Genomic DNA, 72,089 nt, shown 5'->3' on the forward strand with positions numbered 1-72,089 from the left:
AATTGGATTCTCGTTGTTAGGTGAATGCAATAATGGTCTTTTATTGGAAGAGATTTGAAAAGGTTTCTTGATCTCTTCTGGCCCAGGCTCTTCCTTCTTCCAAATTTTCTGCATTGCATCTTCTGTTCTTGGTGAATCTTCTGTCTTCTCACTTGTATCTTCGCTCTTCTCTGGGATTAGGATAGAAGATCTGTTTAACCTCGTTCTCGTTTCATCCGTTCTTATGGCGTCATCTTGGCAGTTGTTGTGTATTCTCCATTCTAATCGGTTGTTCATATAGATAATCTGAACAGTCTTCCATCGTTTTCTTGTTCGTCCCATGAATGTTCAGGGGTGGTTTCGCGGTAGTCGAATTTCGTATGGCCTGAAAACAGTTTCCTCTGTTCTGCACATTGAGTTAAAGAAACGCGTTTCTTCTTCTCCCTGTGGTGAATCTAAGCCTCCGCTCGTCCGCGCCGTAATATGTCCTCCTCCATTCTGGTTAGGTGGACATCCATTGTCTCTACATATGCGGCTTTGAGTAGTTCGTAATAAATATGTCACGTATCAAACACTTTCGCTAAACCATTGTTTGTGTGTGTGTCTTTCATATAAATAAAGCTCACGTCATGGTACATGTTAATAGCATCCAGGATGCGTTGTAGCTGTCCAAACTTTTCCACACCGGAGTTATCCTCTAGCAACGCTGCTGCCACCAAGGCCTCTTCTGTCGTCATCTCGTACCTGGCGTACCAGGCACTCACAGCGCCCCTTCCTCTCGCGCCTAACCGCTCTCCTCACTCTTGTCGTCCATCTGGTCGCAATGATGCCGCATCTTGTCTTCTGACTTCATACCTACAACAATGTTTCTCTCTTAAATTACGCTAAATCTTTACAAACATTAAACTCCTTTTCATGACATTACAAAAAGTATTATTACTCTACCCAAAACGGTTTTTCTTATCCCTTTATATTTTTTGCCACTCTTTCCCCATTTTCTATTGTTAATAGGAAGGTCATGGTTTCCTCACCTTCATCACGCTTACCTCCAGTAGTAAACGAATGATTCCTTCATGTATCAGTATGTGTCCAATCAACTGAACCCATTTTTTGGTCAAGTTGTGCCACAAATTTCTTGCTTCCCGAACGTTGTTCCACACTTCCTCATTAATTACATTGTAAGGTGCAATATTTGTGGTTTACTTATTCTAGGATTGAAGACAACTGTGTAAGTTGAAATAAGATGTTTAATGTCGCCATATTAACACAAAATACACGCTTTTACAAAGCAGTTGTCAGGATAACGCATCTCGTCAACATCAAAAAGTGAAATAATCCTAAACACAACTCTCAGAAGGTTAAATTTTCCTAAACATAACAATATCAAAGTTTAACTAGAAGTTTCATTACAAATTGGTTCCTACACTTAGTTTATGATGTTGGTTAATACTATGAAAATGTCCAATTCCAGTTCACATTTCGGTAGTATTTTGGGGATGACAATGAACGCTATGGTGGACGGTTAGTTATGTAACAAATTGAGCAAAAGGTTATCCAAGGTCTCTCGAGTTTACAGTGGATACAAGCTGGTAACCAACAAGTTTATGCCTCAGCATGCGGTATTTACCTTAAACTGCGATAAGCCACCGTCTGCTACGCCGTTCTCTTCCGCTGAAATTCCTATAAAAATAATTACACTTCTGCTGAATTTTCAAGCAGAAACTTTCCCTAGTTTCTCATTATGCAGGAGAACATGTACTCACCGCTAGTCTTAGAATGTGGCGATATACACGTGCATGGTTGGAGCAGCGCGCATATTATAATGCTCTCTCAGTTCTCACAAGAACAATTAACTAATTGGCAGGTTCGTTTCTCCACAGTTCGAGCTAAACGATGCTACAGGTCATTTCTAGCTGGATATCAGCCGCTGTGAACACAGTGTTCACACAAATTACTCCTCTGCGTCGTACAGAGTGTTATGCGCTCCATTCTGCATTTGACGCCACTTTAGAGAAGAGTCCGCAAAAATTTCCATCTTGTCTTACTCACAACCGAACTGTCTCCCCAACTGGATTCTTTTGTTCTTTACGTCATGGCTTTTTCGACCAATAGGAGCTTCCTTCTTATTTTGTGGAAACTCTCTCTACCAATTGCAAGCTCCCTGCCAATAAATTGCTTCAAAACGTTGGCTCTCTTCTCCTTCCTATCACGTTTCCGTCAATCGGGCGTTTTCTGCCTGTTCCAGTCACCTAAATGCGTAAATTGACACTTTCATGTGTGTAACACTAGCTGGACATGTGATCGAAAATGCATCACCGGTCTTGTTTTGTATCCATTTGGAATACCGAAATGCAGTTTTCTAAAAGCTTTCTTTCCTGTCCTCCCTGAGATGGTCCATTATTTTCGCTCTCCCCATCTGAGTCTCTTGGTCTGTTGTTGACTTTCTTCCTGGGACACCACTTTAAGTGGTTTCCATGGTACCCCCTGTATTGCGGTCTTGCCTCTGACCTCGTTCCTCTGAATTCGGAACTAAAACTCATCTCGCTGCTTGTTTCACTTTCTGCTCAAACATGCATTTGCCGAAATAGCAAAACTCATCTACTACTATTAGTGTCTCCCTTCCTAATCTGATTCCGCCATCATCGACCTATTATATTCAACTACATTCCATTATCCTTGTTTTACTTTGCTGATGTTCATCTTATGTCCTTCTTTCAAGGCTTTGTCCAATTCTTTCAGCTGCTCTTCCTAGTCCTTTGCTGTATCTGATGAAATTAAAGTGCCACTGACAAACCTCTTCATTTTTACTTCTCCTCACTGGACTCTAATTTCTATTCCATTTTTTTTTGGTTCCTTTACCGCTTGGTGAATATACAGATTGAATAACATCAGGGATAGGCTATAACCCTGTCTCACTCCCTTCTCATCCACTGCTTTCCTTTCGTGTCCTCGACGCTTATGACTGTCATCAGGTTGCTGTACAAGATGTAAATACCCTTTCACTCACTTTACGTTTCCTCTGCCACCTTTAGAAATTTGAACAGTGTATTCCAGTGAACAGTGCCAAAACCTTTTTCTAACAGGTTCACCTTTCCTTAACCTATCTTCTACGAGAATCGTAGGGTCAGTATTGCCTTACACGTTCCTACAGTTCTCTGGAATCGCAACTGATCTTCCTCAAGGCCGGCTTCAAGCAGTTTTTCCATTCTGCTGTACAGAATTCGTTTTAGTGTTTTGAAACCATGACTTATTAAAAAAATGGTTCAAATGGCTCTGACCACTATGGGGCTCAACTGCTGTGGTCATTAGTCCCCTAGAACTTAGAACTACTTAAACCTAACTAACCTAAGGACATCACACACATCCATGCCCGAGGCAGGATTCGAACCTGCGACCGTAGCAGTCGCACGGTTCCGGACTGCGCGCCTAGAACCGCGAGACCACCGCGGCCGGCCATGACTTATTAAACTGATAGCTTGGTGATTTCCACTCCTATGAGCTACTGACTTCTTTGGAACTGGAATCACTACAGTGTTCTTGAAATATGAGGTATTTGCCTGTATCTTCTATCCGGCACCCCAGATGGAGGAGTTTTGTCAGGGCTGGCTCTCTCAAGGCTACCAGTGGTTCTGACAGAATATTATCTACTCCTGGGGCCTTGTTTTGGCTTAGATCTTTCAGAGCTTTGTCAAATTCTTCTCCCAATATCTTATTTCCCATCTGATCTTCTTCTATGTCCACTTCAATTTCTGTGATATAGCTTTCATTTCCTTTGTATACACCATCTATATGCTCCTTAAACACTTCAGATTTCCCTTCGTTGTATAAAGACTGGTATTTACATCTGAGCTCTCGGTAGTCATACAGCTGCTTCTCTTTTTGCCAAAGGTCTCTTTAATTTCGCAGTAGGTGTTATCTATGTTCCCTCTAGCGAAGTATGCTTCTAAACCATTACACTTGTCCTCTAATCATACTGGCAAAGCGATTTTGCACTTCCTTTTTATACGTTTGTACTTCTTTTCGCCTACTTTAGTTTTCTGCATTTTTAAAAATTCTCATTTCATCAGTTACATTCAATATCTCTTGCGTTATCCAAGTATTTCTACTAGGCCTTGTCTTTTTACCTATTTAATCTTTTTACCTATTTAATCCTCTGCTGACTTTACTGTTTCCTCTATTAAAGTTACTCATTCGTCTTCCGCTGTATTTCCTTCCCTGTCCTAGTCAACCATTGACTACTGCTCCCTCTGAAGCTCTCAACAACCTCTGGTTCTTTCAAATTATCTAGGTCTCAACTCCTTAATTCCCTACCTTTTTCCAATTTCTTCAGTTTTAATCTACAGATCATAACCAGCAAATCGTGGTCGGAGTCTAATCGCCTCCCCCTCACCCCCCCCCAACCCCTGAGACGTCTTAGAATTTAAAATCCGTTTATTAAATCTCTGTCTAAACATATAACAACCTGAAATCTTTTGGTGTCTCTGGGCTCTAGGTATCTTCCACGTTTACAACTTTCTTTTGTGATTCTTAAAGCAAGTGTTAGCAGTGATTAAATTGTGCCGACCGAGTGGCCGAGCGGTTCTAGGCGCTTCAGTCCGGAACCGCGCTGCTGCTGCTGTCACAGGTTCGAATCCTGCCTCGTGCATGGATGCGTGTGATATCCTTAGGTTGGATAGGTTGAAGTAGTTCCAAGTTCTAGGGGACTGATGACCTCAGAAGTTAAGTCCCATAGTGCTCAGAGCCATTTGAACCATTTTTGATTAAATTGTGATTTGTACAAAATTCTACGAAGCGGCTTCCTGTTTCATTTCTTTCCCCCAGTTCATATTCACCTACTATTCTTCCTCCTCTTCGTTTTCCCAGTATCAAATTCCAGTCACCCTTCACAATTAAATTTCGTCTCCTTTAACTACCTGAATAATTTCATTTACCTCATCTTATGTTTCTTCCATCTTTTCATCATCTGTGGAGGTAGTTGGCATATAAATTTGTACTACTGTGGTAGGCGCGGTCCTCGTGTTTCTTGCCTGTTCACAGTAGCTTGCCTGGAAACTGTTTTCTTATTAATTATTAAACGCACTCCTGCATTGTCCCTCTTTAACTTTGCATGTACAACCTTGTATTCACCAGAAGTTCTGTTTCCCCTGCCACCAAATGTCGCTAATTCCCATTATTTCTTACTTCAACCGGGTGGTAATGACTCCTAAAAATGCTAAAAAAAAATTTCTCCGTCGCATAAGATCTCTAATTAAAGTTGTTTAAAGGAAGGACAAATCCCTTTCTACAATTCTTTAGACAATCTGATTATATTCAGAAAAGCAATTAATTTATACTGATGACGATCAACTTTTTTACAAGCGTTGTAAATTTCTTAAAATGAAATTAATGGAAAGGTACATTCCTTACATTTGCCTCTCAGAAGTCGCTGGTTCCACAGTTTACGTAGCTTGAAACAGTTACGTGGCAAATTGTCATCAGCTAAGTATGATCCTTATTACTTGCCAAGCTGTGGAATAATATTAACACTTAAATTACTCTACTGGATATATGGTTTTTAAGAAGGGTGGAATTACGGTAAATAATTGATAGGAATTTGAATTAGTACTCTCTTCTTTTAGAGCATCGTTCAGAAATATTCTCATAATTGTCTTTTCATTAATGTTCAAAGTGTTTCCCCACCGGATGCACGACATCTACGTAGTCATTAGTCGAACTAGTTCTGTCTTCGCGAACATATCTACAGTTACTACATTCTTTCCTGTCGCAGTTCACCCAAAGTTATTGGAAGAGGAGGCACGTAGCGAAATCGTTCACAAACACCTTCACAGGAATAATAATGATAATTATTATGTCACTGTACCATCAGACAAAGGTGGAGGCGAATGGAGATGAGGCCAAAGTATGATCTGCACGCGGCTTACTCTGTGGGAGTTGAATTGGCGTACTCTTGGTGAAACTCACACAGCACAATAATAGCAGAAGAATGCCTCTCGGAACGTAGTGGACCAAAGCATTTTGTTACTGTATTGAGGCCACCTCTACTCTACACATGTTGCGCAGTGAACGAGTGAGTGAATAAGGTAGTGGCGCCAGAGACCCTTACCGGCAATAACACGAAGTAGCAAATTATAATTGGCGCCAGGGTAAAATTTTAGCTCTAGTGTGTAAGCTAAAATTCGCACAAGTTCCTGTCTTCATTCAAGTAGGACGGTCTTATTAAATTGTGTGGAACTTTATGAAACAGCCTTTACTTCTCAAGGGGGTTGCTTAGGTTTTCTGACACTGTGTTCTGTGGTTCTGGGTTGAACGTTCCTTTACGAAGTTTTCGTTGCATTTACTTCGGGTAATGTATCGTTGAGGATGCAACGTTCCATCTCCCAGTAGTCCAGCATTTAGAATCAGATGCCTCTGTAAGACAAAGGAGAATCGCTTAGTGTTTATGCTACCTTGAATCTTATCTTCTGGGTGTGGCTTCTACCAGACGGTATTAAAATCGGAACCAAAGACAACTACCTGATGAGCTAACTCATTAGCTAGAGCTCCAACCGCGAACTGTCCACTTCTGATGGTCTGAATAGAGGATTGTCGCTTTGATCTTCACCAGCTATATTTGTGTGGTGGTTATTATTCTCGACACCAGTCTTTAACCACTCCTTCACTTAAGAGTATGCCTATAAACAAGGCACTTCAACCGAAACATTGTATCTGCCGCAAATCCTTTTATCGACAAAAATCGAATCAAAGCAGGCACTCCCCCCCCCCCCTCCCCCTGGTTGAGGCAAAGTTTGTCTAATCATATTTTTGTTTATTTCACCTACAGACAAGCGACTACTGAATGAAAACAATGATTTCTTTGGCTTCAAATACAGTCAGTAAAGGCTTCGCATTCAAGCTAAATTCTTACTACTGAAAAGGAAATTTTATGCCCCCGAATGCGCAGAACTAGACGAGAACGTGCTTATAACGTAAATCACTCATCTAAAAAACAATTATATGATCTTCAAATAACTTACGAGAATGCAGCCGGATGACGTTGTCCACAGCCTACTATATTTCGAAAGATGTACACCGTTTCATTTTCAAGGCAAAACTGCAGCAAGTAAGCTCTGTAGAAGCGAATTTTAAATTTCCGTTTGCAGAGAAATTACGGAAAGGTAACACACACAGGCACACACAAACACACACACACACACACACACACACACACACACACACACGGATGCACGCTCCCTGAAAACACTAGTGCCGTCACCCTACCGAAGATGGTCAACGTCAGAAGTTACCGATTGTGAAATTTAATAACCAACGGGTCAGTTTTTTGTTTTGTTTCTTGACGAGGGACAGAATAGGATTCCACGCAGAATTGAAAGTAGCTCTATTTATAACGTTTCTCGCTAATTTAGTTTCAACAGCTTCCTTTTCAGTAGCTTCTACTGGTTGCCATAAAATGCGGGTTCTTTTATTCAATAGAATGACTGATACCAAGACAATGTTCTGCAATAGGGGATTTTCTCGGCTGTTGAAGGCAAGTGTGTCACTTATGCCCAATACACTGGTCCTCCACAGTCCTCGCACCATTACCAAAGTATGACATTCCACAACTTCAAGGAATGCAGTAGACACACGTCCTACGCAAAACAAGATCATCTTTACGGATCCTAAAGGGACCCTAATGTTAGATGGTGGTACGAAAACACATTTCACATCATATTTCTGCAAAATAAGACCAATCCTGTTGCAAAGGTTATAGATTTTGGTAAAATGTAAATGTCGTGTGACTAGGGCCTCCCGTCGGGTAGACCGTTCACCGGGTGCAAGTCTTTCGATTTGACGCCACTTTCGTGGCTTGCACGTCGATGGCGATGAAATGATGATGATTAGGACAACACAACACCCAGCCTCTGAGCAGAGAAAATCTCCGACCCAGCCAGGAATCGAACCCAGGCCCTTAGGATTGACATTCCGTCGCGCTGACCACTTTATCCCTTTTTTTTGTTGTTGATCTCATTTTGTTCTATATTGTTCGTTAAATTTGTTCGTGGCGGACGTCCGAAGACACCCGTTTAGGTTGTTCGTTGACCCGTTCACTCAGTTTTATTTATTACAGATGGTAGGCAAACCCTCTGACCGAACACGCTGAGCTACCGCGCCGGCTATACCACTCAGCTACCGAGGGTTCAGCTACCGAGGGCGGACATAGATTTTGGTGCCACCTCGCTATTATCGTCACTCGCCGCTGTGCACGATTGGTGGATAGCGCAAAAATCTGTCTTTCTCCATAAACATTATGACAATAGGTGACTTCGAGATTGGTCGGTCAGTGGTCAAACTGTCATGCCCCGAGATGATGTGGGCCCTGTGAAAGTACCCCTTCGCGCTGAGTCGGTTAGTGACAGTTAGCAGGCTGTAGATAAGTCAGTGATAGTAAGCTTCCTATAAACAATATGTCCCAATATACCATCAACTCAAATCTGGCAGTGGTAGGATCTATTCGCACGCAAAACTTCACTTCTTATAATACGAGCCGTCGGTTCAGATACAAACTTTGGCAACAAAAGGAAATAAGACAATCAAAAACACACATATTACAATGTCGCGTCTTTCTGGTACATTTCCCTCAGTTTCAAATAATTACGTCCTCTGAACAACAAAAGTTTTCTAAGGTCCTGATTTTGATGCATAGCTGTTCGGTGTTGCAGGTGTTGGATCACAATCAAGTGGTCAAAGCAAAGTGGAACAGAGCAATATGCACATATGACAACATTCAAACATTCGAATATCAAATGCCACTATCAAACGACGGTATTGGTATATCAGTGTAACAAGCTTTACTTATTGTTAACACAGGCTTGTACACCAGCGCAGGAAGCAAATTACAGCACTGAGTGAAGTCTGATTGTGAAATGACGATCGTGTAATTTTACTTGAGTTTCTTTTGTTTTTCAAAAAAATGGTTCAAATGGCTCTGAGCACTATGGGACTTAACTTCTAAGGTCATGAGTCCCCTAGAACTTAGAACTGCTTAAACCTAACTAACCTAAGGACATCACACACATCCATGCCCGACACAGGATTCGAAAGTGCGACCGTAGCGGTGGCTGTGTTCCAGACTGTAGCGCGTAGAACCGCTCGTCCACCCAGGCCGGCCGAAGTTTTTTCAATGTTGTCTTATAGATTAAGCACTTCTCAGCACTTCTCAAGTAGAGCATATATTGCTCTTAGAATTAGACTGCAAGAGCTCTTTTTACATTTTGCAATTTGGAGCAAAATGTACTTGTTTTATCGTGAAATGACAATCGCGAAACTTTACTTGAGGTTTTTTCATTGTACTCGTATTATGATGATGATGTTTGGTTTGTGGGGCGCTCAGCGGCACAGTTATCAGCGCCCGTACAAATTCCCCATCTTTGTTCAGTCCAATCTCGCCACTTTCATGAATGATGATGAAATGATGAGGACAACACAAACACCCAGTCATCTCGAGGCAGATTTTTTCATTGTACTCTTACAAAATAAAGTATACTTCTCATGTACAGCCTACATTAGACTGCAAGAGCTTTTTATACATTTTGCAATTTGGAGCGAATGATACTTGTTTTGAAAACTTCCATCTATTGTTTTTTATTCCAGTCTCTAATCACAATGTCTATTCTTTAGACGATGACCGGTTTCAGTCCATAATGACCGTCCTCAGATGGTGTAAAAGAGATCTGAGGATGGTTGTTACGGACTGAAACCGGTCATCGTCTAAAAAAATGATATTGTGATCAGAGACTGGAACAAAAGTATTTGACAGTAATGGATCGCCGGCCGAGGTGGCCGAGCGGTTCTAGGCGCTACAGTCTGGAACAGCGCGACCGCTACGGTCGCAGGTTCGAATCTTGCCTCGGGCATGGATGTGTGTGATGTCCTTAGGTTAGTTAGGTTTAAGCAGTTCTAAGTTCTAGGGGACTGATGACCTCAGAAGTTAAGTCCCATAGTGCTCGGAGACATTTGAACCATTTTGAACATTTCTTTTTGGTATTGGATCACTGTTTGTATACGCGATTATCTCCATCAAATACAAAATGATTCTTATGGCCAGAGTAGGACTGGCGCTAGTAGAAAAACAGCAGCGTTCTACAGGGTGAAAAGTATTTAAACCGACAAACTCTGGGAGGTTCTAGGGGACATCAAAACAAATATTTTTCCCTGATGTCATTTTTTCCTATGGGGAGTATTTAAACCGGTGGAGGCCGTATTACGCTCTTCAGTTGTTAGAGGGCGTATTACGCTCTTCAGTTGTAGACATCTGCTGTTCACCAGTGTAGAAGTGCATTGTCTCTGTTTGCTAATGGAGCGATACACCTGGAGTGAGTACACTGACATGCTTGGTGCATACTACGTAGCGCACCACAACGGACGAGCTGCACTGCGGGTTTATCAACAACATTATCCTCATCGCCATATCCCTCATCATACGACCTTTGCTGCTGTGTACCAACGTCTGCGTGAGACTGGGTCATGTAGCAGATTACCTGGACAGGGACGCCGTCACGCGGTAAGAACGTTGCAATTCGAGGAAACTGTCTTGCAGCATGTGGAGCGGTATCCTTCAATCAGCACTCGTGCAATTGCACGTAACATGGAGACGAATCAGGCGAATGTAAGAACAGTCTTTCGAGAGCAATTGCTACGTCCATTTCACTTACAGCGTGTCTACAACCTGGAACCAGTTGATTATCCACCCAGAGCGCAGTTTTCGCAATGGTACCTGGGACACTGTGAAATGCATCCTACATTTCCATCCTCTGTGTTGTTTACCGACGAAGCTACGTTCGGTCGTGATGGAGTCTTCAACATGCACAATTCGCATGTTTGGAGTGAGGATAACCCACATGCCACAGTTAGTAGCGCTCATCAAGTGCGGTTCTTCGTTAATGTGTGGGTCGGTGTTGTTGGGAACTGTTTAACTGGGCCGTATCTGCTACCTAGGCCATTATATGGCAGGCACTATTACAATTATCCCGCCAGAGCATTGCCATAATTGCTGGAAAACGTCCTGCTCCCTACAAGACAACGCATGTGGTTCCAACAGGACGGGGCGCCGGCACATTTCAGTCGTCGTGTGCGTCGATTCCTGGACCGACAGTTCCCAGGAACGTGGACTGGCAGAGGTGGTCCTGTTCCACGGCCTGTTCGATCCCCAGATATGTTCCCTCTGGACTTTTTTGTTGGCTAAATTAATTTGTCGCCAGAGAAATCTTCCTCTACCGGTTTAAATACTCCTCAAAGGAAAAAAATGACATGAAGGAAAAATATTTGTTTTGATGTCCCCTGAAACCTCCCAGATTTTGTCGGTTTAAATACTTCTCACCCTGTACATACCAATGGCATAATCCAACGTTTTTGGTATGGGTAATTTGTATTTTAAACTCATTTTATTTGCGGTTATCAGCGTTCGAAGCGGTTTAAATATAAAAAACAGCACTTGTTTTTCGAATACGCTTCGATTCAAGAAGCAGTGAGAATGAAAAAAAGAACATTTAATGTACGTGTGAGTGGGCGTGACTAAGTAACGACTTACTGGACAGGGGCAGGAGCAGGGGTGGCACGCACAAACAGGCAGACGGGGGCGGAGGCGGCTGTGTGGGCACACGTGTCCGCAACCACCACCCCTGCCGCCGGGTGGCGGACAGCCCTGGTGCGTTGCCACCACGTGCCGCGGCCTGCAAGTTTAATGGGGCCCGCAGAGGCCTGGCCTAGCGGGCGCGTGTCAGGCACACGCGATCTGCCTGCGGGACAGCTACGGATGTGTCGCAGTCATGTGTGCCTGCAGCGATCGGCTCGAAACTAAAACGGGATAGTACACATTCATAGCCCATTCAACGATGACCAAGTAAGCTTGAAAGTGGGAAAAAAATCCGTGTGATTGCAATTTTTGTGTCATGAACAGCATACTACAAGTGACCTCCAACATTGGGAGAGGGGGTGACGGCGTTTGAATTTCACTTTTTCATGTTTTCCTTGAATAATTCGAAAACCGCGGCTTGTAGCGAAAATGTTATTACGAGTTGTCTGTGGTGACAGGAATTGTACTTGTAACACTGATGCAGTTGTCGAACCCACCAGGGTAGCCGAGAGCGGTACTGCTCTGCTTCCTGGACTCGGGTAGGCGCGCCGACCCCGGATCGAATGCGCCTGGCGGATTAACGACGGGGGCCGGTGTGCCGGCCAGCCTGGATGTGGTTTTTAGGTGGTTTCCTACATCCCGCTAGGTGAATACCGGGCTGGTCCGCACGTTCCGCCTCAGTTACACGCGTCGCAGGCATTTGAAACACGTTCGCACTATTTCACGATTTGCAGTAGATGCAGACAGCTGCGGTGCACTGATTCCACCCCTGGGGTATGGGGTGGCGGCAGGAAAGGCATCCGGCCACCCCTCAAACTAACCTTGCCAAATCCGTTCTAACCGCGCCGACCCTGCGATCGCTGCGGGACTATAGCGTAAGCGAAAGAAAGAAAGAGACTGATGCAGTTGAGGATGTGTGATCGGGTGTCGTCCTTCATGAGACAACCTAAGTACGTTCATGTACAAGGCCGGCCGCTGTGGCCGTGCGGTTCTAGGCACTTCAGTCTGGAACCGCGTGACCGCTACGGTCGCAGTTTCGAATCCTGCCTCAGGCATGGATGTGTGTGATGTCCTTAGGTTAGTTAGGTTTAAGTAGTTCTAAGTTCTAGGGGACTGATGACCACAGCACTTAAGTCCCATAGTGCTCAGAGCCATTTCAACCATTTTGAACTCCCTGTTCGTTGTTTCTCTAGGACCAATAGTTTCCCCGTTGCAGGGGATGGAAAAATCGCAAATTATTAAAAAGTGTTTTTAAACGTCTAAGCTTAATTGTTATACTTAAATGAAGAAGGTTAAAACCAAATACTACACGTGTGTACGACGTCTAAATGCAGCAGAACCGTATTAAGGGATAAATAGCGCTCTGGATGTATGACAACGAAGCGTTCCTAACGATTGGGAAAATGCACAGGTCATCCCCGTTTCCTAGAAGGGTCGTCGAAGAGACGCACAAAACTACAGGCCCATATCTCTGACGTCGGTCTGTTGTAGGATTTTGGGACATGCGATATGCTCACGTATTAGGACATTTCTGGGGACCGAAAATCTCCTCTGTAGGGACCAACATGGATTCCAAAAACGACGATATGTGAAACCCAGCTCGCTCTGTTGATCCACGAGACACAGAAAGCACTAGATGCAGGAGCCCTGGTAGTTACCATATTCCTTGACTTCAAAAAGGCATTAGGTACAATTCCGCACGGACGGCTAATGTTCAAAATACGAGCGAATGGAATATCATACCAAATGTGTGACTGGAAGGGACAGTTTCTAGCAAACAGAACACATCATGTCAATCTGAACAGAGAGAAGACGAAGGACGTAAAAAGTAACTTTGCGCTTGTGGCAGGCAAGTTTTACAGGACCATTACTTTTCACGATGTGTATGTAAATGACATAGCAGATAATGTATGATGTTCCATACGCTTTTCTCGGATGATGCTATTACGTACAGAGAAGTCGCTATGCTAAAAATCTGTAGTGAAATGCAGGAGAATCTGAAGAGGATCGGGGCTTGTTGCAGGGAGCTGCATTTCATCAGCAACCAAAACGTATGAAACGTATTACGAATATTTCGACCGATAGACACTTTATAGTATGATTTAAAAGTTGCTGAACAGACAGTTGAATCACATATTTCAACAAAATATCTAGGAGTATGCGTCAAGAGGCGATTTGATGTGGGACGACCACATAAAACTAATCACGAATAAGGCAGATGCCAGACTGAAATTAGTTGGAAGAATCTACATGAAATCTATTCCGCCGACAGCTCACAGAACACTCGTTCGACGAACATTTGAAGATTGCTCGTCAGTATGGAACCTATGCCAGACTGGATTCATCAAGTACATAGAGAAATCCAAAGAAGAGCAGCATGTTTCGTTACAACTTCATGAAGTAACCGCGGAAGGTCACGGACATGCTCAGCCAGCTCTAGCCGGAGACGCTGCAACAGAGGCGCTCTGCATCACGTTATGGTCTACAGTTCAGTTTCCGAGAGCATACATTCCCAGAAAAGTCGATCAGTATATTTGATCCTCGAAGCCGTATCTCACGAAAAGACCTTGTAGATACAATTAGAGACATTCGAGCCCATAGAGATGCTTATCATCCATCGTTCTTCTCGCGAACCAGAAGCGACTAGAGCAGGAAAAGACGGAAGTGACTCTGGCGCACAAAGAAATCTCCGCCAAACAACGTAAGCTGACTTACGGAGTATACAGGGTAGATGTAAGTGTGTAAATGTAACAGGGTGGAGGGGACATGGGTGGAACGTAGAAGCACGAGGTAAGTTAAACAGCCAGAATGTGGTCATGCAAGTCCCTCCTTCATAGGTACGTACAAAGAAGAGCTAACAAGTGATTTCTGTGGTATCGATAGCAATGATGCCACGGCGCAGGTGCAAGTTCATAAGTTGGCACTACGAGACACCCTCGACAGCGCCCTCTAGCCGGTGCTGTGGAGCTCCACGAGCTCCGCTCAAGATTCTGCCGTTTTTTTCAAGAGCAGACGGCCTGGAAACATCGCTTTAACCTCAGAGGGTGTTGGCTTGCTTTTGAGACTATGTACTACTTACGACGGGTCTAAAACTTGCTCATCATTGCAAAGTTATGTAACCATTTATTAACTTGTTTTTGCCAATAGTAAACATCTATAATTTGAGACGCAATCCAACGTGTTTTACCTTTTCCTGCTCCTACTCAATTCCAACATTCGGCCTACCCTTCAGTTTACAGGAGCAGACCCACGCACCGCCTTCCAGGCAGGATACAAAAATTTCCTACTCCATCTACTCCACTACGTCACAAGAAGCAACTACGAGGTGTTTATGTCGACCTTCTGTAGCACGCCTTATGAATCCTGGTGACTCTGTGTTCAGATATGTTCAGTTTCTACAAAGTGCATTAACACAATGTGGAATAATGATATGAGTTACTAAAAATATAACGTAAGAAACATATTTGTATATGAATCTCTGCACAGTATTCTGCAATGCTAGAGGGAACAACGGTGCTTAGCCATCCTGTACGGCAAGTGCAGCGCTATTTTGGGAAAGGTGACGGCCCCCACCATGAGCACTACTAGCTTTTCATTTTGCAGATTTACTATACATCCTAGCATCTGCTGTCCGGTTCTCTTGTGAGAGTATACAGAATAACTTCATTGTGCATGTGTTTATACGGGGAGGGCCAAAAGTTCCTACCCATCGTAACCTAACTGAATACAAAAGGGACGATTGGAATTCTAAAATAAATTAACTCTTTGTTGAAGTTACTGGATTATTTATAACATTCATTCTCGAATTGTTTTCCAACTTTGTACACACATTTCGTCAGAATACCTGGGACGCTTAAACATGCTTGTTTACTTAGTCGTTTATTACAATCAATGTTCCAAAAGCGTTGTAAATCGCTTCTTTAAAATCCTGAGTTGTTAGTATTTTAGTAGGACACATTATATATTATATATTATCCTGTGTAGCCATTTAAGACCTGACATTCCACTGTACTTGATGAGTTCCGACTTAACTTCAGCTGGGGTGGATGAAATTAAGTCGGAACTCATCAAGTACAGTGGAATGTCAGGTCTTAAATGGCTACACAGGATAATTGAAATGGCCTGGGAGTCGGGACAGGTTCCATCAGACTGGACAAAAGCAGTAATCACACCAATCTTTAAACACGGAAACAGAAAAGATTGTAACAACTACAGAGGTATCTCTTTAATCAGCGTTGTGGGTAAAATCTTCTCAGGTATTGTTGAAAGGAAAGTGCGAGTATTAGTTGAGGAGCAATTGGATGAAAATCAGTGTGGGTTTAGGCCTCTTAGAGGCTGTCAGGACCAGATCTTTAGCTTACGACAAATAATGGAGAAGTGTTATGAGTGGAACAGGGAATTGTATCTATGCTTTATAGATCTAGAAAAGGCATATGACAGGGTTCCTAGGAGGAAGTTATTGTCTGTTCTACGAGATTATGGAATAGGAGGCAAACTTTTGCAAGCAATTAAAGGTCTTTACATGGATAGTCAGGCAGCAGTTAGAGTTGACGGTAAACTGAGTTCATGGTTCAGAGTAGTTTCAGGGGTAAGACAAGGCTGCAACCTGTCTCCACTGTTGTTCATATTATTTATGGATCATATGTTGAAAACAATAGACTGGCTGGGTGAGACTAAGATATGTGAACACAAAATAAGCAGTCTTGCATATGCGGATGACTTAGTTGTGATGGCAGATTCGATTGAAAGTTTGCAGAGTAATATTTCAGAGCTAGATCAGAAATGTAAGGACTATGGTATGAAGATTAGCATCTCCAAAACGAAAGTAATGTCAGTGGGAAAGAAATATAAACGGATTGAGTGCCAAATAAGAGGAACAAAGTTAGAACAGGTGGACGGTTTCAAGTACTTAGGATGCATATTCTCACAGGATGACAACATAGTGAAAGAACTGGAAGCGAGGTGTAGTAAGGCTAATGCAGTGAGCGCTCAGCTACGATCTACTCTCTTCTGCAAGAAGGAAGTCAGTACCAAGACTAAGTTATCTGTGCACCGTTCAATCTTTCGACCAACTTTGTTGTATGGGAGCGAAAGCTGGGTGGATTCAGGTTACCTTATCAACAAGGTTGAGGTTACGGATATGAAAGTAGCTAGGATGATTGCAGGTACTAGTAGATGGGAACAATGGCAGGAGGGTGTCCACAATGAGGAAATCAAAGAAAAACTGGGAATGAACTCTATAGATGTAGCAGTCAGGGCGAACAGGCTTAGATGGTGGGGTCATGTTACACGCATGGGAGAAGCAAGGTTACCCAAGAGACTCATGGGTTCAGCAGTAGAGGGTAGGAGGAGTCGGGGCAGACCAAGGAGAAGGTACCTGGATTTGGTTAAGAATGATTTTGAAGTAATAGGTTTAACATCAGAAGAGGCACCAATGTTAGCACTGAATAGGGGATCATGGAGGAATTTTATAAGGGGGGCTATGCTCCAAACTGAACGCTGAAAGGCATAATCAGTCTTAAATGATGATGATGATGATGATGATGATGATCTCCACATTATATATTCAACATAACCCCCAAAAAGGATCTAAACAGACAGCTTAAGAACAGACTTTTCAACAAGAATCACATGGTTTTAATTTTGATTCATTCGGTACGCCGTTTTCTAGCGTTCTTCGCCGGTGACCTATTTCTTTTTGTCACTTCGGTATTTGGGAAATCACTTTATCTTTGATTTTTTGAAATTCTTTCTTGAATCTATCTGTACCCTCACCAGTTCGTAAAACAAAATCTTTGCTAACGCGTTGTATCGCTGCGTTCATTTCTGATTCCACTCGCGTGTTAATGCCACCGGATTTTGGTTCTATCCACTCTGACATTTCCGCTTCCCATTTAGTAGTCTTTTTTAGTAAATATTCATTGATATGTTTCTTGTTTTCAGACTGTAGATCTTCTACATTATTTATCAAATCTTCTACCGCGTTTTGTACCTGGGACCGGCTATTTTTGGTAGCCACTACGTCTTCCTTTAGGTAATCCACCAATTCAGGCAGCGCCCTCACACCGTGTATGGGCACCAGCTAATCTTGCCTGATTTGCTTAACGTCTTCAAAAACCTTTGCGTCTCTTTCAACCAGTGGGGGTTGTCTGTGACTTTCCTTTTTTTTAGGCAAACCAGCATCGCCTTATTGCCTTGGTTTGCTTTTTTTTTAGTCAAATCAGCGTCGCGTTCAGCTTGCTACTTTTCGAACCTTTCAATGCTCATGACGGAAACCTGAAAGGGGTCAGAGACAAGACACGCAACTGCTGCATTTTCCACCGTTATCGGTGTCTCATCGCCCTGCTCAGCCTCTTTCACCACTTTGGAATTCATCTCGATCGAACTAGAGGCCACCTGACAACTGCTTTTGTCAGAGTTACTTAACTCAAAATTTGAGATACCACGGTAAATCACCGCTTGATCGTTTCCTAATACGGCATCTTCCATCGTCTAAATTCTCTCTCGATTTGAATTCAATTAATTGTTCCGTATTTATCCTTTCGCGACTAGTGCGTTTAGCAAACTTTAAATTTATTTGTTACCAGTCCTATTTCAGTTTTAAAAAGAAAAATCTACCTTTATACTTTACACGCCTCGTTAGTATCTCTTCGACGGCACACCTATCATAGACAATGCAATGTGTCCTCCAAAAGATGAAAGGAAATTAAATAAAATCTGAATTTATGGAGATCGTGCCTTGAATGATTAAACACAATTTACTAAGGCTCTGCTAGAGCGCAATAAATCCAGGTAAAGAAATTAAATTTATAAAACGAGACACAACCTCGCAAATTCCAGTGTGTTATCTTTACGTCGATACTGACGTATGTGTATTGTCCAGAGATCTTCATCCGATATTCAGCCCTTTAGAGTAATGCCTTTAAATTTCAGTGTTTGTAATTTCAATTTTTAAATGGACACGGAACACGAAAAAGGACAAAACATGAAATAAAACTTCCTGGCAGATTAAAACTGTTTGCCCGACCGAGACTCGAACTCGGGACCTTTGCCTTTCGCGGGCAAGTGCTCTACCAACTGAGCTACCGAAGCACGACTCACGCCCAGTACTCACAGCTTTACTTCTGTCAGTATCTCGTCTCCTACCTTCCAAACTTTACAGAAGCTCTCCTGCGAACCTTGCAGAACTAGCACTCCTGAAAGAAAGGATATAGCGGAGGCATGGCTTAGCCACAGCCTGGGGGATGTTTCCAGAACGAGATTTTCACTCTGCAGCGGAGTGTGCGCTGATATGAAACTTCCTGGCAGATTAAAACTGTGTGCCCGACCGAGACTCGAACTCGGGACCTTTGCCTTTCGCGGGCAAGTGCTCTACTGACAGAAGTAAAGCTGTGAGTACCGGGCGTGAGTCGTGCTTCTGTAGCTCAGTTGGTAGAGCACTTGCCCGCGAAAGGCAAAGGTCCCGAGTTCGAGTCTCGGTCGGACACACAGTTTTAATCTGCCAGGAAGTTTCATATCAGCGCACATTCCGCTGCAGAGTGAAAATCTCATTCTGGAAACATCCCCCAGGCTGTGGCTAAGCCATGTCTCCGCTATATCCTTTCTTTCAGGAGTGCTAGTTCTGCAAGGTTCGCAGGAGAGCTTCTGTAAAGTTTGGGAGGTAGGAGACGAGATACTGACAGAAGTAAAGCTGTGAGTACCGGGCGTGAGTCGTGCTTCGGTAGCTCAGTTGGTAGAGCACTTGCCCGCGAAAGGCAAAGGTCCCGAGTTCGAGTCTCGGTCGGGCACACAGTTTTAATCTGCCAGGAAGTTTCATATCAGCGCACACTCCGCTGCAGAGTGAAAATCTCATTCTGGAAACATCCCCCAGGCTGTGGCTAAGCCATGTCTCCGCTATATCCTTTCTTTCAGGAGTGCTAGTTCTGCAAGGTTCGCAGGAGAGCTTCTGTAAAGTTTGGAAGGTAGGAGACGAGATACTGACAGAAGTAAAGCTGTGAGTACCGGGCGTGAGTCGTGCTTCGGTAGCTCAGTTGGTAGAGCACTTGCCCGCGAAAGGCAAAGGTCCCGAGTTCGAGTCTCGGTCGGGCACACAGTTTTAATCTGCCAGGAAGTTTCATATCAGCGCACACTCCGCTGCAGAGTGAAAATCTCATTCTGAAAACATTAAATAGTCTACGATAAGTACACTATACGTACACGTTAACCCATTCCGTCCAAAAGTTGTAAATAATGTAAAGATTTCACCAAAGACACAAATTCGCGCTAACTGCCCTCTCCATTTTCTTCTCGGGCCCCACGTTGCGTCGGCGCCATGAAACCTTTCCCCCTGCTTGGCTACATGAGCGTAATGTTTGTTTCTTTCACTCGATTTCACGGAGGTCTCAGGGATGCAGTTTAGATAAATTAGTACATCAAGAAGTTGCACAGTTTCTTAAAAAATATGTTTTTTCCTGTCTGGGGCATCAGTTCATAATCCGAGTGAGAAAACTATGTCGTTTGCCTTCCTGTTCTCTGCACAAATTTACGTATGAAAATAAAGTTGGTATTGGTAGAGCTTGCGTAAGAATAGTGGAAACAGTTACAGTAATAACGGTAGTAACCTAACATAGTGCTTACACAGTCTTATTTAGGCTTCCATAGAGTTTTATATTGGATATTCAGTTGCTTTGAACTTTAATACTTTTGGTAATTGCTCTGTTCTTATAGGTAAAATATTACTAAAGTCGTTCAAAACAAAAAAATCAAGAAAATATTCATAAAACGCCACAGTAATCTCCAATCATCTAAAATGTGGTTATTAAAATGTGGATATAGCCCACACACTCTCCGTGAAACTCAACGTGCTCTGTAAGACCAGCAGCATCTTCCCTGGCCAAGATTTCACCGCACATGTCTTCAATCGAGCACTTGTTCAAATGGTTCCAATGGCACTGAGCACTATGGGACTTAACATCGGAGGTCATCAGTCCTCTAGAACTTAGAACTAGTTAAACCTAACTAAGGACATCACACACATCCATGCCCGAGGGAGGATTCGAACCTATTACCGTAGCAGTCGCGCGGTTCCGGACTGAAGCGCTTAGAACCGCTCGGCCACCACGGCCGGCCGAGCACTTGTGGGATGTGGTGGGACGAGAAGTGCCTCTTCAGATTTGTCAGCCAATAATTCTTACAGAAATACGTGAACAGATCAAGGTAGGTGTGGAATAACGTTTCCCAGGACAGTATTCGCCGATGCCGGAGTAACCGCCCGCGTTGCCCCGGTGGAGGCTACACGTACTAATACGAGTGTTTCAGGTGCCTCAGAACGGCTTGTTCAATTGATTTGTAACTGTAATCATTTCATGTACTCCATGTACACTGTTGAAACAATAAACATTCAGTGAATCCGCAACTTCTAAAAGGGTGTACTAACTTTCCTTCCAGCTGTGTAGTATGTATTACAGAACAACAACATGCATTTAACGTATTTCACAATATTTGGAGAGCCGTCTTAATTGTTATACACTTTTCGGCGTAAGAACGGTGTGTATCTTGTAAAAGTACATTGTGGAATAACGACAAGTGCGAGAATTATCTCAGGATCAGCAGGTCACGCATATACGAGGCCGAGAAGAGTGATGTAAAGAAGAGAGGAAAAGAAAAACTAAGGATATGTTAGATGACGGTCATTTTGGCTTTTGTAAACGTAAAGGCACCAGAGAGGCAGTTCTGAAGTTGTTGTTGATAGTGTAATCAAGACTGAAGACAAGTAAAGACCGTTCAGAGGATGTGTCGACCTGGAAAAAACGTTTGACAGCGTAAAATGGTGCAAGATGTTCAAAATTATGAGAAAATTAAGAGTGAGCTATAGGGAAAGACTGGTAATATACAATATGTGCAAGATCCAAGATGGAGCAATAGAAGTGGACGACCAACAATGTAGTGCTCGTATTAAATACGGGAATGTAGTCTTTCGCCCCTACTGTTCAACCCATACATCGAAGAAGCAATATCGGAAATTAAAGAAAGATTCAACAGAGGAATTAAAATTCATGGTGAAAGTAGATCAATGATAAGATTCATTGATGACATTGCTATCTTTAGTGAAAGTGAATAGGAGTTACAGGATCTGCTGAATGGAATGAACAGCTTTATAAGTACAGAATGTGGAGAACGTGGATTGAGAGTAAATCAAAGAAAGACGATAGTAATGAGATGTGGCGGGAATGAGAAGAATATGAAACTTAACATCCCGACTGGAAATGACGATTAAGTCTGCTGGTATGAAATATACGAAAAAATTTCTGCTAATGTATACTGAAGCGCAGCATTGTCTGGTAGTGAAATAAGGAATGTGGGGAATCTGAAAAATAAGAGAATCGAAGCATGTGAGATGTGGTGCTACAGAAGAATGTAGAAGATTTGATGGACTGATAAGGTAATGAATGAAGAGGTCCTCGGGAGAATCAGCGAGAAAATGGATACATGGAAAATACTCATAACATGAAGGGACAGGATGGTAGGACATTTAAGACATCACGGAATCACATCCATGGTACTAGAGCGAGCTGTAGAGGGTAAAACAGTACAGGAAGACAGAGATTGCTATAAGTCTAACAAATAAATGAGGACGTGGGCTGCAAGATGAAGAGGTTGGCACACGAGACGATTTCGTAGTGGGCCGCATCAGATGGCACAAAGAAAAAAATTTCGCATTTACAAAGCTGCGTCTCGTGAAGTGAGGGCACGTGACACTATTGATTACGTACGATTCGTCCACCGTTTGGGGACGTTAATCTGGAGGACTCATTACGGTCACCTACTCCTAACAGACACAATTAAGACACAATTCTCATACATTATGTAAAATGGGTACTGAGTGGGGAGAAAGAAAATTTGAATCCGTTTCGCAGATATCCGTTAACCCCTCTGTGATGCACGTCTGCTTCATTACATCACCTGCCATTGAATGAACGACACAGTTGTTAGTTTTAGGAGGAAAGCATCTCACGCGAGAATGTTACTAACAACGGGGACGGTTAACAATGAAGCGTGTGTTTCTACGAGGAATCAGATAGCTACATTTATAGAAGGAGGTTACTAGCTCACAGAGAATGCTTACGATCAAGACAAAACACCACGGATGTAGCACTGGTGGGACTTAAAAGCCGAAATCGATGGAGCTGTATGATCAGTTTGGTAGTGCCAGTGAAAGTGGAACGGTAGGCCTGCTTTCATCGCACAAACCCAAATACACATCTATAATTCAGTTATCTGAAACACACCCTCTTTTCTTTACTCGACTGTTGGTCACATACAGTCATGTAACACTGGCAGGCGCAGTCGTTGAAATTCATGGTACATTGGTCTCGAATAAAACCGTAAACAATTCATAATTGTTGATTTATTCACACGACTGGGTTTGCTGCATTAAAGCAGCGTCTTCAAGTGATACATAGTGTCACATTAATTAGCATACGGAGTCGCCCCCAACGATCGCACTCACGAAATCCAACCGCTTAAAGAGGGCAACTGATCAACAAATAATAACCGACAGAGTACTGGAGCGAATAATGCAGGAGATGAGGCACCCGTAGTTGGTTGTCACCAGAGTAAAGCAGTGGAGGCAGTCACCTGTATACTAACCTTAGCAGGGATCGCCATCCGACCGGAAACGCTACTCAACGGTGGAAGACCACTAGCGTCCACTTGAGCCTCCGGTCGGATGGCGATCCCCGCCAAATAGTATACAACAGACCGCCTCCAGTGCTTTACTCTCGCGACAACCAATTGCAGGTGCCTCACATTCTGCACTATTCGCCCCAAGGCTCTGTCGGTTATTATTTATCGGTAATTTCCCCTCTTCATGGGGTTGTATTTAGTACCTAGGAACACTGGAGGCCTAACCCCTATGCTAATCTGTGCCACATTACTTATCAAATGAAGATGCTACTTTAACGCAGAGAAACCGATCATGTGAATAGATCATCAATTAACCACTGTTTAGTTTCGTTCAGGTTCATTTAACCACAGATTTGTAATGTTGGGTAGAGAGGTGTGCCTGTTTAGAAGGTAGTGATTAGCGTTACAAAAAGGGCTACCCTGAGCAGAGGGTACTACTTTTCCATTCATCTACACTGCTGGCAATTACTATTAACACTCCTAGAGGGATAGAAAGGAACGTAATTTTCCGCGCTGTGCACGTACAGTAAATCAGGAAGATATGATTAAATTTGGAGGAGATTTGGTAGTATATAGGGTGCGAAATTTAGGACGCAAAATTCCGTGTCAAGCTGGAACAATATCTGAAACCCAGCTGGACGTCCAGTGGACTTTAGTTTGGATGATGTGTACGTCATTCAATGTGCCCTCAGTTCTACAACTGAGTTAAATCGAGTGCTTGACGACTGGCACTGTGCCACTCCCTCGGCAGTCCATGGCCAGATGTTTCCAGTGGGTGAGGGACCTACAGAAGGTGCTGTCCAGGGGAAAAGTCTAACACCTGAGTATCGAAGTAGGTGACGACAGCACGGGCAAAATATGGACTCCTGTTATCTTGCTGAAAGCTACTGTCATGCAGACTACATACATAGGGCACAACTACCAGCCTTGACACGTCAGAAATGTAATGTATGCTGTGCAGTCCAGGAACGTTCGTTTTGTGTATTCAGCTCGCCCATAATTGAATCCTGATGCTGGTCTCAAATGAAGATGTGGAATGAAATCAGCGCCTGTTCTGTGGGGAACCTCCACGCATGGATACATCAATCGTGATGCTGTAAGCAGAACTGGTACTCGTCTGGAAAGATAATGTGGTGTCACTCCTGTGTCCAGCGATGTCACCGAGAGAGGTGGCGCAGTGGCTAGCACAGTGGACTCCCATTTGGGAGGACGATGGTTCAATCCCTCGTCCGGCCATCCTGATTTAGGTTTTCCGTGATTTCCCTACATCGCTCTAGGCAAATACCGGGATGGTTGCTTTGAACGGGCACGGCCGACTTCCTTCCACGTCTTTTCCTAATCCGATGAGACCGATGACCTAGCTGTCTGGTCTTCTCCCTGAAACAACCCAACCCAACTCAGCGATGTCGTTGGGCGCATTACTGTCGGCGCACCTCTCTCTCTGTACGAGGAAACGCGAAACAGAGATCGCCGTGTTTATTGTTTATAGAGTCCGTTGTGTTCCATACGTCGTCGCATTATCCACATGTACTCAGCTCTTTCTGCAAAAGAGCCCGTTTTCTGAGTCAAAATAAGTGACGTGGCAGCACGAGTGTAAGCGTCTGGGCAAGTAATGTGTCTCTCCTCTACGATGTTGGTGGCATTGAGACGCTGCATGGCCTTGAGTATGCCTGTCCTGCACTATTCGATTTCATAATCCCATTGGGTGGTCAGATCATTGGGAGCACTCATACCACGGGACCACAAAATGCGGTCTCCATAGACAACGACCCTGTTGTTGTACAATACGGACACATTCGATTGTGATTCCAGAGTGAGAAACCCGCTGTGCAATTTGTCCTTAAATACACGAAGATGCTGTTACTCCTGAGTACTATGTGTGGCTGTGCTCATGTGCCAATCATTTGCTATCCAAGCTTGTAGCTCACTTTACAACAATTGGACGTTTATTGCATGGTGTCTTCATTGTTGTGCAGCTTTAATGCCAAGGAATGTAGCACTGCCAAGGTTATAGACAACTTCTAATTGTCACTCGCAAGCAAGTTCCTCATTGTCCTGTTTAACCGTTTGAGAATAATTGCAACACACTGAGCACCTGGTGAAGTTCGCCTGCAGAGCGTGGCGGAGTGAGGAGACGCACCTGTCCCTGCAGGCTGGCCAACTTCAGCAAGGGGCAGACGCGTCCCGCGGGAGCCATTAACACTCGGCGGAGCTCATTTGTCACGCCAGATGCCGAGCTGCCCTTTGGCCCTTTGTTGTCGCACTGTGCTCGCAGTCACCGTTCGCAGCTGAGTTGCCGCCAGGTGTCAGCTACTCATCGTTTCTCACAGAGCAGACGGACAGGCGTTTCTCGTTTCACGTTCACCCAAGTGCGAGACGCCCAAAAGATTAATGAGAAGTATTCGGTATCATATCGATGCACACGTGACTTCCTTGGATGCCTAACACTTAGGCAGTACATTCCAGTATATCTCTTACGTTCTTTCAGGTTCATACATGCTTTACGCTTGTTCCTAAGCTACAAAAAAGTAAATTTACATTGGTACTGCAACACACATCCTTCCAACCATTTTCTCCCTCGCATCGAATTTTCTATTGGGTCACAAGAGCGTAATCAGTGCAGTGAGATAGTTAGTATTTTTGTTGTATCTTTACACTTTTCTTACTCTCGTGTTTATTCCTCCGGTTGCTAACAATATAGGCTATATCCCTCAACAAACTTCATGGAAGACAATTTGAATATTCTTAAACGTCTTACAGAAGAAAACATTTTTTATTTTTCCTACCAACGTTGAAGAAGAGGTCGAAGCTGACGTAAAACCTAAATTTGAAGCCTTGTTGAAAACAATGTAAAAGCACACATTTCATATGAACCAAAATGATCTAAAAGCACGCATTCCATATTTACTGAAATTGAAACATTCATCAATATATTTGTAAGTAATAATTATCTAAAATTATTTTTGTGACTCGAAACAAGGCCCCGGGAGTAGACAACATTCTATTAGAACTACTGACAGCCTTGGGAGAGCCAGCCCTGACAAAACTCTACCATCTGGTGAGCAAGGTGTATGAGACAGGCGAAATGGTGTCCGGACAGTTGCCACGCCGGACATTTGCCACGTTTTAGCTGCGCCAAAGGGTTTGGTCCCTTGTCTCCACCCACCCTCCTCCTCCTCCTCCTCCTCCACCTTCTCCTCCTCACTCGCCCGCCCAGTTTGCTTTAGAAGTTCCTAACGTGACCATCAGTATGGAGGTTATTACAACAAACAAGGGCAGGCCTCCTGCACATTAGAAAGGTTACGTGTATCTTAAACAGAGGGAATCTAAAGAAGGTGTTACATGGGTGTGCTTATGCCGAAAAGCGGATCATTGCAAAGGAAAACTGCTTTCGAGGAACGGAGAAGTGTTGAGCGTATTAAAACATCTCTGTGGACCACCTGACGATGCAGCTCTGAAAGTGAGAAAGCAAGTGGAAAGAGCGAAGAGAAGGTCTCGAGAAGAAACTACACAGTTATCGGAGATATAAGCGGATGAAAAGGGAAATCTACATAACAAAGTTTATGACTTCGTTACAGTGATGCCTAATTCAGAATCTATGAAGACAACCATGCTTCGTCGATGGAGTCAAGAATGGGGGTACCAACAAGAGCCTAAGAACTCTTATGAAATTGATCTTCATGAAGATCTATTAAAAATGGGAGATGGCAGTAGTTTCCTTCTGGAAGACGATAGATTTGAGGTGAGAATAATGATTTTTAGTGGAAGCAAAGGAAAAGAAAGTTTAAAAACATGTTCCCATTTTTTTATGGATGGAACATTTAAGAGATGCAGCAAGCAGTTTGCACAGATCTATACCATACACGTAGACTTAAGATGCCCGATTAAAGAAATTATCATTCTTCCTACTGTATTTGCACTGCTCCCTAATAAGAAGAAAGACACATATGTTCGTCTGTTTCGTCTGATAAAACAGGCAGTCTCTAAGTGGTGTCAAAACAAGTAAAGGTGGACTTTGAGGCAGCTGCTTTATCGGCCATTCCTCAAGTTTTTCTCACAACTGAAATAAATGGATTCTATTTCCATATGAAGAAAAGTTTATGGAGAAGAATTCGAGTTCTCTGTCTAACTGAGGAGTACCGCTAGTACGAGGATTTAAGACTTCACTTCAGCATGTGTGCAGCGCTGGCAGTTGTAAAACCGGAGGATTGAGATTTATGCAGAAGCTCCTGATAACGGAAGGTTCTCTCAATTTTTTTACTACTTTGTGGATATAACTGGCTAGAGAATGAGGATATCGCAATAGAAATGCGGGACTGTTACGGAAAAGGCACCGAACGACGAATGCTGTTGAAGGATAGCACAACTAAATAAGTAGTATTATTGGAAACTCTCACTCTAAAATCTACTATTTGGTGGAGTGCTTGAAAAAGGAAGCAGAGCTCACAAACTGCATGTACATGAAATTAGAAATGAATCTTGAAGGTAAGAAGAGGAAGAAGAAGTACTTGAAGCTGGATGACAGGGTAGAGAGAATCGTAAAGAATTATGAAGAGACTGGCAACATTAGGCCTTGCTTGAAAGCCATTGCCCAGAAACTGGACTAAAATATGTTAAAAATAATGTATTAAAAGCTATGAAGACCACTGAGTCCTCGCAGGTTACTGAGATAAAATTATTAAAACATTGAAGCAGCATTTTCGGAGCTAATACTAAATTGTAATTGTAAATAGAGTGTACATTAGCTCAGCGTGTTTAGGCTGATTTTACACACACCAGAATGGTAATGGTCATTTATTATTTTCACGGTCCAAAGCCTGTGCAAAGTGTGACGCGAATCAGCCTTTAATGTAAAAATTAAAAAGTGTTTCAAGCCTCACAAAAGTATCCCTTTTGTTGTCACGTTAAGATAACTTTTTTTCTACCTTCCAATATTATGGCCATACTATTAAATAATTGTGGGTTCTAAAATAATTTTCTTAAGCTTCAGAATCGCAACTATCACCTAAAATATCATGGTTTGTTAAACTGATAGTAAATGCTTTCGTAAAATAAAATGGGAACTGAACCTTTGAATTGCACCTAAAATTGACATCCCAAAACTGATCTGATGCTAAGGTTGACAATTTTGGCACCTCAAATATTTTTTATTTAAGTTTAGCTGCAAACATTTATAGTAGATGTAAATCTACTTAAGTACATTTAGATATAGTCCTTCAAAAATTAAAATTTCTTACTAAATTGTTGATTATCTTTGAACAGGTTAGTAAAAGCAAGGAGCTTATTACTGAAAATTAATTGTTACTAAAGAACATCAGAAACAAATATATTAGACCTACTTTTCTTATACATTAGAGACTTTTTGAAAAGATATTTGATCATTTCCTCTGTCACTGCCAGTATAATTTCAGTAGCTTTGCAACACCAGGGATATCTACTTCTAAATTATGTTTGCAGCTGTTCTCATTTCGAATTCTGGAATATTTACTTCGTCTTCTTTGGTGGAGGAATTTCGGAAAATGCATTTACTAACTCCACTTTAGTGGCACTGTCATCAGTAACATTACCGTCGCTGTCGCGCAGTAAAGGTACTTTACTGCTGGTTTACTTAACATGGGACCAGTATCTCTTTGGATTTTCCGCCACATTTCTAGAGCGAGTTTTGTTGTGGAAACTATTTAAATGCATCTCGCATTGAAATCCGCACCAAATCTCGAGCCTCAGTAAAACTTCACCAATCTTGGAGATTTTGTGTTCGTCTAAATTATACGTGCCTTTTGCGGTGCTCCTGCAACAGCTTTTTGTCGTGTTTTGTGTACCATGGGGGATCAGTTCCGTCTCTTATTAATTTATTTGGTATGAATATCTCGAGTGCTGTTGATACTATTTCTTTGAACTTAAGCAAAATATGGTCTTCATTTACATAGTTTGGAAGGATTGGAGACTATTTCTTAGAAAGACGTCACGCGAATTTTTAGCTGCTTATATAAGCAGATATATTTCGCGTTTAGTTTTGGTGAATTTCCTTGTTACGGAAGTGAGCCTCTCTACGACTGCATGTTCACTAATCCCTGTATCCGTCGTGATGCTCGGGATTAGTTGTGGCTAAGAGGTCAAGTGTGTTTTCGTAACCATTTACAATTTGAATGGCCTCGTCAAGTAATTGTTACAAATAATTTAAAAAAAAAGCATTTAGAACAATTACGGAAGTTGTTTTCTAATTACAATAGGGTATGAAAATGTATTTTTGTCAATATGCGGAAGGTAGATTGAAGTAACTGCCAACTTTAATTGTGTGAGTAGGGTACTTATTTGTGATGAGACTCAAGTTTTCTTTTCTTTGAACTGTTCAGCAACTGTATCATCTGAGACAGGGGGTAAGTAAAAGGAGCCAGTTATTAATTTATTCCGGTTGTCGAATATAACCTCTGCCCATACCAAGTCACAGGAACTATCTGCTTCAAAGTCGATTGTGAGCTTACATTATTTTTCCTTAAGTTGTCCTTCTTGTTTTTATTGTAGTGCAGATAATTAGAATTACGGCTTTTCCCTCCAGAACCTAAGATGCTTTCTCTGTGACACTGTAAATACCAGAGCTAAACAATGTGGAACAACAACGTACGTTTCAAGCGTAGCATTCTGTATTACTTCATTTCCTTATTTCTAACATTTTAAAATTGTAAGTCGACTTTAGATGACATGTCAATCATAGATGATCTTATCTCTATTTAGTGAGCGTGTTTTCAGTTATGTTTTGAACATTGTCCCGCTTCACTTAATTAACTAATATTTTTAGAGAGTGAATTAATATGGAGTATGTCGTTCTTCTTTTCAAACATTTACAAACCCATTTATTCTTTTCCTATTGTTTTTGGGTATGCAGTTGTAATTATTAAAGTAGGCACAAATTCAGTGATAAAAAAGAAATGATTAGCGTATATTTGCATTCACGTTTCATCGATTCTTTCTTGTTGCTCCCATGCCGATGGACTGTTTCTATCGCAATCAGTAAGCGCGAAAGGAATCTACCGTACAGACAGAGGAATCTATATTTATACTTGGCAGAACTAATTACATACTGACATAATCGTCGGTATTGCTTTCGTTTCCCGAAAGTTGTAAATATTTCGATTTCGGAGAAGAAGCTCTGTATTTGGCCAAGATGTCACAGAAGAAGGTCGCTTACGTACTGGTTGTATCGAGTAAGATGTGGAGACGGCGGTTTGAAAGCGGACAGAGGTAGTGCGGGAAAGGGCGTCCCTTACCTCAGGGATCGCTACTCAAGCTACCTGGCGAAGGGGCAAGTGTGGCAAATGTCCGGCGTGGCAAATGTCCAGCGTGGCAAATGTCCGGCATTCCGCGAAATACCCTCAGACTTCAAAAAGAATATAATAATTCCAATCCCAAAGAAAACAGGTGTTGACAATGTGAAAATTACCAAACTGTCAGTTTAATAAGTCACGGCTGCAAAATACTAACACGAATTCTTTACAGACGAATGGAAAAACTAGTAGTAGCCGACCTCGGGGAAGATCAGTTTTGGATTCCGTAGAAATATCGGAACACGTGAGGCAATACTGACCCTACGACTTATCTTAGAAGCTAGATTAAGGAAAGGCAAACCTACGTTTCTAGCATTTGTAGACCTAGAGAAAGCTTCCCACAATGTTGACTGGAATACTCTCTTTCAAATTCTGAAAGTCGCAGGGGTAAAATACATGGTGTGAAAGGCTATTTACAATTTGTACAGAAACCAGATGGCAGTTATAAGAGTCGAGGGGCATGAAAGGGAAGCAGTGGTTGGGAAGGGAGTGAGACAGGGTTACAGCCCCTCCCTGATGTTATTCTATCTCTATATTGAGCAAGCAGTGAAGGAAACAAATGAAAAATTCGGTGTAGGTATTAAAATCCATGGAGAAGAAGTAAAAACTTTGAGGTTCGCCGATGACATTGTAATTCTGCCAGAGACGGCAAAGGACTTGGAAGAGCAGTTGAACGGAATAGACAGTGTCTTGAAAGAAGGATATAAGATGAACATCAACATAAGCAAAACGAGGATAATAGAATGTAGTCGAATTATATCAGGTGATGCTACGGGAATTAGATTAGGAAATGAGAGGCTTAAAGTAGTAAATGAATTTGGTATTTGGGGAACAAAATAACTGAGGATGGTCGAAGTAAAGAGGATATAAAAAGTAGACTGTCAATGGCAAGGAAAGGTTTGTGAAGAAGAGAAATTTGTCAACATCGAGTATAGATTTAAGTGTGGGGAAGTCGTTTCTGAAAGTATTTGTATGGAGTGTAGCCATATATGGAAGTGAAACGTGAACGATAAATAGTTTGGACAAGAAGAGAATAGAAGCTTTCGAAATGTGGTGCTACAGAAGAATGCTGAAGATTAGATGGGTAGATCACATACCTAATGAGGAGGTACTGAATTAGAGAGAAGAAAAATTTGTGTCACAACTTGACTAGGAGAAAGAATCGGTTGGTGGGGCATATTCTGAGGCGTCAAGCGATCACCAATTTAGTACTGGAGGACAGCGTGGAGGGTAAAAATCGTAGAGGGAGACCAAGAGCTGAATACACTAAGCAGATTCAGAAGGATATAGGTTGAAGTAGGTACTGGGAGGTGAAGAAGCTTCCACAGGATAGAGTAGCATGGAGAGCTGCATCAAACCAGTCTCAGGACTGAAGACCACAACAACAACAACATTTTTGTGATGTTAATCTAAAGATAGTATTATTTTCCATCTCTGAAAATGGAAACCCTATTTCATTATTTTACAGAACACGAGTCCTATGGATACACGATATACTGTACTTTTATTATACATTTGTTTACAGTGTCTTCCGCTTCTTCATGTCGCTGATCATGGCTAATTCTTCCGTTTGTAGGGGAAGTGTACACCAAGGGAAAAACTCTGTATGTCCGTCTTGCAATCTACTACTACTTTTTTTGTTGTTGCTACTATCCACAATAGTGAAGTCTTTTCGGAAGATTCGAGAGGAGTAAGATTCACAATATGTACTTATTTTTTCCTGTTTACCTATATTTCCTCTTCATGTCTGTGGGTCTGATTCTTTCAGCTGACATTCTCACATTTTAGGTTCTCATGGTTCCACTGATCTAAGTAATTTTGAATAATGTCTTTTGCAGAATTTTTGTCACGACACTTTATTGTCCTACATTTTACTCTATCACATTGTCTTTAAATTTTCACACTGACAAAGCCGAAATTACATTTTTTCCCAAAATTCCAAAAAACTTCCGATCACATCAGAGGCTTGCTTAGTACTACCTCACTCTGAAAATATTCTAAAGGGTTTACAATTTTTCTTGACAGATGTATTTCTATTAGCTTAGATTATTATTTTATAAATGAATTCAGAAATAAACGTAAACGGTACTAGATTGCGTAATTAATGATAGAAATTTTAAGTCTGCCAAATATTTTGTAATTTTAAATGTTTCTGATAAAGAGTTTCAACTGTACATTCAGAGCTAATAAATATCGATGGTAACAACGAAAATAAAATAATTCCTTTTGATAAATTTTAGCTTGAAATATAACATGTTGTGTATAAAATTACATGAAATTTTTCAAGAAAGCAGATGAGATAGTACTGACCTGTTCAAAATTCGAAAAATGTTTCTGGAATTAACTACTACTGCTGTGAAAAAGTAATGCTAGAGGAGGATGTCCCTTTACAATCTTTTCAGAGTCGGATCTTCAGTACAGAATGGCAGATGAAACACCTTTCAGTCACCTAATTTCTAAACTTATTCTACTGAGCTACCAATTTCGGCGATGTATTACGCCAGCTCTATGCCCACTGGCCGATATGTAGGGTCATTCCAACCTCGGTTCCGGGCAAAGTAGGGGCCACAATTCAAAGAGTGGTATCTGTAGATTTCTACTTTATACCGCGATCGTCTGCTGCACTGAGACTGGAATATTCCTACACGTGGGTCAGGGGGCCTGAAGATGAGGTAATATATCATCGAAACTGGTAGCCTAACAAAATAACAGTCTGGAAATTAGACAACTGACAGATATTTGATTTGATATTCAAGGACAAGATGTTGTCCTGCAACTGTCCTATACCCCCCCCCCCCCCTTCCTCTCTCTCTTTGACAACGCTTTTTTCTTGACTTGAAATACTTTGCATCCATTGCTGAGAGCATCTATTCAAAACGTAAGCAGTGTTTGGACTCGGGAAGAGGACCCAGGACGTTTCTGATTACTATTCAATAACACTACCGCTATTTCGTGGGATCGTCGGTAAAATAGACGACTTTGAAGAGAGATGCGCTGGAGTCATAGACCTTTAACCCAGGTATGTACTCGATTCTTCCATAGTGTGACCTCATGGAGAAGATCAATTAATGGAGATTTTACATCACCTCAGTTTCATTCACAAAAGCGTTCTCTAATTTTTCTGGATATTTTTAACAGGAAGATGATGACTATCTGGGTCATTTAGTTTATCATACGTCTTATCATACTGACATATGTTTCCAGCCAACTATGATTGCGCTTAAAAGATTTGTACACAGAGCTTAGATAGTCTTCTGTCCAAATATCTTTTCTCATCTAAGGATAGTGTTCAGAGATAATGGAAGTTCTAGTAAACAGATTAAGAGGGCACTGTCAGCAAAGGCAATATTTTATTCGAGATAGCTATAAATTTCATGTGAAATTAATTTTGCATCCATCATCCAAAACCTCAGATCGCCAGAGATCAATGTAGAACTATTTGTTATTGTGGAAGGTGGAATCTACAAAATACCTTGCCAGTATGATCGCTTCTGTAGGCCTTCTTGGAAGAAAATCAGCACTGCAATCGTCATATAAAACCAACCAACCCTGCGACAGCTCAACATTGTATTTGCACTGGAAATTTAATGGAGTATGCAGATGCATCATTTCCAGATGTTATTAAATACTAATAGCGAATACGTGACGTACCGTGACAATTGTTACCAACTGGATAATACGTGATATCCCAATATTTCCACGATTTGGTGTAGCGAAAGAAGAGAGAATCAACCGATGGCCATGCAAACGACAAGCATGAGGACAGTTTTGTTCTTCAGTACCAAAGCCGAGGAGACTGGTCGTTCGGTTGCGTGGTCAGCTTGCAACTACTTTCTTAACTCATGCGTGGAATACTCACAGCGCGGTAATAAGCTGCGGGTCTAAGAAAGTATTCTTGACTCTCCGATGGTAGACCTAAAGATATCTGGCAGGTGCCTAGTCGAAATATCATTGGCCCGAAACTTCCTTGAATAATCAGTGAGCCGTAGTGCGCCTTTCCTGGCACACCAGCTCTTTGCCTCGACTATCGATTACCCGGCTGTACCACGATCTTTGTCCCTGTTGTGATATGGCGGCGGGATTTGGCGGTCGTGGAGTTGGTCGCCGGACTCGCTACGAGGCGCTAGGACGTGCTTGAGGGGACGAAGGAGCAAAACACGCGGTCTCGGCCAGCAGCGGCGCGGACGGTCTACCTTGCAGGACGGTCACAAGTTTGTGGTGCACCTGCCTGCTGTCAACTCCTGGCGTTGCTCATCGCATTGCTTTGGTGCCTGGTTTCTCGGACAGACCGATTCCTCGAGACCATCTCGAACAACGCTCTCCATCGAAGGTGTAAGTGGTTTTGGTGCCTTCGTTTCGTGGAACTGTGTGTGAAATCTTATGGGACTTAACTGCTAAGGTCATCAGTCCCTAAGCTTACACACTACTTAACCTAAATTATCCTAAGGACAAACACACAAACCCATGCCCGAGGGAGGACTTGAACCTTCGCCGGGACCAGCCGCAGAGTGCATGACTGCAGTGCCTTAGACCGCTCGGCTAATCCCGCGCAGCTTCGTGGAACTATTTGCGTTGTAGTGACTATCACTTGTTGGTTGGTTACCCTAATGTATGTGTTGTTGAAGAAAGAGCAGCCGGCAAGGTGTGTGATCGCATGGAAACTAGCAGTCACTACTTAACTTTAAGGAAATCAGCGTCCCCAAAAGATGCAGTAACTGTAAGGTACTGAAGATATTAGCTCACAGTCTAGTACTGATTTTCTGCTTACCAAGCTTACACAATTGACAGCTACACTGCAGACCTATGCAACGAAATTAAAGTGCCCCAACCTACTATTGTTGTGAAGTTGTGCATTTGAATAACGAGATATTGTCTTGAAATTGTTTCCGTTTCATCTTTGTACACATTGTCAGCCTTAATCATATGAGTAAATATTGTTGAATAAACTATGAGAGTGTAAAAGTCTCATATTAATTTACAGCATTGCATTTCCAGAATGAGATTTTCACTCTGCAGCGGAGTGTGCGCTGATATGAAACTTCCTGGCAGATTAAAACTGTGTGCCCGACCGAGACTCGAACTCGGGACCTTTGCCTTTCGCGGGCAAATGCTCTACCAACTGAGCTACCGAAGCACGACTCACGCCCGGTACTCACAGCTTTACTTCTGCGAGTACCTCGTCTCCTACCTTCCAAACTTTACAGAAGCTCTCCTGTGAACCTTGCAGAACTAGCACTCCTGAAAGAAAGGATATTGCGGAGACATGGCTTAGCCACAGCCTGGGGGATGCTTCCAGAATGAGATTTTCACTCTGCAGCGGAGTGTGCGCTGATATGAAACTTCCTGGCAGATTAAAACTGTGTGCCCGACCGAGACTCGAACGCGGGACCTTTGCCTTTCGCGGGCAAGTGCTCTACCAACTGAGCTACCGAAGCACGACACACGCCCGGTACTCACAGCTTTACTTCTGCCAGTACCTCGTCTCCTACCTTCCAAACTTTACAGAAGCTCTCCTGCGAACCTTGCAGAACTAGCACTCCTGAAAGAAAGGATATTGCGGAGACATGGCTGCAGAGTGAAAATCTCATTCTGGAAACATCCCCCAGGCTGTGGCTAAGCCATGTCTCCGCAATATCCTTTCTTTCAGGAGTGCTAATTCTGCAAGGTTCGCAGGAGAGCTTCTGTAAAGTTTGGAAGGTAGGAGACGAGGTACTGGCAGAAGTAAAGCTGTGAGTACCGGGCGTGAGTCGTGCTTCGGTAGCTCAGTTGGTAGAGCACTTGCCGCGAAAGGCAAAGGTCCCGAGTTCGAGTCTCGGTCGGGCACACAGTTTTAATCTGCCAGGAAGTTTCATATCAGCGCACACTCCGCTGCAGAGTGAAAATCTCATTCTGGAAACATCCCCCAGGCTGTGGCTAAGCCATGTCTCCGCAATATCCTTTCTTTCAGGAGTGTTAGTTCTGCAAGGTTCGCAGGAGAGCTTCTGTAAAGTTTGGAAGGTAGGAGACGAGGTACTGGCAGAAGTGAAGCTGTGAGTACCGGGCGTGAGCCGTGCTTCGGTAGCTCAGTTGGTAGAGCACTTGCCCGCGAAAAGCAAAGGTCCCGAGTTCGAGTCTCGGTCGGGCACACAGTTTTAATCTGCCAGGAAGTTTCATATCAGCGCACACTCCGCTGCAGAGTGAAAATCTCATTCTGGAAACATCCCCCAGGCTGTGGCTAAGCCATGTCTCCGCAATATCCTTTCTTTCAGGAGTGCTAGTTCTGCAAGGTTCGCAGGAGAGCTTCTGTAAAGTTTGGAAGGTAGGAGACGAGGTACTGGCAGAAGTAAAGCTGTGAGTACCGGGCGTGAGTCGTGCTTCGGTAGCTCAGTTGGTAGAGCACTTGCCCGCGAAAGGCAAAGGTCACGAGTTCGAGTCTCGGTCGGGCACACAGTTTTAATCTGCCAGGAAGTTTCATATCAGCGCACACTCCGCTGCAGAGTGAAAATCTCATCCTGGAAACATCCCCCAGGCTGTGGCTAAGCCATGTCTCCGCAATATCCTTTCTTTCAGGAGTGCTAGTTCTGCAAGGTTCGCAGGAGAGCTTCTGTAAAGTTTGGAAGGTAGGAGACGAGGTACTGGCAGAAGTAAAGCTGTGAGTACCGGGCGTGAGCCGTGCTTCGGTAGCTCAGTTGGTAGAGCACTTGCCCGCGAAAGGCAAAGGTCCCGAGTTCAGTTCCGTTTCAGCCGCGCTCGCGAGTGGCCGTTGTTAACTGTTGCGCTGCGCTTCAGTGTTTACATCGCTGTACTTGTGCTTCGCCGAGTGCTGTCCGTCCGTTAATCTCCGTGTTCGTTCCTGTTCCTTGTGATCTGATCGCTCTTTCTGGTCTTGCTGCTGCTACGTGGAATTTCGGTTGTTTAACCGAAATTGCTTCGCTGAATTAACCATGGCTACAAACCTCAGGAAGAATACTCTGGTATTTGCGTTTGACAAGGAATCCCGTCCTGTTCAGCCGACATCCCTGGAAATAGATGACTGGATTACACAGGTAATTGGACTAAATTCTGAAACCGTTCATACCTGGCAACTGGATCAGGAAAAATACTGTGTTTTTGTCAAGTTAATCAGTGCTTCGACTGTTGATAAAGTGTTACGAAAGTGGGGCTATGAAGTAGATTTTGTGCATAGAAATGGTTATAAAAGTAAGGTTTCCATCTATAGAGCGGACATTCATTACAAAACCGTTCGTGTCTTGAATCTTCCCATTGAAATTGAAAATGATAAGATTAAGGAAGCTCTTTCAAACTACGGAGACGTTAAATCAATTGCAAATGAAAGATGGTCGCCTCGCTTTAAACTGCAGTGTTTTAACGGTGTCCGCAGTGTAGAGATGGACGTTAAGACGAATATTCCGTCCCACATAACTGTTTGTGGGTATAAGGCACAAATTGTTTATACAGGTCAGGAAGCTACATGTCATATATGTAACGAAACCGGCCACTTCAGACAGGAATGTCCGCGGCGAACTGTTGTTCTTAAAAGTAATTTGATACAGCGTCAGAAGCTTACCTTAAATGATCTGTTACCAGAGAATAGCCCGGAACAACTGGTTGAGGATGTTAACGCAGCAGGCCAAACTGGTGTGTCCCTTCACGATAACAGTCAATTTCCCCCGTTAACAACAAAAGGAAACCCTGTTGCCACTACTCGTGAAACTGAAACGCAACCGAAAAAACGACCTCTGGAGATAACTGATAGTTGTTCAGAGGACGAGCTGTCTTGTCCCACTCCCTCACTACGCAAGCAAAAACAGTGCGATGAGGAGGCAGAGGAACCTGAAGGCAAAATGCGAATGGAAACTAATGAACAGAAAGATAATACACATACGGTACCAGAAAATGAAGGGGGTGTAAACAGCATTAATGTGCAAGAAACAACAGGTGCAGTAGCCGATTGCAAAGATCAGAATCTATCTGATAATAAACAAATTCAGGGAGAGGATGCAAAACTGCAGTCTCCATTTGTTTCCCTCGATCAGAAAGTGAGTGAAATTAATAAAGAACGAGGAAGTGGTGGCCAAACTGAAATCACGGTCAACACCTCAGGGCAGGCGCCGGCAACCGAAATTGCGAAAGCGTCTGCTGCTGCTCCAGATAAGCCGCGAAGTAAAATACCGACGCAACCAAATGAGAATGTAGCTCGTAACCAAGGGAAGGGAAAATCCGGTAGGGGCGACCCAAGCCCAAAGAATGTTCAGTCCGAAACGGTCGTACACGAATCACTGGAGGAAAAATCAGAAAGTTTACCAGGAAATCATTCTGCTTGCGTTACAAGAGAAAACATCAGAAGCAGAAAAAAACGGGACAGTAACTAATAAACAGATGGAAGTGTTATTCCATGTTCAGCCTTCCGAGAAAACTGTTACAGCTTAGCTGAACCCTGAACCAAAGGAAACTAAATTAGTTCATCAAAACAACTACATAGTGAAAACACAATGACGCAATCTTATTCTGTCACCACTATAAACATAAATAAAATCACGACCGGTTTGAAATTATCGGCCCTTAAGGAATTTCTGTACGAATCCGCGACTGATATTGCCCTATTACAAGAAGTTCTAGTTTCGGAGTTGGTAATTCCCGGCTTTGTCAGTTACATAAATGTGTCTCCCGAAACAAGTGCTGGAACAGCTATTTTGGTGAGGGAAGGGATTACAGTAAGCGAGGTGGAACGACTGGAATCCGGAAGGGGAATAGGACTAAATATCTACGATGTGACTATCATCAACTTGTACGCCCCTTCAGGAAGTTCTCATCGAGCTGACAGGGCACGTTTCTTCAAAGATGACCTGATATACTTGTTAAGGAAATCGCCAAGACAGTTATTACTAGGAGGTGATTTTAATTGTGTTTTAAATCGAAAAGATCAGTTACCTAATTTTAATTTCTCAAGTGAACTAAAACTACTAGTTACTGGTTTAGAATTAAAAGATATATGGGAAATCAAATACCCCTCCACTGTTGAGTTCACTTATGTCACGGCAACATCACATAGCAGGATTGATAGACTATATATTTCTAAAAATCTTGAAACTTCCGTGACAAAAGTAGAAACCATTCCTACGTACTTTTCAGACCATTCAAGTGTCTTAGCTTGCATGAATCTAAAAAGACAGCCGGTTCACCGATTCAAGAATCAGTGGAATTTGAACACTTCCTTGTTAGTAAATCATGATTTAGAAGATCTGATTAAAGAAACATGGGCAATATGCCTGCGAGCCAGTAGTAGATATGCCACTGCTATTGACTGGTGGGTTAAAATGGCAAAGCCAAAGTTGAAGAAAGTTCTTATTCAATACAGTGCCCAGAGCGCAAGGGAAATGAAATGCACTATAGAGTATTACTATTCCGTTTTGAGAGATCTATATGATCAAGTCTCCGCAGGTTCCTCACTTCGGATAGCAGACATCAAAAAAGTCAAAGCCAAGTTACTTAATATCAAGAGAAGTCAAATGGAAGGGTTGAAAATAAAATCGAAGGCAAATTCGGTGTCAGAAGATGAAATTACTTCCCTATATCATTTAGTGAAGCATACGAAAAACGGGAGAAGGACTTTTATTGATGAAATTCGAACAAAACACGGTACGACTCTCAGAACCCAGCACGATATCATGAACGAGATTTATCGCTACTATTGCGAGCTATATTCTGTACATCAAAGTAGTGATGCTTCCTTGGAAGAATTCCTTGACATCCTAGCCCCACAGCTGACAGAAGATGACAACGAAAATTTTCTAGAGGTTGTCAGTGAAGAAGACGTGTATGAGACTCTGTGCGCCTCACCACCAAAAAAATCCCCAGGACCGGATGGTCTGCCAGCAGAGTTTTACATCCGTTACTGGCCAATAGTAGGTGAGAAAATCACGGACATTGTAAATGAGGTTATTCAGGGTAAAATGATTCCGGCTGAGTTTAAGGAGAGTAAAATTGTTCTGGTGCCCAAAAATAATGGAAAAAAAGATTTAAATAATTTTCGTCCAATTTCACTGCTGAATTCTGATTATAAATTAATAGCTAGAATAATAAACAAGAGAATTTCATGCCTTACAGATAAAATTATTAGTCAACATCAGAACTGTGCGCAAGGCAGAACCATTTTTCAAAATCTAGCGGAATTCAGGGATATCATTGCTATAACTTCGGTAACAAACATAAAGTGTGCTTTATTGTTTTTAGATTTTTATAAAGCGTTCGATGTAGTAAATCATGAATATCTTCTACAGACATTGAAGAAAATAGGTTTCAACGATAGGGTCATACAGTTGATTAAGAACATAGCAACTGGAATAAATGCTAAAATAGCGGTGAATTGTCAACAATCCAGGCCGATGCAAATACAACGAGGTGTTCCTCAAGGAAGTCCTCTGTCCATGTCGCTCTTCGCCATTTCGCTGGAACCTTTCCTCCGCCATGTCCATGCTAGATTAAAAGGCTTAACATTATCAGGAAATAAAACCGTTATAAGAGCCTATGCTGACGATATAGGGGTCATTATAAGGAACAATGATGAGGTAACCACGCTAGCAACAGTGATTGATTCGTACTGTAGAGCATCTGGAGCCAATGCAAACGAAAAAAAAAGTAAGATGTTAAATCTCAGAGGTTTTGATAATATAAACGTCGAGTGGGCAAAATTAGTCCCACAACATAAAACACTTGGGATCACCCTGACAGCATGCCCTATGAAAATGATGGCTTTAAATTGGAAAGTTGCAGCAGATAAAGTGCAAGGAGCCATTGTAGAGAATTTAACTCGTTATATGAACCAAGTTCAAAGAACACAGTATATCAACTCATGCATCCTTGCTAAGGCTTATTATACTGCCCAGCTGTTTCCAATACCGAGAATGATAGCGAGGAGAATAATGTCTAAAATCACCAACTTTTTGTGGAGAGGTGAAGTGTTCAGAGTACCGGCTAAAGTAGCCACTTTAGATCCTAAAAATGGTGGACTAGGATTAACTGATATAACGGATAAAGCCTCTGCTCTTTTTATCAAAAGGCAAGTTAATTTAATAAGAGACTCCCGAGAAAGCATAACCAGCCAACTTTTCGAGATCATTAAACCTCCAAGCCTGCTTCCCCCGATTGACGTGCAGAATATCAACAGTCGCTTACAGTACGTGAGGATTTTCTATGTTGAGTTTAGTTATGTCAGTGTCGAACTCAGGCAGTCCCGACACTTAACATCGAGAGCCATAATGCGGGAACGAAAGAAAAGCGAAGGAAGGAACAAAATAGAACGACAATTTCCAAACATTGAGTGGACTGAGATTTGGAAGAACATTAGTTCTAATGTGCTCACGTCTAATATAAAAACGTCATGGTACAAGACGGTTAACAACATAGTTTGCACCAATGAAAGACTGCATGCAATCGGACTCTGTGAAACAAATTTATGTCAACAATGCCATCTAGTTGACACAGTAATTCATAGATATACTTGCAGTGGTCACATGAATAGTTGGAAGTGGATCCGGGAGCAAATAGCTCTGATTACAAGAACATCCCCTGAGTATGTATCGCTGTCATTGATACACAGGCCTGAAGCACGCTATTTCCCAGAAGCAAAAAATAACGCTGTGTACTGGTTGCTGGGAAACTTTATTAACTACGTCCTTAACAAATTAGGATCCGATAGCCTCATAGAGTTCAAGGTATACATGCTGTGTGAGTTCCACAAAATTAGAAGCTATTCGAATCACAAGAAAAAGTTCGGCAATATGTTAAAAATTGTATTTGAAAGAATGGGCATTGGTTAATATAAAAAAGAAGGCTGTGTTGACAATTATGTATTGTAGTTACCTTAAGGATACTATTTACGATTTTACAGTATATTTATGATGTGCGCTTTTTCTACTTCAGAGAGTAGTGTTTGAAATTTATAAGTTAATGTACAGAACTTATGTGACATTGATTGGTTATACTAGAAATTTGGAAATAGACAGTTTTTATAGAAATGTCCTTATCGATTGGTTAAAACCATGAGATTCTATCTGATAAATGTAATATATATCTCCTTTCCGCCATTCTCAAGTATTTCAGAAATTGCCTAATATGATTATTAAATTGTTTTATATTTAATCCCACGAACTTGTTGATATCCATCATAAAGAAATTATGCTTCTGTAAAGATTGCAGTTCATGTAATTCAAAGTGCAGATGTTACTTCTTCAGGTTGAAGTTTAAATACCTTTAAAAAAATTTTTTTTACTTGATGTTTAACGTAATTCTTTCTGGTAATTTAGTCAGTAACACAATGTTCTGTTGTCTTTCCTTAACGTCAGCGTAATTGAAATGATCAAACCGTTTTGTTTAAATAACTTCATGTATGTATAACTTAGTATGTATTTGGAATGTGTAACATTGTTTTTTTTTAATAAATGTTTTAATGAAAAAAAAAAAAAAAAGTTCGAGTCTCGGTCGGGCACACAGTTTTAATCTGCCAGGAAGTTTCAGCATTGCATTTGTTTACAAGTCTTAGTTTAAATGTTTTAAAGCATTGATATTGCTGCAAAAATTATGTAGTTTCTGTTGAAAGAAATCATCCGTTTTTTTTAAATTATATAGTTTATTGATTTCTTAACTTATATTAACTGGTGTTTGCCTGGTGTTGGCCGTGTTTTCTGCGGACTGTTTGTGTTCCAGTTTTCAGCGAGTTGGGGTGTGTGGGAACGGCGCCACGTTCCGCTTCGGTGCACAGAAGCTGTGATGTGTTGTCTAATGGGAAGTTACTTCCAGTAGGGCCCCAGAGTTTAGGTGTTGTTTTGGACGGCTGCTCTGCTGCTTCCGGCATTTTAAGTTAAGTCACCTTTTGCGCAGGGCAGCCTGGCGTCACTGCACATTTGATAAATATTTAACATCTCTCATGCATTTAAAAAAAATATTTTAAATTTGCTTTCCAATGAGTTATATTAAGTGTAACATATTGTTCTGGTTGAGTTCTAATTTGCTGCTTGCTTGAGCAGGAGGCTATTGGTCATTTTGGATATTGTTTTTAAGACGGCCACGTGTTGATTGTATGTTAGGTGTTTTTTAATGTGGTCTTGAATAAATGGTTCATTTATTGATCTACTAGTTGTTGTGTTTATGGAGTGAAATTACAGCGGCCTTGACCTTCCATGCTAATCCTGACTTCCTAAGTCACTGCTGTTAATCCAGAGCGTGGTTACGTGCTGATGGCAGAGGTGGTTAGACTTGTCTTCCTTTCAATATGTGTCATTCCTCATTTGTTGTTTAGTAAATATTTATGGTTATTGTGATTTCATTGCATTGTCTATTGTTCTCAGGTGACCGCTGTTCGACGCGGTCTCGAGTGGTTGTCCTGGAATTGGTTATTTCAAGGAGTTCTTTCAATATGAATTGATGATTCGTGAACAACCTGCAACGGGCAGCACTCCGGATTTGGCAGCTAAGTTGCGCGGGGACTTGGATCTACCGATATCCTTTCCGGAAGGAATGATTGGCGAGGAGAGGTGACGCCTTGCAGCTTATTTTGAGTGCAGTTGATGAGATAGACCGGAACCTTACACATAGGCAAATATCTCGTATACAGTCCCAGTTAGTTCATTTTGGAACCGCTTAAGAGATTTTAAGTGCGTGGAAGTTAAAGATGCCGAGAGGCAGCAAATTAAAGAGGTTACGAGTCGTGTGCGCGATCTGAAAACCAGAACCGCGGCCCTAAGTTTAAATATGGAAGGCTCTAGTTCGGAACAAGTGGGCGTTGGTAGTCAGAGGCCTAATAGCACTCAGAATTGTGACGTAAAGGATCGCGGTCAGGGAGCCTTCTACGGGTTTACTAAACTGCCCAACCCATTATGTGTTTATTTACTGGATAGCCGGAATTATCTGTCGACAATTTGAGTTAGGTTCAAGAGCTTTTGTGGTTATTAGCCAAGGTGGTGGTTCAGGCTGATACCTTGCGCGTCCTGCACAAGGTAATTCTCTCGCTCCTGTATCTATTAACTAAAGGAGGGTTAAATGCATTAGTTTCAGAAGTTTTAATGAGTCAGCAGTCTATTAAATATCTGAGAACTTTAATTACAGCTAGGAAATTGTCAGCACTAATGCGAATCGAACTTGAGCGCAAGTGTTTTTGACAAGTGCAGAGCTCTGCCGAAACATAAGAACAATACGTGGAGAGAGTCCGTAACGCAATCTTGGCTCTCGATATGTCTATGGCTGAGTCCGATGTCCTATCTAACATGCTTGAGGGGATGCGCCCTGATGATCGATCACGGCTAGTGTTTTCTGGCTGGCCGACTAGCCTTTCGGAGCTGGACCAACTAGTGGAGTCAATTCAGGCCCTCGCGTTCGCTGATTTCCACAGTAGTATTAATTATAGCGCAGGGACAGTATCTTTAGTTCCAGCGAATAGCAAGTTACGCGCTGAGCCTGTTGTGCAGACTAGCCTAGCGGTCTAAGCCGCTGCAGTCATGGACTGTGCGGCTGATCCCGATGGAGATTCGAGTCCTCCCTCGGGCATGGGTGTGTGTTTGTCCTAAGGATAATTTAGGTTAAGTAGTGTGTAAGCTTAGGGACTGATGACCTTAGCAGTTAAGTCCCATAAGATTTCACACACATTAGAGCATTTGTTGTGCAGACTAGGAAGCATTGTTTTCGCTGTGGCGACACTAATCACTTAGTGCACGATTGCCCTATTCCTAAGGGATCGCAGGCAAACCTCTGATGCCATAGGAAGAGAGGGGGTGGGGATCGTAAGCTACCCTTGCGATGTGCACACATCTGTGCTCCCGGTACGCCCCCTCTCCCCTACGTTTGTACTCACGTGGAAACAGAGCCCCTTTGTGGACTGCTTGATGCCGGAAGTTCGGTGTCCTTGATTGATCATTAATGGTATGTGGAGTTTCGTCGATTGAATAGGTTATCTGTAGTGAGGTGTACCTGGTAGAATCATCGCGCTGCGAATGGGGAAGGGTTGCCCATGGTGGGGAAAGTGCAAAAAAATGGTTCAAATGGCTCTGAGCACTATGGGACTCAACTGCTGAGGTCATAAGTCCCCTAGAACTTAGAACTACTTAAACCTAACTAACCTAAGGACATCACACACATCCATGCCCGAAGCAGGATTCGAAACTGCGACCATAGCGGTCACGGGAAAGTGCAGGGTAGCCTATCAATCTATGATTTTACATGACCAGTTACCTACTTGGTGGTTAAGGGATTACTTCTGGGCTGCGATTTCATTCAGCATATCGGGTTCCTATTAGACTACGCTACTCGCACATTAAGGTTTAAGTTCAGACCAGAGGAAAAGATAACGCTGTGTGAGTGTGATCATTCTAACTTGGTCAGTATGATCAGTATGATGGGCAGCAAAGCCAACAGGTTTGACGTTAGTCACCTTCCTGATGATCACGCGGCTCAGTTGATAGAATTGTTAGGTGAGTTTCCTGAAGTGCTTTCTGAGAAACTTGGTGTAACTAGCCTGACTGAATATTGCATTCATTTGGCTGATGGGCTACCGGTTCGGCAGTCGCCGTATAGACTTTCCCCTCCCAAGATGAGAATCCTAAAGGAAAAATTGGACACTATGTAAAAGGAGAGCGTTATCAGACCGTCGACATCGTCGTACGCTTCACCAATATTTCTTGTTCCTAAAGCCGACGGTAAGGATTATAGATCTGTAGTTGATTATCGGTTATTGAATAAGAAGGTTGTGTTGGAATCCATTCCCTTACCCGATATTCATAATTGTTTTACGTGGTTTTCAGGGGCGAGACGGTTCACTGTTCTTGATCTTAATCAAGCTTATCATCAGATTCCCCTTAGTGAGTAATCAAAACATGTTACCGCATTCTGGACAGACTGGAATCGCTTTGAAGTTAACAGACTTCCCTTTGGTTTGGCTACCGGGGCCACTGTATTGTCGCTCTTGTTGGAACTTGTTTTGGGAGATTTAAAACGTAAGTGTGTGTACAACCATCTGGATAATGTTGTGGTGTATAGCCGAACCTTTGAAGAACACCTTTCCCATCTTGAGCAGGTGTTGCGTAGATTTCCTTCCGTTGGATTGACCATTAAGCCGGTCAAGATTACTCTTGCTAGACATCAAGTTTCGTTTTTAGGCCATCTTGTCTCAGGCGATGGAGTTAGAATTGATCAAGAGCGGACCAGTGAGATTAAGAAATTTCCGCCCCCAAGGACAAAGAAGCAGGTCGCGCGTTTTATTGGCATGGCGAATTATTTTCTCAGGTACGTCCCTAATTTCGCACAGTTGGCTGCCCCTCTCAATGACTTGCGAAAGAAAAGGCAAGAGTTGGCCTGGGGAGATAGCCAACAAAGTGCTTTCGAGGTGATTAAGACCGCAATTGCGAACCGTCCCGTTTTGGCAGTTCCCGATTTCCAGAAACGTTTTGTAGTCCAAACCGATGCTTCCAATGCCGAGATAGCAGCTCTCCTTCTTGCAGAGGATCAAGGCGTGAAGCGTCCCCTTGCCTTTGCTTCAAGGATGCTCACCGCTACAGAGTTGAACTATTGTGTTTATGAGTCTGAGGCTCTTGCAGTGCTCTTCGCCTTGGTGAAATTTCGATTTTATTTAGAACATAGTTCGACCTAGAAACCGACAATCAAGCAGTGAGTTGGGTCCTAGCTCGACCTCGAAAAACCGAAAGGATTGTTAGGTGGGCGGTCCGTATTTCCGACTTTCCTTTTAAGGTGCGTCATAAAAAAGGCTCCAACAATCAGGTAGCTGAAGCCCTTAGCAGTACGTTCAGTGAAGACCTCGAATCTCAGCCAGGAGGAGAGCATGACTCTGGCAGTCAAGTGGTGAACAGTGTCCTCACAGAGTTGACCTTAAAACCAAGCAGAAAAAGGATCCGTATTTGGGTCCGATCAAGCGGAGGGTCACTGCTGGTGAAGGCTTGCCCGGTTACTCTTTAAGGAATGGAATATTCTGTAAAGAGGTTGGTAAGCCTGGATATGTTAGGATTTACGTACCACTTGATTTAGTTTCACCTCTATTTCAGTATTTCCATAATTATGTACTAGGAGGGCACCTCGGCCTTTATAAATCTTTGGCCAAGGTGCGGGTTCATGTGGCGTGGCCTTCTCTGTACCGTGTTGTGCGGCTGCTCGACAGTGTGAGGACTGTAGAAGGAGCAAGGCCAGTTCTCACGCACCGCTGAGTCTAGTTCAATATCAAAGAAAGCAGCAACCGATGACAAGATGTTTATCGACTTTGTAAGACCTATGCCTAACACTAAGGGAGGGTACCGTTACATCTTCGTCACCGTGGATGACTTTTCGCGTTTTATACGGTTGCTGCCTAGTACCAGGGTCACAGCGAGTATAACCATACGACATCTGACCCGTAATTTTTCATGGTTTGGCCCCCAGAAACAACTCGTTAGCCATATCGCTCCTGCTTTTGTGTCAAGAGAGTTTCAACAGTTTTGCTTCCATATTAGAATCAAGCATATTATGACTACCCCTTTTACTATCCGCAAGCATCGTTGGCAGAAAGAGTTAACCGTAACCTAAAGACAGCGCTTATAATTTACAACGTGAAATCCCCCAATAGGTGGGGTATCACACTCCCGTGGTTAAATTCCGAGTTCAACACGGCCCAGCGTGAAATTTCTACGACAGTTTCGGCTGAGTTAATGTCGGCATATCCGGTTCATTCGCCCTCTCCAATCTTTGGCAGATCAATGACTTGTTACCGTTTTCCATTACTCCGGATACCCTCAGGGAAAATTGGCAACGTGCTCGAAAGAACGCCGGCCGGTGTGGTCGTGCGGTTCTAGGCTCTTCAGTCTGGAACCGCGTGACCGCTACAGTCACAGGTTCGAATCCTGCCTCGGGCATGGATGTGTGTGATGTCCTTAGGTTAGTTAGGTTTAATTAGTTCTAACTTCTAGGCGACTGGTAACCTCAGAAGTTAAGTCGCATAGTGCTCAGAGCCATTTGAACCATTTTGCTCGAAACAACGTGGAGTTAGCCCATCGTCGGCAAGCCGAACGTTATAACGAAGGCAGAAGCGATTTTCAGGCTAAGACCGGGGTTAAGGTGTTTATTAAGAACATCGGTGGTCGCAAAGCTCGTGGTATGGGAACTCGTAAATTTGTGCAGCGCTACTTGGGACTGTGTGTCGTGGCCAGCGTCTTAGGTCCTGTTAATTTGTTAGTTAAGGGGCTTGCAACGGGCAAGAGGTTCAGAATGCACCTTAGTCAAATCTAGCCTGTTACATATTTCTCTTTCACTTCTTTCAGTGGTGGTAAGATAAAAGGGGAGGGGGCTGATCAGATTTGAGAGAGGGTGGTTTTAGCCGTGGTGCGCCTTTTCTGGCACACCAACTCTTTGGCATGACACCCGGCTGTACAACGATCTTTGCCCCTGTTGTGATATGGCGGCGGGATTTTGCGGTCGGGGCGTTGATCGTCTAGTACTGATTTTCTGCATAACAAGCTTACACAATTGGCAGTTACATTGCAGACCTATGCAACGAAATTAAAGTGCCCCAACCTACTTTTTTTGTTAAGTTGTGCATTTGAATAACGAGATATTCTCTTGAAATTATTTTTATTTCATCTTTGTACACATTGTCAGCCTTAATCATATGTGTAAATATTGTTGGGTAAACTATGAGAGTGTAAAAGTCTGACATTATTTTACAGCATAACATTGGTTTACAAGTCTTAGTTTAATTGTTTTACAGCATTGATATTGCTGCTAATATTAAGTAGTTTCTATTGAAAGAAATTATCCGTTTTTCTAACTTATAGTGTTTATTGACCTCTTAACTCATATTAACTGATGTTTGCTTGCTGTTTGCCGTGTTTTCTGCGGTCTGTTTGTGTTCCAGTTTTCTGCCAGTTGGAGTGTGTGGGAGCGGCGCCACGTTCCGCTTCGGTGCACGGAAGCTGTGACGTGCCGTCTAATGGGAAGTGACTCCCGGTTGGGCCCCGGCGCTTAGGTGTTGTTTGGGACGGTTGGTCTGCTGCTTCCGGCATTTTATGTTCAGTAACCTTTTGCCCAGGGCAGCCTGGCATCACTGCGCATTCGATAAACATTTACCATCTCTCATGTATTTAAAATGCATATTTTAAATTTGCTTGCCAATGAATCATTAAGTGTACCGTATTTGCTGGTTGTGTTATTGCTCAAAAAAATTTTATCTGACCGACCTTTTTAAATTACTTCGGATTGATTGTTCATTAAGTAATTCTAATTTGCTGCATGTTTGAGAAGGAAGCTATTGGTCATTTTGGATATTGTTTTTAAGACGGCTATGTGTTGATTGTATGTTAGGTGATTTATTAATTTGGTCTTAAATAAATGGTTAATTATTGATCTACTAGTTGTTATGTTTAAGGAGTGACATTATAATTGCCTTGAACTTTCTTGCTAATCCCGACTTCCTAAGTCTTCTTGACTCTTCGACGGTTGACATAAGGTTATCTCTCAGGTGCCTAGTCGAAATATCATTAGCAGCAAACTTCCTTGAATATTCAGTTTGATGGGAAAATTTTTAAATTCACATCAAAGGCTTCTTGTAGATGAGATTCCCTTATATGAAGAAAGTTTCGTCAAGCTACGTGGTAACAGAACAAGTTATTTGAATGTTTCATTGATATATCGGGACGTCGATCAGAGGACAAGGAGATTCACATGGCAATCTCAATACGTTTCAACGGTGCTCGTAGTTGGAACGTGTGCTGAACATTTCGCTGGACTAAACAGCGATTCACGAACAACGTGAACGAAGCTCCGAATCACATTTTACGTCACTGTTGTAAATATTTTTAGGCAGTTCTCCATGATTCTCCCTACTGGATACGGAACATTACCGATTCCACGTTAGGCAAAGTTTAACATGTGAGCAATAGCACACCATCTCTATTTTTTCTCCATCGGTAACGGGGTACTTTCCCGAGGTATCTCGTTCTATATCTGGTGCTGGATGACATGTTCATCGTACGATTTTGGTGGAAGTCAGAAAGAGATGTTATGGCAGAGAGTTGTCAATCAAAGGTCTCTTAAACATTCTGATACAAACCAGTGACCTCTCTGTAGTTTCCAGTGTAGATGGCACATATACTGAAGCGCCAAAGAAACTGGTATAGGCATGCGTATTCCAATACAGAGATATGTAAACAGACAGGATATGGCGCTGCGGTTGGCAACGCCTATATCGGACAACGATAGTCCGGCACAGTTGTTAAATTGGCTACTGCTACTACGATGGCAGGTTATCAAGGTTTAAGTGAGTTTGAATGTGGTGTTAGAGTCGGCGCACGAGCGATGGGACACAACATCTCCGAGGTAGCGACGAAGTGGGGACTTTTCCGTACGACAATTTCACGAGTGTACCATGAATATAAAAAATACGGTAAAATATCGAATCTCAGACATTTCTGCGGCTTTTATAAGATCCTGCAAGAACGGGACCAACGGCGACTGAAGAGAATCGTTCAACGTGACCGAAGTGCAACCCTTTCGCAAATTTAGGCAGATTTCAATCCTGGGCCATCAAGAAGTGTCAGCGTGCGAACCATCCAACGAAACATCATCGATATCGGCTTTCGGAACCGAAGGTCCACCAGTGCACCCTTGACGACTGCACGACACAAAGCTTTACGCCCCGCCTAAGCCCTTGAAGACCGACATTGGACTGTTTATGACTGAAAACATGTTTCAAATAAAGAATGGGAATTCAGCCAGGTACCACATTCAGCGACAGCCGATATTTCGGCAGGAGAACACCCCGCCATTTTCAAGGCAACTGCAACGGACAAGCGACGTACACGCAAATTTAAAACTTCTTTTCTCGGACTGATGCAGGAAAGATAAATCCCAAACTGCACACTAGTGCCACCAAAGATGACCAGTGTGAGAGCTATCGATAGTGAGACTGCGAATTCGCAGGTGAAGTAACATTGACTCTGCCCCTCTGTTTTATGACAAGGGAGAGAGCCGGATTCCAAAGAGAGTTTAAAAAAAACCTCCGTCCCTGTTAATGAGGCTGCTTGCTAATTTAATCTCAACTGCCTCTTTAATAACACTGCATCAATAGCTGGACGTACATTCCAATACCTCGGTATTATTATATAACATGGAATAACCAGTATCCAAGCAATGTTCGGCAGATCTACTTGGCTGCAGTAATCGTGTGTGCCGTTTATGCTCAGTACATCGGTCCTCCACGGTCCTGGTAGTTTCACCAATATATGCCATGCCGCAGCTACAAGGAATGCGATATACAGCCGCCTTACGCAGACAAAGATCATTCCTAACAGAACTGAAAAGAATTCTAATTTTAGATGGAGGTCGAAAAACACATTTCACATCGTATTTCCGTAAAATGCGACCGATCTTGTCGGAAGTATTTCCAACGTAAGGCAAAAAGGCGTTAGACTTAGGTGTCGACTCATAATTATCATCAATCAGCCGATGTAAAGTTGGTCGATAGCGCAAAGAACGTTCAATCTGTCTATCACTTTAACCATTTTGACGAAATGTAACTTCAAGATGGGACAGCTCAGCTGGCAAAGTCTCAGCGTCGGAAACGACATGTGCCTGTGTACCAAGGTACGAAGCACCCCTTCACGCTGAGCCGGATGGTGACAATTCTTAGCCTGTAAGTACAAGTCGGTGTGAGTACGTTTCCCGTAGACTGTATGTCCCATTGATCCATCATCCCTTTTCCTAACAACACGTCAAGAATGGGAAAGCAACCATTCTTTTCCACCTCCATACTAAAACGAATGTTCGGGTGGATCGAGTTCAGATGTTCTAGAAAAGCATTCAAATTCTCCCTACCATGAGGTCAAACAACAAAGGTATCGTCAACGTATCTAAAGAAACATGCGGGTTTCATAGGCGCCGACTTCCGATTCCTCGAAGTCTTCCATAAACAAATTTGCAATCACAGGAGACAACGGACTACCCATCGCAACTCCATCTGTCTCCTCGTAATACTGGTCACTGAATAAAAGTAAGTGGATGTCAACACATACCGAAAGAGGTTAGTCGATGCAGCACTAAACCTAGCCTCAATTAACAGCGACGAATCAGACAGAGGAACACGAGTAGAGCGAGTGACTACATCGAAATTCACTAAAATATCAGAGACATTCAACCGCAGTCCCTCCAGACGACATAAAAAATCAGCTGAGATCCTGATATGATGTTCACACCGACCTACTTGTGCACTCAACAGAGATGCAAAATGCTTGGCTACACGATATGTCGGAACGCCAATATTACTCACTATGGGAAGAAAGGAACCCCTTCCTTCTGAACTATATAATCTAGGGGGAACAGCACTATAGGTGTTAAGACTCTTGACAGTGTCCTGCGGCAAACCACTTTTCTTCAGGAGGCTGTTGGTCTTTCTCTCAACACTTTTTGTTGGGTCAGCATCGATTCTGCTATACGCTGAATCAGATAGTAAACGTTGCATCTTTTGCACATAATGATGTTTATTTAAAACAACGATGGCATTGCCCTTGGCCGTAATTAAAATAACATCAGGATCACCTCTGAGAGAGTGTAGGGCAGCTCTCTTGCTGCTGTTACGTTACTCTTGGGTGAACGAGCCCTAGTCAACACACGGCATGTCTCCATCCTAACATTATCTGCAGCGTCAGGAGGTAGTTTGCAACTCGCCTGTTCAATTGAACTAATAAAATTAACTACCGGCAAACTCTTCGGAGGGGGTGAAAAATTTAAACCCTTACGTAGTCAAAAGATTTCTCTGTGAGATTTATCACGGAACGTCGAGATATAACATCAGACTACGCGCGTTGAAAACGTTCAAATTTTGTCAAATTCCGGGCAATAACGGAGTTGTGTTCCCAGTCACCTTGAATCCATGAGGCACGGTCCAACCCATTCCAAGTGAAATCAGACAATTCCGATGCAACCATTAAATGAAACCAAAACAATTCCTTGGAAACAGAATTTAAACGTAGACGAGTAAAACGAATCCTTTCACGAACAAGATCCAAGCCAGCACGTTGCTTGATGCGATTAGCAGCAGGAGAATTAATATGGTGCACAACCTTGGCAAATGTTGGGACGTGATTTTCGTCACGATACATCAATAAAAACAACAAAGCACATTGCAGTCTAACTCAACAGCTACGAAGTTTATCCAACTTACGTAAACACCTATACATATCCTCCCCATAGAGGTAAATAACGTGAGACCTGAGTTTCTCCTGGCGTATACAACTTTCAAATAACTTCTGGGAATTCACCCAGGTAACACTTCCAGCGACCGCCGATATTTGGGCGGGAGAACTTAAAGTAAACACCCATCGTCTTGCAAGTGGCCGGTGTGGTTTTCGGCTTAAATGGTCGGTTTAATGCCTGATTCTCTCTCGATTGTCGAAAATCAGAATGACCCTATACATCCAGATGCTATTATCTAATTATGGGAAAGAAAAATTGACTTCAGATTTACTCATTTTAATATCTCCCAAGGACAAACAAGCGAAAAAAATCTACAGGATCCTCACAAATTATGGATAAACAAAACAGTTAATGAATATGGAAACGAACGTCCTGGATTTTACATATATATTTACGGGTGGGCTGCAAGAAATAGGAAAGGAATGAATGGAATTTAGCAACTCTGAGAATCTAGGACACACTTACATTCGCTGGTGGATCAGGAACAACTGCTTGGTTCAAGTTATCCAAGGGGAATGTTAATCAAATGTGAAAGAAAGTTAGTAGCATGAGGTCGCAGCATGGTTGTATTTAGGAAACACTGACATTGTATCGTCCAGTCACTTCGGTAAACAACAAAGTTCTGTCTAGTGGCGTGATGGCTGATAATATGGCACCAGTGCGAATAATTCCTTCTAGACATGAAAGATTAACAATGGGTAGACAAGGGTTGCGTCTCTCATACCAACTATTCAAAGAAGTGTGATAAACGCTTTTCTCACATGAAGCACTGTGAGCTAACTAACTCGACGCTTCATCGCATATATAGCATCCACACCTTGAGTTATATTTGGACTGTAATTAAAAGCACTAAAATTTGATATACCTTAGTTGGTATGCCTTAAGCGACATTTGGATCACATTCCCCTTATTTCAGATGTAGATACGTTTAATTCCCATTGGCAGTTTTTGCATTAATTGAAGGTTACCTGCTAGTTATTTTATACACATGGATATTGTTATACCGCGTGGCACTTCGGTCATTCATGTTTTGTATGTATGGTTAATTGTTTTATTACGTTTTTGTGCATGTAATAGAATTCGTATTTAACCTTATTAAGTGCATCTCTTATATAAAGCACTTAACTCTAAGCTATATCACTCGATGCGCCATCGTAAATCTAGCACCTAGACCAGCAACTACAGTTGTCTTCGAATATATTTTAGTCAATATGTGCCCTTACTCATACGACTGGGTGATACCTTATTGTATATTACACATAAGCATGGGGCTACTTGTGGTTGTAATTGACAACTAATTGATCCAGCGTGCAACTTTCTTATTTCCTGAACGGCTTGTTGGATTTCGTAATAAGAATCACATATAATGTTGGTTACACTTGGAAGGTCAACTTAGGATACAACATTATGTAACTTCAGCTGATTGCTTCATTTATATAGTGCCAGGAAAAAATTGTACACCCTTTTACAAGTCTTCTGTTTACAGAAGAATTATTGTTCCAACAGTGCATATTGCGCACATGAAATTACATTTACACTTACAGGTCATAACACAAGAGGTTCTGAGGTACTAGGTATCGAACCATGGTGTAACACCGATACTGGTAGGCGATGTAGGCTCCACCGGCGTCAAAGCAGGAGCTGACTCTGGTATCCAGTGGATCGTACAGACGGCGAATACTGTCCTGAGATGCATTACGTCGCACCTTCTCGTTCTGTTCACATAGTTCTGTAAGAGGTGTTAGTTGACGAATCGCAACACTCACTTCTCGCTCCATAATATCTCACACGTGCCCGAGTGGAGACAAGTTTGGCGATTTTGTTGGCCAGGGAAGTTGCTGCACGTCTTGCAGAGTACAGTGAGTTTCACGGCCAGTGTGTGGGAGAGCATTATTTCTATTGAAACAACACAATACATTTCTTCTGCAAGTACGGCAAAAGAACGGGGTCTGACAGCATTCTGCACGTATCGATCGCTGATTAGTGTCCCCTCTAGAAACGCCAGACGTGTATGAGAGTTTATAGAACACCAGCCCACAAGAACTGGGATGGGGCCAGTGTGTCTTGAACGAGGCAGCGTTCACTACGTCTTTGGATTTGGTTTTGTTTTGGTTTTGTGGAGCGCTCAACTTTCACTGTCCAATCTAGCCACTGTCACGAATGATGAGGATGACGAAGATGTGTCGAGGACAACACGAGCACTCAGTCCCCATGCAGAGAAAATACCCAACCTGGCTGAGAATCGAACCCGGGATCCCATGATCCAGAGGTAGCAACGTTTTCCACTAGACCACGAGCTACGGACTTCACCAGATCTACATCGTAAGAGCACATGGCCATCACTTGAGTGCAGGCAGACTGTGTTTTCATTGCTGAAGACCACGGCATGGCATTTCATCTTCCTAGTGGTCCTCTGACGGCAGAAATTGAGCCGTGCACGTCGATGCCATGGTGTGCGTGTGTGGCTGTAGTGTTGCAGTAGTTCAACTGATAATAACCAACTCGCAACAGGTTCTGTTGACGCTTCTGGGCTCAGAAACCCTCTTACCTCTGTACTGTAGTAGCTGTACGATCTATCACTACTGGCCGTACAATATGACGATCCTGACGGGCGTCTATGCTCGACGTCCAGAATCTCGTCTTCGGGTTTGAGAATGTGCACGTGAGCACTGATGCAAATATCGTTGGCACAACTGACGCAACATGTCCAATTTGTGTGGCAGTTCCAATCTCGCCAATCGGAAGAGCACAATTTGAACCCTTTCAAACTCACTCAGTAGGCTGCAGGAAACACGAGTGTATCTCCTTGGCATAGTTGCCTGCTTGCTACACACGTTTGCACCACACTGAGCCTTTCCATTGTGAGCATTCCATATTAAAGGGTACAAATATACGGTATGGCGGTCTCGTGGGTATACCTCCACTCTCTCTATTGGCGGAAGACGTTGGAATCAGTATCAGGACATCTAATTTCCCCCAGATGGCAGATGTTGTCATTGTATGAAAATTCACGTCACGTTTCTAGGTGTAGACATGAAGCACAAAAAATAGTTATCTTACTATTGGTATGTATACAGGGTGAGTCACCTAACATTACCGCTGGATATATTTCGTAAACCACATCAAATACTGACGAACCGATTCCACAGACCGAACGTGAGGAGAGGGGCTAGTGTAATTGTTTAATACAAACCATACAAAAATACACGGAAGTATGATTTTAACACAAACCTACGTTTTTTTTAATGGAACCACGTTGTTCTGACTTTCCTGCGTGCTGAGTCGGTACTTCTTACAATCAATTCCTTTTAGATTTCTCCAGATTTTTCATCTGAGCTTTTTTCTTAACTTCCCTACACTTCCTACTTATTTCATTCCTAAGTGACTTGTATCTTTATGTTCCTGAATTTCCCGTAACATTTTCCTACTCCATTTGTCGGTAAGCCACTGAATTTCTCCTGTTACCCACGGTTTCCTCTCAGTTACCTTCCGCCATTCCTCTTCAACTGAATTACCCATTGAGCTATTTATTATTGTAGTGTCTATAGCTTTAGAGAACTGCAGGTGTATCTCTTAATTTCTTAGTATTTCCGTATCCCTCTTCATTGCACATGTTTCATCCTCACTAGTCTCTTAAGCTTCAGCCGACTGCTCATTATTTTAAATTCCGATCTGTTTGTATATCTTTCGTGGGTACGCCTTACAGTACAATATCTGATTTCGGAATCCCTGCCTGACCATGATGTTCAAAAATGGCTCTGAGCACTATGGGACTCAACTGCTGAGGTCATTAGTCCCCTAGAACTTAGAACTAGTTAAACCTAACTAACCTAAGGACATCACAAACATCCATGCCCGAGGCAGGATTCGAACCTGCGACCGTAGCGGTCTTGCGGTTCCAGACTGCAGCGCCTTTAACCGCACGGCCACTTCGGCCGGCTGACCATGATGTTATCTAACTGAAATCTTTCTGTATCACCCGGCCTTTTCCAAGTATACCTCCTCCTAATGGGGTTCTTGAACAGAGTATTCAGTGTTACCAGCTGAAAGTTATGGCAGAACTCAATAAGTCTTTCTCCTTTCTCATTCGTACTATGAAGACCATATTTTCCTGTAACCCTTTCTTCTACTCTTTTCCCTACAGCTGTACTCCCATCCTCAATGACTACTAGGTTGTCATTTCCCTTTACTTACTGAATTACCCGTTCAGTATCCTCATATACTTCCTCTGTCTCTTCATCTCCTGTTTGCATCGCCAGCATGTATCCCTGAATTTGTTGTCAGGGTCGGTTTTCTCTCAATTCTGATAGGAACAACCCTATCACTGAACCGATCACAATAACTCACTCACTATCCTATCTTCCTATTCATTACAAATTCTAATCCCATTGTATCATTTTCGGTTTCTGTTGATGTTACCCCATACTCATTTGACCTGAAATCCGTGTCTTATTTCCACTACATCTACATTGACCCTTTGCATTTCCCCTTTCCAGATTTTCTAGCTGCCATACCACGTTCAAACTTCTGACATTCCAAGGCCCAAATCGCAAAACCTTATCCTTCCGATGGTTAGTCGATCTTTTTTTCATCTTCACCTCCCCCTTGGCAGTCCCTTCCTTGAGTTCCGAGCGGGGACTATTCCGAAATCTTTTGCCAATGGATAGATCATAATGAAATGTCTCCAATTACAGGCCACATGTCCTGTGGATACTTTAGTGCAGTGGATTCAGTTGCAGGTTAAGTATCTTTTAAAAAATGCAGTGGAATCAGTTGCCTTCTGCATCCTCATGCCGTTGATCACTGCTGATTCTCCTGCCTTTTAGGGGCAATTTCCCTTCCAAAGGACAAGAGAGTCCGCTCCTTCGCCGTCTTTTACAATGCCGCTGCCATAATTAGGATGACGTCTTAACCAGAAATCTGCAGCTGCCGCTGATGATTATTTTTGTTTAAAATTTAAGCAGTGGTGGGGTTCGTACCTGGGACTGATGACGCTCCCCTTTTATTTTGAGGAGCGTGGTGGCAGGGAGTGCAGCACCTGTGGTCACGAAGTTGCTCTGCTCATGGGACTGGAACAGAGATCGAAGAGGGAGATACCAAGGACTCTTCTTCTTTTATGTATTTTTTTAAATTACAAATTGAAGACCATACTAACGAGGTAAAGAAAAACCCTGCAACAGCTGAGCATGGAGATTGCCTGGGTTGTCTTCTCACATGATGAGGACTACCATCCTCTGCTTACACGCGTTGAAATCGATCTTGGATCATCGTCATCTATCTCTTCTGGCACGTGGAGCACCAAAGCTAGCCGCAGTGTCCATGAACAACGAACTCAGACAGTTGGCAAAACACAACCGGTATTTCGCCCAGCATTGTGTGTCTGTTCAGCGCATTTCCTTTGATCCATTTGACTGCAGTTGTCCTGACGGCTGGAAAGTAGACGACATCTGGGTGGAATACAGCTTCAGAATCAATCGAGGCGGGCGGCCGTCGTAAGAGTGGGGCTAACGTTCGTTGCGTGAGTATCCAACATGCAGCCACTATACCACATGTCACCCGATGTCTGCCAGAATCAGTTACTACGCACAGTGAACACAAAGGTGCGTGGACCAGATGACTGGAGTGCAATCGTTGGCGATTAGTGAATTTGTCAGTCACTATCACTTACCACGAAGCCCGCACTTCCGTGGTGAAAAAGGGTAAATGGATCGCACGCCGTACTCACTTCCATCGCATGGAAGGGTAGCGTCCTCCAACCACGTGGGCGTGTTGATGTCTTAGTAATTGACAGCAATAGTCTTCGTCATGGGCAATCATGCAGAACGCAGATCATCCAGCAAATAACTATAAACTAGGAACGTGACTGAATGGCGGCGAAATAAGACCGCAGGGACTGGAGGGTGCAGCGAGTATGGTGCCTCTTCGATCGTGGTGAATGTCAGACTGACATGTTCAGAAAGCCATAGTTCCTGACAATGGGCAGACCTACGCCACCTTCATGTGAGGACAATGTCTAGGTGTCGTGACGACTTTGAAAAACAAGTTCAACACTCAGTAAATTCCCAAATGCAGCTTGTGGAATCGTAGTAATACTAATGGGCATTGGTAGCACATAGTCGAAATGGTTTAATTTTGGAGATAAGTAGATATTAAATTTACTGTGTCCTCTGGATTGTGCGTCGCATCGCTGCACGTATTTCTTGTAACAGCTGACGTTATGTGATCGCCGCAGTATGTTGAATATGACCATGGAAGTGTACCTCTAGATATTTGAACGTGGGTGTTTTAGTGAAGGGCACTGTCGTTTCTGGGGCCAGTTCCCTGCCCACATACAAATACTTCATCTTCCACAGACTGATGATACTACCCGCCACTGTACTGTACTATTGACGCCATCGCAGCACCGTCTGTATGTCGTTCCCTGACCTGATCAGAAATACGACATCGTCGGCATATGCGCAACATCCGAACATTGCAGTCGATAAAAAAACTTCTTCTAAGCATCAACTAACACCATCTGCAGCTGGCTGAGGGCTACTACAAACAGAATAGTGGACAAGGGTCATCCTTGCCTCATAGAACGCTCGGTAGAAGTGGGTTCTGTGTTCCATGACCACATGCAGAAAACTATGATTGACGCAACAAACGCGCCTACGAAGTTGCAAGCCGAAACCAGTGCGATCACGTCCATGTAAGGTCTCAACGCCGAGTGAACATTGCTCTTTCCACCAAGGCATGTTTTGTCGACATGTATGGTATCCTTGACCGGTGTGCAAACAGGCGCAGAGGATGTGCGTGAAAAGCTTATAGAGTGTAAAAAAGTGAAGGGCAGATTATCCTGCAGGCGCCGCCCACAACCATGTTTATGCACAGGGATCATGATGCCTTCTGTAAATTTGGTAGGGACTCAGGTGGGTGTTATAAGTTCTTCATACATTCGGATGCATGTTGCGCCCGTGAGACTTAAAAAGGAGTGGAAAAATTCAGTATGGAGCACATCAGGCCCAAGCGATTTGCGGCAAGCGATTTTTTTTAACGCATCACTGTTCAAGACCATATCCAATCCATCTGGGATAATGTCTGGCGTAAGTGTGTCCTCGGCCTGCACAGACATGGTTTAGCATTTCTGAAAGTCCTGCGTCGCTTCGTGGGCCCTCAGCATAGAAAGTGCAATAGCATCAGGTGAACACTTGGGCAATATCTATTTGTGTCACAGCTTGCCTTCCGTCTGCCGTTTCGACTGGCATAATGTGTATAATTTTTCGCTGACATCTGTCCCATACTATGTGATACAGATTGTCTTGTATTCTTGCACAGACTCTGACGCCTTCCAGTTGCACCGCAGTGAATTGGAGCAAGCATGCTTTAAGGCACTGGACGGCCCGTTGACGGTCTGTTGATGGAGATTACATTGCCAATTCCCTTAATAGCGTGTAATAATATTTTGAAGTCGTCCATTGACAACCAGACATATCTCTGCCATAGCCATTAAATGCCCTGCCACAGGACTATGGAACTGTAAACTCGCTAGATTCGGTGCCAGGTATCCTCAGTCTGAGGATAACAGGCCTCATCGCAGATGTGGGGAACGTTTTCGAAGCAAGGCAATGGTGCCGAAACGAGTTTGGTGATCAGTGAAAGCCACTGGCCATATGTCATCACCAACGGACGCTGCACGGAGCCCTCGAGATATATACAATCTAAGTAAATGGCCAAGTGGCTGGTAAGGTACGTGTACCTGCGATTGTCTGCGTGTTGCAGGATCCAGGTGCTTTTCAGCGCGAAGTCCCACGCCTGTGAATGCAACACTTGTCAGGGGACGTCGTGTGTGTATTGGTCCTCGGGCTGTAGAACACAGTAGAAATCGTGACGTACTATGAGATTACCTCCTCAGGGCAGAAGACGGTCATTTCTCGACTCACCGACGAGACTGATGACGCCTAAACGCACCAAACGGACTGCTCCGACCATCAGCGCAACACCACCCGCCGGTGGATGGTAAGTACCTTCCCATAACAGTATGGCCACGCCGTCACTACCGTCGCCAGCAGGTAAACTAAAAGCGTCATAGCCATAAAAGTCTAATCTTATGACTCATCTCAATTCTTGGACAAAAACGATATCCGAGTCTACCATCAAGAGCATATCCCTTAACATTTGTGCCTTTACTAGGGTGCAAATGTCATTGATGTTAACAGTAACTATGAAGTATACTTGTAACATTGCAGTTAATTAGGTGGTCTGGGAATGGGGTCGGCATCACTATGATCTTGGATTGATCGTCGTCCTATCAGCAGGGCAGCCAATGTGAAAATTAAAAGTCACCTTGTGTGTGGGGCCCGTCTGATGCAGCATCAGTGAGGGGCATCGGTTGATAATCTGTCTCCAGCTTCCCATCGTTCAGTTCAGTCTTGCACTGAGTATTGTGGGATGAGTTCCGCCTGTTTGTGTGCAGTAGTCTCAGCAATCACTGCTGCAATCATCCTGCTGCATAGATGGCTCCGTCTCACCGCAATGCACTTAGTGTTGCAGGTGAGGCGATGGCGGCTGTGTGATGGGAGTGGCTGCATCTAATCCAGATGAGAGTGACGTGCTGGGGTCATCCTTCTCCACCAGCTGTGCACCTCCATCGTGCAGCCCTTCTTCTGTGGGCAGCTGTTTCTTCTAATGCCATTTTGGGGACATCTGTTTGGTTGGTGCGTCTCCGCATCGGACGTGGGTCCATAGTCGGTAATAACCTGTTGATAGTCCAGTTTCAGTTTCATAGAAAGGTCGACTGCACCATCACTTGTTTCTGACCCAGGTATATTTGGTGGGTGACAGGAAGGGGATGCTACTGGATGAACTGTGACTCCTGCAATATGTGATCGAGGGCAGAACTCACAGTCATCTGAGATGAGGGCCGGTTGTAGTCGACATCCACATCATTCCTCAATGCTTCTACACGCGTGGGAGGGAGGGACAATACCTGTGACGAGAATTCTGTGCTGCGGGAGGTAAATGCACGAGACTTCTCTGGAAGTAGTCCAAATGGACATATCCTTCTTGTCCACAACCAGAGCAGGTCCTCGGTTGTCCGTCATAAATGACGACTGAGTGACATCCACCGAAGGACACATAAGAAGGTATGTGTGTTCGGGGCACAATACGAATTTAACGAACTTCACTGAGTATGGCATACTCAGTTTTCTGTTTTCACTCCACATGGCTACGAACTGAGCCATAAGGCTACAAAGCGCCCATGGCCCGAGCCGCAGGGACATCAAAGGGGAGTTCAAACAGTGAAAATTTTCGAACATCCCTTTGATGTACCTATGGCTCTGCCGATAGACCAGGGTTATCAATCGTCACCACGTTCACGTTCACATACAATGGCAAGGGTATAATTGATTCGTGGATCTGTGTAGCAGCCTATAAAAAGCTACTTCGACTATGAGCACGAGATATACCGTGCTGGAGACAACAGACAGATGAATTTCTAGCAGATCTTGTGGTTCTAAGTGCACTACATTACACAAAAAACGTTGGATTTCATGAACTTTGGGTTGGTTGTGTAATGTGTTGAATGTTTGCTTGATCGTCGCCTTTCGGTACAACGCTGCGTGCAAGTAAACAAACACTCGCCAGTGGAGTGCGTCTCGGAGCGCTGAAACATCCGTGCTGCTTCATAGCTGAAGGCCAACTAGCCCTAGACCATGGGGATTTTATCGCACTGAAAAGAGAACGCCCATCGTTTCCTGCTGGCGCCCTGCTGCCTATCGAGAAGCAGGTGGAAAGGGACTCCTTCCGGCCGCCCTACGGTTGATAAGGAGGCGGGGACGAGACGATGCTGAAACCATAATATCGTAGAAATAGTATCTTATGAGCGCTGCCACCAGCCTTGTAGCCTTTTTTAGCACGGACGAATGCATAAGGAATGCCTGCCACAGGTGCTAGTTACTGGTCACAAAATTTCTCGAGCCAGACGCCAAATGACAAAGAACTGTATCTGGTTGGCTGAACTGTAGATGGAGGAGGGGGTCACAATTTGTTCTAGATGTTTCTACCCAGCTGAGTATGAGCTGAAGGCGGTTGGCTAACAGCTTCCTCAGTTTCAGAGTGGGAGGTATTGTTTTTGTAACGGGTACAGTGATTGGCCACAAGGAGAGTTACTGCTAAGAAAACGACGTTTACTCTAAACTGGGCTCTCCGTAGCGAGGGTACTCTCTGGCCGGTGTCGGGAAGACGCACCTCTCTCGATAGCGTTTTGAGACATTGCTGGCAACGAGTCACACAGGAATCTCATGATTAGGTTCGAAAGCGCTGATTTCGGCACTGGGAACGGCATCATTCGTTTATCTGTGAGCAGGGAAAAGAATCTGTGCTTCTTTGTGGATTTGAGCATTACGAAGAGCTTCTTTACGGCCACATATTTGAGTCAAGCCTCTGGTCCTGGGTTACGAACAAGAAGAATTCTTTATCCGTTTCCGGCGTTATACGGAAGCAGCTTGGACTCCCGGTTTGCGGACGCCATCCTCTGTGTAGTCAAAATTTTTAGCTTCGCAACCCACTCCGTCTGCAGGACCACCGGCAGCACGGAGCAGATCGGCGTTGCAGAATTACTCTTCTCAATACTGAAGTCGGTGATATACGCGCCTTGGCTCGGCAGATAGATAGTGTTTAACAGTAACTTCCATTTGTTTGACGCTGAGCTCTTTACTTTCAGTGCCAGTCAAGGCTTTTGTAACTTCGATGCTACTCAGTGCTTCACAGAAAATGTATTTCCAGTTGTGTAATGGACAACCATCACCTGTGTGATGAAATGACGACTACGAAAATTTGTGGCGGGCAGGGAACCCGGATTTCCGAATTGTCTTGAGTGATCACCTTACCATTAGGCTATATGAGTATGCCACATGGCCCGACACAAACTTCCATGTGACGTCACCCATATGTCTACAACCAGTACTCGTATATTCATTACGTGTATTCCCTTATTAATTGAAACGCGCTTTCTGTACACACGTTCGAAGGAAGATCGCATCGCACTTCTGAACGACACAGGCACTGCAATGTTGTACTAGTGTTCCCATCGAATAAACGGTAGAGAGACGTCGAGTCAAGTCATAGATGTTTTTCCAAATTCAAATTTTGACTAACTGGTAGGAGTTGACGTTTTTGTCTATACGTGTTCAATTTATATATTTTCCTTTGAGAGTTGTTTCTATAATAAATGTCTTATCACTACTGCCGGCCGTTGTGGCCGAGCGGTTCTAGGCGCTTCAGTCCGGAACCGCGCTACTGCTAAGGACACAGGTTCGAATCCTGTGATGCCCTTAGGTTCAAATGGCTCTGAGCACTATGGGACTCAACTGCCGGGGTCATTAGTCCCCCAGAACTTAGAACTAGTTAAACCTAACTAACCTAAGGACATCACAAACATCCATGCCCCAGGCAGGATTCGAACCTGCGACCGTAGCGGTCTTGCGGTTCCAGACTGCAGCGCCTTTAACCGCACGGCTACTTCGGCCGGCCCTTAGGTTAGGTAGGTTTAAGTAGTTCTAAGTCTAGGGGACTGATGACCTCAGATGTAAAGTCCCATAGTGCTCAGAGTCATTTGACCAATTTCTTATCAGTATTTAGTTTTTCTACTTTTCCGAGGGTTGGACTCCAAGTATTGATCCTCATTAAGTTACAACGGAGTATTGTCACAGCTTTGAGAACGGATCCTCATGCTATTCACAGCTGCAGATTGTCAATGGCATTGCTATTTTAATTCACGTTTTAGACGGGGCAACAGCGTTCTGAACGTACCGTTGACAGCCGTCACACATACACATGCGAGTAACATTGAAACCTTGTACTTAAAAACAAGCGTAGCAAATTGAGCACTGCAGATATATGTGACTAACGTTGTAAGTTATGTAACAATGACGACCTACTTTCGAAAGGATTATAGCTTTATACCACTTACCAAATATACTTCCGTATGTATTTATTTTTGTAAGGTCTATAAATTTTTTTACTTTTTGCATGAGAAAAACAGTGATTCAGCATATGTAATGCCTGGCGGCTGACACACATTGAATTTTATGAGCACTAATTATAGAATCGAAGTTTAAATATGAAATGCATTTTGCTATTGTTCATCTCTTTTACGCAGTTTTACGTCTGAAGATGGATCGTCAATGGGCTGAAACTAGTGATCAGTAAAGAAATTTTAGCTTTCTTGACCTAGAATCTTTATCCACATATTTTGATAAACCACTGGTCAGCTGCCGGCTCCGAAAAATGTAAAAGGTATCACTAATTTTATCGGCATGAGTTTTTTTATTTGAAGTTCATCTCAGGATTTACCGAGAAGGCCGGACCGTTGAAGGAATGGCATTGAAAGTGACTGAGTGGGTACTTCGAGCGATGCGGCTTGGGCGTCGCTAAAGCAAGCATCAGAAGAAGCAGCCCCGGGTTTGTCTCTCCCGGACTTTAGTGAAACTTTTATCTTACGGATGAATGCCGCTTACTGTAGGGGTGAGGACGGTCCTGTTACAGGAGAGGACACACTACGTATGACTCAAGAACATTGAACCAACTAGAAAAGTCATACTCTTTACATGAATTACAGGCCATAGCGGTACTTCTTGGAATGTAAAATGTTAGATAATATCTGGATCATGCATAGTTTACATTGGATACTTATAAACAGGCATTAAGTTGAATGCGAGGCAAACCGCGGAAGACAGGAAGAACTGCCCAATGGGCAACTGGATCTGAGCCTTCCAGTTTAAGGTTCTAAACATAAAAGGATCTGGGAATCAAATGGTTTGAGACGTATAATTAGGGAAGAAACGGAGGGGAGAGGGAGGATGATGTCCAGGCAATCTCTAAAGAAGTACCTCTCATTAGCTCTATTTAAAGTAATTGCCACAGTAATTTAGGAATAGGAGGGAATACCAGAAGAAGGATGACCGATTGGTTGCCATTAAGAATAAAATCTTAAGGGGACAAGAGATCAAACTTAATTTTGTTAGCGATAACGTTCATTGCTGCTGGGTGCCAGTTAGAGATAGTCTTTCCACAGTAACCGGTTGCCTTGTGGTTAAATATTTCCATGTAACAGTGGGCGAAAATTTACGTACCGTTAAAACCAGAGCAAAAATCGGACAACAATTCATTTGGAAATGGATGGGTGCCGATATTCAAAACAGTGTAGGTAGTTGTAAGGTCTGTGCTATGTGCATATACGCACAATTTACTAAGGTCGAATGAGCAGCATTTACACCTGACGAACGTCCTTTCTAAAAATTATTCATTGATTTTGTGGGACCCTTGCCTAGATTTTTGAAAGGGGACTGTCCCAAGCGACTAAAAAACAAAGGGCCGGTGACTCCGGCATAAAAGATGCGTAAAAGAAGGGACCCGCAAAAATGCAGACCAACATCTCTGACATTGGTTTGCTGCAGAATCCTTGAACATAGTCTCATTTCGAATTTAATAAATTGTCTTGAGACCGAGAAACTTATGTCCATGAGTCTGCATGGTTTTATAAAGCACTGCTCCTGCGAAACTAAGCTTACCCTTCTCTCACATGGTGTACTACGAACTATGGATGAAGGGTAACGGGCAGGTTCCACATTTCTAGATTTCCGGAAAGCATTTGACACTGTGCCCCATTGCCGGCTGTAAACGACGGTACGAGCTTATGTAATGCAATCTGTTGTGACTTAGCAAGACAGCCAAGCCACAACGAGAGGGAGCCGAAAGGCACTCCTTAAGCTCACGCAGATTGGCGTGAGGTCTGGAACAGTTAAAAGGAAATGAGAACTTAGAAAATGGACGCAGTTGCTGTAATACTTAACTTTAATCCACAATTGTAGAACATCTCTCGTTACGGTACATCTTCATAATATTAATTATCAATTGAATACGGCGCCTTGATAGGTCGTAGCAAATGTAGCTGAAGGCTATGCTAACTATCGTCTCGGCAAATGAGAGCGTAGTTGTCAGTGAACCATTGCTATGAACGTCGGCTGTACAACTGGGGCGAGTGCTAGTACGTCTCTCTAGACCTGCAGTGTGGTGGCGCTCGGTCTGCGATCACTGACAGTGGCGACACGCGTGTCCGACGCATACTAATGGACCGCGGCCGATTTAAAGGCTACCACCTAGCAAGTGTGGTGTCTGGCGGTGACACCACACAATCACAGATGTGGGAGTGGCTTGAAGACTACTACTATTATAAAACCTAATCTGTTGTCCTCGATGGGGAATACTCATTAGGGACAAGGGTATCATTAAGTTCGCCCCTGGGAAGTGTGAGCGGACGGCTGTTGATCACAATATACTCGTACATAAATGTTTAGACGGTTCAAAATGGTTCAAATGGCTCTGAGCACTATGGGACTTAACATCTGTGGTCATCAGTACCCTAGCGACTTAGAACTACTTATACCTAACTAACCTAAGGACATCACACACATCCATGGCTGAGGCAGGATTAGAACCTGTGACCGTAGCGGTCACGCGGTTCCAGACTGAAGCGTCTAGAACCGCACGGCCATACCGGTCGGCTGTTTTGGCGGACAGGGTAGTCAGAAATAAGAACTTGTTTGATGATGATGCTTTGACTCATGGTAAAGCGCCGAAGTTGAGTGACTGTAGAGGACTTATGTTGTGTCGGCCTCTGTGGGAGCCAGAGCCGACACAAACAAGGAAGGAGAAAGTTAATATGGTCGGTAATCCCAAATCATCTGTACAAAACATTTTCTAATTAGTAGGACACTTTACTTCTAAAAAAAATATAAACAGAATTTAACTTCTCTTGATTCCTGTCCCTCCTATCTGCAAGTAAGTTACCAGTTACTACTGGGAGAACGCAGGCTAATTATCGTCTTCCTATTACTCAGTATGGGCTGCTGGTTTGAATCAGCCTTGACAGGAGTCACTAAACTCTGTCTTCCTGGAGGTGTGGCGCTACTTGGTCTTTCCATTGGCGAGCACGTTAACGCCTTCTTCATGGCGTTTGGTGGCGCTGGTGCGTTCGGTGTGCGTTCGATGCTTCAGAACTGCATATTCGTCCCCCCCCCCCCCCCCGTCCCCCAAAATGCTGCCAGTGTGTGGAGGAAATATTACGACACCGTGGGGGGGGGGGGGGGGGGGGGAAGCAGAAAAGTGGGTGTCGTGAGGTGCCGGGAGCAGCAGCTGGGCCCGCCGCCGAGTCCCCGGCCGTGCGCAGATTTTCGTCCTGCGTTCCGAATGGAACGTCGGTCGGAAAACCCCCGGAAAGGCGCCCACCCTCTTCCTGAGCTGGTACGACGAAAAACGGAGAGGGCGGCGATGATGACGACGACAATGGTGACGGCGCGGTCAACGGTAGGCGCTGGAAAGCTGAGCTCTTGCGGCAGCGAAAGCGATGTGTCCACCTCCATCGGTTCCGCAGGCTGTGCCGAAGAGGCACCAGAGGGCGGCCGCGCCGGCCGTAAGATACAGGCAGAATGTACATCAAAGGACACAAAGTCTGTGGAAGAATCCCCCATTCGACAAGTCTGGCTCTGATGGTGGCTCGGCAACGCAGCAGGACCTTGAATTAAATAGATTCAAGCGTCTAAATTTCGAAGAATCGTTCATCTCTCTCAGCGCCTGGTGCGACCAAAAATTCTGGAAAGAATAGAATCGTTAGGCGCTAAAGAATACATGCGGAGCTTGGGAGGTGCAGGTGCAGTGCTTGCTACGGTTCGCGCGTCTACCCTCCTCCCCACCGCCACCACCGTCGCAGGTTCGATTCCTTCCTCGGGAATGGATGTGTGTGTGTTGTCCTTAGCGTAAGTTAGTTTAAGTTAAATTAAGTAGTGTGTAAAGATATGGACGGATAATCTCAGCGGTTTGGTCCCATAGGAACTTACAAAGTTCCAAAAAAATTACAAAAGTTCAGTGTTCTGCTCATCGATATGACAACAAGTAGCGGCAGTAGCATCTAATTCAAAATCAGGACCAACAGAGAGGGGATAAAGGGCGTCAGCATTGGCATCCTTCAGCGTGCACTGGTGCCATATTTCATACTGATGCTGTGACAATAACACAACCCAGCACTGCAGCTGCTGAGACTTGCGTGGAGGAACGGGTCTGGATAGATGAAACGAAGACTGAAGTGGCTTATGGTCTCCCACTACGTGCAACATCCGACCAAACAGATAATGGCGAAACTTTGCCACGCCACAGATAATACCGAGCGAAACCTTCTCCATTTGGAAATAGTTACAGTGTATTTCGGACAGTAACTTGGAAGCGGAACCAATTGGTCTGTTCTGTGAATCAAATCGGCGCGAGAGCACGGCTCCAATTCCGTACGAAGAAGCGTCCACTGCCAAAACCACAGCCTTAGTAGGATCTAAATGAACAAGAGATCCGTCACTCAAGAACGTATTTTTCAGTTTCTGGAAGGCATCCTGATACTCTTTGGTCCAAACAAATGGCACATTCTTCAGGCGCAAACGATGCAACAGAGATGCGATCCGGACAGCGTTGAGTATAAACTTCCGAGAACTCACTGCAATTCCGACAAGTTCCGCGGAGCGGGGAGGTCCCCAATGGCCAGCAGATATGAGTCAAGGGGATGAACACCATGGGTATTTAGGACAAGGCCCAAGTACAGAATTTCAGACTGGAAATGAGGCACATTTGTCCAGGCGACACTTCAGACCTGCAGCTGAAAGCACTTGAAGAAGTATCTGAAGGTTACTGATATGTTCCTCTGGCGTACTCCTAACACCACAATATCGTTGAAGTAATTTGAAAAGAATGGAACTGTTGTAGTAAGCTGTTCTAAGTAGCGTTGCAATACGGCAGGTGCAGAAGCGCTGCTGAAGAGTAAAGGCAAAAATTTGAACAACCCTAAATGTGTGTTGACCACAAACACTTTCTCACACTCCTCACCTAGCGTAATATGCAACGGGTAAGTCATCTTCCGAAAAATAGCGGCCTGCACCAAGCCTGTCCATTAATTCCTCAGGGCGAGGGAATTACTGTTTGCGGATTCACAGTGGATTTAAACATATAGACGAATTCTTGCAGAAGTCTTTGATAAGATTACTGAGGCGAAATCAACTAACCCGGATAGGAGCAATACTGATAGTGTCTTGCCATTCTTTAAGTTCACTTACAACTTTACTCGAAGTGCATGAGGGACGGGACGTAGGCGGATAAACTTAGGCTGCTCATTGCCCTTCATTGTAACGTGCGCCACAAAATTATTTGCCCTGCCGAGTCCTTCAGAAAATACATCAGGAAACTCCTCAATCAGCTGAGTAACATTGTCTTTTGGGTTGAAAGAAGGAACAGTTGGACAGGGTTAAGGCACATCTTGAATTTGGTCATTAGTAGTACCTGTTGCAGGTTTACAAGAAACTACATCCATTGAATGAGAAGGTGCTTTGCGCATATGAGAGCGAACGTGGACAGTGTTTCTGTTTTCTGTTGTGAGCGCACCAGCTGTGCATGACCTGGCTTTCCACAAGCAAAGCAAGTCGCATATCGCGAAGGGCTGTTTTATCTTTTATGCGCGGAAAAGCAGCGGGGACATTATTTCACAGCGGACACACGCGTTGACATTTGTTTACCCTGGCTGCGGCGTGGCTGGCCGTTTGTGCGCAGCGGTCGGTCACTGCGCCGTACTTGTTTGTCACTTTTTGTTACACTGCGAATGGGAGCTACCTCAAAGTTTTCCACGCCACTCTCAAATGAGTCCTGATAATTTGTAACACTAATTTAGTAATTCGTAACACTTGTTTCAAAGTAGGATAGGAATGTTTGAGAATCTGTTCACGAACCCTACTGTCTGGCACATTGTACGTAGTGGTATCACAATTAATTGCATGAGTATTGTATTGTTCACAGCCACAGTGAAAACGAAACTGTCGTTTCAATCGATGAAGCTCAGTGACCCACTGACGATATCTGTCCTTGGTCTTTCTGCTATAGAAAGAACTTGTAACGTGCTGCACGAACCTGTACCTGATCCTCCTCATGATACTTTGTGAGGGCGAAAATATATCTTCAAAAACTTGCAGCTCCGAGCCACTAATCGGGAGTAACTTCTGCGGAAGGCGGTAAACTCCTGTACCGGCCACTGACAAGAAATAAAAAAGTTTCACAGTACCCCGCACTTGATATGTAGCACAATGAGCGTTGAACTGTGGGTAGTTCTCATTCCATTTCTATTGTTGTGCACCGAAAGCATGGAACGGCGGAATGCACAGACACGGTGCTGTGGATGTAGCTGGCGGTTGTGACGGAGCTGATGCAGCAGCGACTGATGCATTAATGAGCAACTGGACGCCATCATC

General features: G+C 43.4%; 2 non-coding genes across 2 annotated transcripts; both read right to left on the reverse strand.

The window, feature by feature from the left end:
* Window positions 1–18,608: 18,608 nt before the first annotated feature.
* Trnas-cga lies at window positions 18,609–18,683 on the reverse strand. The gene has a single exon. It is a non-coding gene; the product is annotated as a tRNA-Ser (tRNA).
* A 16,953-nt stretch (window positions 18,684–35,636) lies between these two features.
* Window positions 35,637–35,711, reverse strand: Trnas-cga. Its single transcript has one exon. It is a non-coding gene; the product is annotated as a tRNA-Ser (tRNA).
* Window positions 35,712–72,089: the final 36,378 nt, after the last annotated feature.

The sequence above is a fragment of the Schistocerca americana genome, chromosome 4 (assembly GCF_021461395.2).
Source record: "Schistocerca americana isolate TAMUIC-IGC-003095 chromosome 4, iqSchAmer2.1, whole genome shotgun sequence".
Classification (NCBI taxonomy): domain Eukaryota; kingdom Metazoa; phylum Arthropoda; class Insecta; order Orthoptera; family Acrididae; genus Schistocerca; species Schistocerca americana.